This window comes from Narcine bancroftii, unplaced genomic scaffold (assembly GCF_036971445.1).
Source record: "Narcine bancroftii isolate sNarBan1 unplaced genomic scaffold, sNarBan1.hap1 Scaffold_310, whole genome shotgun sequence".
Lineage (NCBI taxonomy): Eukaryota > Metazoa > Chordata > Chondrichthyes > Torpediniformes > Narcinidae > Narcine > Narcine bancroftii.
In genome coordinates this window covers 87,499-159,587 of record NW_027212048.1, presented here as the reverse complement: position 1 = coordinate 159,587, position 72,089 = coordinate 87,499, and the positions used below count along the sequence as shown (strand labels likewise).

Sequence of the window (72,089 nt, the reverse complement as noted above, 5' to 3'; positions counted from 1 at the left end):
TCTGCCCAGTCCCCCAATTTATCCAAATCACACTGGAGCTTCCTGACCCGATCTTCAGTGCACACTAGCTTAGAGTCGTCTGCAAATTTGGAGATATTACATCCAATCCCCTCATCTAGATCATTAAAGTAAATTGTGAACAGTTGGGGTCCCAATACAGATCCCTGTGGCACCCCACTGGTCACCACCTGCCACTCAGAAAATTAGCCATTTATCCCAACTCTCTGTCTTCTATCTGCCAGCCAGTTCTCAATCCACATCAATACCTTGCCCCTAATCCCATGAGCCTTGATTTTGCATGCCAGACATTTATGTGGGACCTTATCGAAGGCCTTTCGGAAGTCCAGGTACACCACATCCACTGGCTCTCCCCCATCTATATTACCTGTTACCATCTCAAAGAATTCCAATACATTTGTCAAGCACGATTTTCCTTTTGTAAATCCATGTTGACTCTGTCCGATCCCTTCTCTGCTAGTCATAGGCACCGCTATTACATCCTTAATAATGGATTCCATCATTTTGCCCACTACTGATGTAAGCCTCACCGGCCTATAATTCCCTGCTTTTTCTCTACCCCCCTTTTTAAATAGTGGGGTAACATTAGCTACCCTCCAATCCATGGGCACTGATCCTGAGTCTATTGAGTTCTGGAAAATAATTCAGAATGTCCACTTCCTTAAGTACACTAGGATGTAGATTATCAGGCCCTTGGGATTTATCGGCCTTCAATCCCTTCAATTTCCCCAAGACCATGTCCTTAGAGATACTGATTTCTTTCACCTCCTCCCTTACATTAGTCTCTATGTTTCCCAACATCCTTGGGAGGTTATTTGTATCCTCTCTTGTGAAAACAGAACTAAAGTAAGAATTTAATTGGTCTGCCATTTCCTTATTCCCCATTATATATTCCCCTGATTCTGACTGCAAGGGACTGTGAGAGATGAGAAAAACTGACATTGCAATATGAACATGAAGAAATGAAGAAAATAAAATTGATACATAAGTAAATGAATGAAGCCAGTGCAAACAACATGAGACATGGATATTAGAAGGCAGGAAGCTGACACTGTCTGAGTAAGATAAGAATCTCCTCCACCAGCAAGTTCACTGAATGAAGGAGAGAAGGACAGACAATTGAGAATAGAAGTAGAGTTAGTCTGAACGAGTTAAGGGTCGCCAAGCCCCAGATAGAATTAGCAAGGCTTGCATAAATAATTAGAAGACCTTAGACAGTATTAGCAAGTTATACATATATAATTAGTAAGCCATACAACAGATTTTTCAAGTATGCATATTTAACTAGTAAACCCTAGACAAGATTAACGAACCCTCCATATGAAGGGACTGTAGCCCTGAGAGTCGGGAAGGTGTGAATGGGGACAAGGGCTAGGATGTGAATAAGGACAATGGGAATAATGGCATAAGAAGACACCGACAGGATACCCCCTGGTCCTCCAAGTATACTGAAACTGCACGTAGGCAGGAAGGATTGCCTCTGCCAAACCCATCCAGGGGGCAGAAGAATGTAAGGGGGAGGGTATTCTGATACTGAAATTTACTGTATAAAAGTTGGGTGAGCCCAGTGTATGTGTGTATTCCCAGGGTAAGGGGAAGCACCCAACTTTGCATTGTTGTTGTAATAAATGTTCTTTGTTCTCAATATTTGTCTCGAGCAATTTCTTTAAAGGTACTTCTATTTCTAACAAATGGGGGCTCATCCGGGATCACACTCCCTCCACTGACAGAGTGCCCGACGACGAGAGTAGGTGCATCCCAGCTGATTCAGCTGGACTCACGGACGACGGGTGGCTGGTCAGTGGAAGAAGCGAGTGATATCCGAGAAGAAGCATTGAGAACAAACAACGGAAGAACGTTAAGGAAGCGCGCTAGAGCCTTGCTACTGGAACCCGGTAAGAGGAATTTTACTTGCCTATCAGTATGGGAAATATGGGTAGCAAGGAAGAGAGTCCTGGTAAAGGATGTGAGGATCAGATAACTACACACAGCCCGCTTGGGTTGATGTTATCTGACTGGGGCACGGGAAGGACCCGTGGAAAGGACAAACTGACCATGGTCAGGTATTGTTGTAGGGACTGGGTTAAATACCCGATAAAAGGGAGCTCCGTGTACTGGCCAAAACTCGGATCCGAGGATGACTGGATGTGTCAAGCTTTGAACATCTGGCTCTATCAAAACCAGAGAGAGAACCTAGAGAGCAAGGAATATGCAGCCTGCTGGCTTAGGGGATCGTGTGATCAATTGGTTTTGAAAGAAAAAGAGAACAGGGACAAGAGAGATGAGGAACCTTTTGTCCCTGAACCACAAGGGTGGGATGTGCTACATTCCCTCTCTCCACCTTATGTTCCTCCTATGCCAGCTCCTATCTTTCCTCCCCCTCCTATAACCTACCCTTCTGCACCTTCCCCACCTCCCCCACCACTAGAGAAGAGAGAAGAGAGCAGGAGTGATATGATGACTCGCTCACAAAGCACTCGATTACCACCCCTGTTGACAGGAGAGAGAGGAAACTTTAATTCAGAACAGTGTGAGACTCTTCAGGAAGAAAGGGCAGAGCCCCCCAATCCATCTCCCAGGGGGCAGGAACCCAGACTTAATAAGCCAGAAACCAACTGGATGCGACCTCTGCGGGAAGTTCCCGTAGGAGAGGGTCTCGGTTTCATAAATGTGCCCCTGACCAGTACTGAAGTGTGTAACTTTAAGAAAGAACTCACCTCCCTGATAGAAGATCCCCAGGGATGTGCCGAACAGTTAGACCAATTTTTGGGACCAAATCTATGAGTTAACATCTATCTTTAGGACCCTGTTTACTTTGGATGAGCGTGGAATGATCCGCCAGGCAGGGATTAAAGTCTGGGATAGGGATCACCAAGGGGGACTAGATGCGGTACCCGGAGAAACTAAATTTCCCTTGGCAAGACCTAATTGGGATAAAAATACCAATGACGGTCGGGTATTGATGGAAGAGTACAGGGTTAATTTGATAAGAGGAATCAAGGTATCTGTCCCAAAGGGACAGAATTTCAAGAAAGCCTTTGAGGTTCCCCAAGGTCCCGACGAGACCCCCTCCGCATTTCTGAATAGATTGCGCACGGCAATACAGCAATATGGGGGTCTCGACATAGAATCCCCAGCAGGGCAACAATTGGTACTAACTGGTTTTGTTACCAACTCAGCCCCAGACATTAGAAGAAAATTACAAAAAACAGAAAATTGGCATGAGCAAGGAATTACCCAGCTACTACAGATTGCACAGAAAGCATTTGTCCAGAGGTCTGAAGATAAGCAAATAGGGAAGGCAAAAACATTAATCCAAGCAGTCAGAGAGGTAGTAGATGAGCGACATAAAAAGGATAGGGACTGTGTGCCAGCTCCTGTATGCGGTGAGGGAAGCCACGGGTGGGGAAGTGCGGACCCCAGTGGATGGAGGAGTAGAGGAGGATTCCGGGGACCTTAGAAACCTAGGTAGAGATTGGGAAACGGGAACATTTGTCTGTTTCCATTGTAAAAAGGAAGGACACTTTAAAAAGGATTGCCCACTGCGAGCCAGGGACACACGATCCTATGCCCTGATGGAAGCAGATTATGAATAGGGGGGTCACGGTTCTCAGTCAATACACACTGTGGGGCTGCACGGAGAACCATTAGTTAATTTATGCATAGGACCCCACAGTGACAACATGATATTTTTAGTTGATTCTGGAGAAGCCCGATCTAGTATTTTACACCAACCAAAGGGGGTTAAAATAGAAGGGACAATGATAATTTCGGGGGTGGGAGGAAGAGACTTCACAGTCCCTGTATTAAGAGAGGTCAGAATCCAAATGGGAAATAAGGTAATAGTAGAGGATCTTCTACTACTTCCCCAGGCTGGAGTATGCTTATTAGGACAAGACTTACAGGACCAATTGGCTATCGGTACCAGACCACTAGAATCAGGCATTGGGGTTCAATTTTATATTTTAAGCGAGGAAGATCGAGAACTTATCAATCCAAGAGTATGGGCAGAAAAAGGCAATAGAGGGGTTTTAGACATTCCTCCCCTCCAAGTTACTTTAAAAGACTCGCAACAAACAATTAGAAGAAAACAGTACCCAATTCCTATGGCTGGCCGCAAAGGACTGCAGCCCGTAATTGACCAGCTGCTTAAGGATGGTATACTCGATCCTTGTATGTCACCCTTTAATACCCCGATTTTACCTGTCCAGAAACCAGACGGTACCTATCGATTAGCACAGGACTTAAGGGAGTTGAACAAAATCATTCTTACCCGTCACCCTGTTGTACCTAATCCCTATACGATCATGAGTAAAATCGATCCCCTTAGTAAATGGTTTAGTGTGATTGACCTCAAAGTTGCTTTCTGGACCTGCCCGTTAGCAACAGAAAGCAGAGACATGTTTGCCTTTGAATGGGAAAACCCTTTTACTGGACGTAAAAATCAATACCAGTGGACTGTCCTTCCTCAGGGCTTTACAGAATCTCCAAATTTATTCGGTCAGGTCCTGGAACAGATACTAGATGAGTCTCCTCGGAGAGACAATTGTCAGCTAATACAATACGTAGACGACTTGTTAATTATTGGAAGAACATACGAATTGGCTAAAGAATTTACTGTTGCACTTTTAAATTTTTTAGAAAAAAAAGGTCTTAGAGTGAGCGAATCCAAATTACAATTTGTTCAATCAGAAGTTAAATACTTAGGTCATCTGGTAAGTCAGGGAACTAGGAAAATAAGTCCAGAGAGGATACGTGGTATTCTGCAGATTCCCCCTCCCAAAAATGCCAAGGAACTTAGGAAATTCCTTGGCTTAGTGGGATTCTGTAGAATCTGGATGGAAAATTATTCTAGCCTTGTCAAATTTCTTTACGATAAACTCACGATTATAGAAACCGAAGCTCTAGTCTGGACAGACGATGAGATTAAAGATTTTGACTTCGTTAAACATAGCCTTACGCGTGCCCCAGTCTTGGCACTACCCGACTTAAATAAGCCTTTTGATTTATATACTAATGCCAAAGGAGGTGTAGCCACCGGAGTACTAACCCAGGACAGGGCAGGCTATAGACAACCAGTGGCTTTTCTATCAAAGATTTTAGACCCCGTTTGTCGTGGCTGTCCAGAATGTGTACAAGCCATAGCAGCCACTGCTGTTTTAGTTGAGGAAGGACGGAAAATTACTTTCGGCGCCCCTATGATAGTTCACACCCCTCACACAGTCCGCAATATTCTCTTACAACGTGCTGGGAGATGGCTCACGGACCCTAGAATTTTAAAATATGAAACGATCCTAATGGATAGGGATGATTTGACCTTGCTCACGACTAAAACCCTTAACCCAGCAGCCTTCCTCGTTGCTCCAAATTTGGACAATTCCACAAATGAATTAGAACATGAGTGCTTAGAAGTCATAGATCTACAAACCAAAATTAGGGAAGATCTTACTGATGTCCCTTTAAAAGAAGGTGAAAGATGGTTTATTGATGGCTCTTCACGATGCATTGCAGGAACTCGCTATAGTGGGTACAGTGTAGTGGATGGGAAGCAAGGACTAGTGATTGAAGCCGGTCGCCTCCCTGGTCATTGGTCAGCGCAATCCTGTGAATTATACGCCCTATGTAGAGCACTCCACGGCTTAGAGAACAAAATAGAGACTATCTACACTGACTCTAAGTACGCTTTTGGTGTAGTCCACACCTTTGGGAAGATCTGGAAAGAACGAGGAATGATAACTGGTAAAGGACAGAAGTTAGCCCATGAACACTTAATTGTCCAATCCCTAGATGCTCTGATGCTCCCGACTGAAATAGCCGTAGTACATGTCCAAGGATATCAAAGTGGTGACAGTCCTGAAGCGAACGGCAACAGACAGGCTGATGCAGCTGCCAAACAGGCTGCACTTGCGGAAAAGATTCACATCCACCTATTACTGCCCACACCACTAGAGATTTAAAAAAACCCCATCTTTTCACGGGAAGAGGAGGTCTCAATGAAAGATCAGGGATTTCGCCAAACTGCCGACGGGTTGTGGTGGACAGCAGACGGACGTCAAGTCCTTAACAAAGCATTAGCCCGCCAAGTGGTAGATCAGCTACACCAACAGACACATTGGGGAACTCAGGCGCTTGTTGATGCCTTTCAACGATCTTTATACTGCTCCGGTATATATACAATTGCTAAACTTACTACTCGCAGCTGTCCGATCTGTCAGAGAATCAATAAGAAATCTATGCGCCCTGTAATGCCTGGCGGTCGCGACATCGCAGTTCGCCCGTTTCAACGCATACAAGTTGATTTTACAGAACTTCCTAAAATTGGTATTTACAAATACCTTCTAGTCATGGTAGATCATTTTACACGATGGGTTGAAGCTTTCCCCACCCCGAATGATCGAGCTATCACTGTAATCGGAATACTTATTGAATCTGTGATTCCAAGATATGGTCTGATTCAAACCATTGATTCAGACCGAGGAACACATTTTACCTCTCAGGTTCTCCAGGGTGTCTGCAAGAAACTGGGAATAGACTGGCAACTACATACCCCATGGCACCCCCAAAGTTCAGGTCGAGTTGAAAGAATGAATCAAACTTTGAAAAATCAACTTACTCGACTTCATGAAGAGACTGGCCTCTCCTGGATTAAATCTTTACCATTAGCCCTGCTTAGAATTCGCACAGCCCCTCGTAAAGACCTTGCAGTCTCACCATACGAAATGATGTTTGGACTTCCATTTATGGGATTCCACACTGATATCCCTATCCCTGAGGCTAATGATCAATACATTTCAAAATTTCTACAGGGTCTTTCTACTTCTATACATGACCTGAAACAGAAGGGATTATTAGCCCAAACTCCACCCCTGGAATTTCCTATCCATTCTATTAAACCTGGTGATTGGGTTTATGTCAAAGCATGGCAAGATAACCAACTGAAACCTGCCTGGGATAGTCCCTACTGTGTCCTTTTGATTTCTGACGCTGCCGTGCGAACAAGAGAAAAAGGCTGGACCCACATCCAACGGATTAAACCAGATACCAAACCACAGGATCAAGACACTCAAACTCAACCCTCCACCTGGCGTGCAGTGCCTCATCCATCTGACCTGAAACTTACACTACGCCGTGAAAAAGTGCTGTAATGTTGTTTTTATTCTTTATTGTATTGTTTAATTGTTGCTTCTCCATTTCTGGGACATCACTTAATTACTCACAATGTATTAAGTCCTCCTGGAATAGGGGCAGCAGAGGTCACAATTTTTTTCCTTTAGAGTTTAGACAAGGTGTAGATTTAGTTTTTAGCCATAGTAAGATATGTTTTAATAAGGGATTCCAATACGGACCAGGGGACCAGAACAGCTGTAGAGACCATCACTTAACTTCCCACATAGATATTAAAGGTAATAGTTCTAAACCTGTAGCACAAAGAGAGCGATATGACACAGACACACTGAATGTTAGTAACCAATGCACCTGTCAGAGAGAGAGAGAGAAGACGTTTGCTAATGTACACAGACAGGCTTCGACTCACAACTTCAATTCTACTCAGACTGTTACACACATCTCTAATCGTAATGCACAATCCTCCCCAGACTGGTCTTTTCTCAAACATCCTTTGGGTTCCGCCGGCATTTATAATCCTTACTACTGCATCGTTAAGGGAAGTTCCAGTTATAAACGGCAACAGCGGCTACAGATCGCTAACGCTCCTTGCCACCTGAAACATCTAATCAGACTCCATGCAGCCTTGGGCATTATCATCCAACACAACACAATGACCCTGAGGTTACGGGCTGAAGATAAACAACGTTTACCAGACACACTTCAACAACACCGCCTGCCTCTCGATTACAGCTTCGCTGCTGAACGCAGCACTTGTGAAAGACTCCTTAAAGACACTACTCACAACGGGCTGGCGGTTAAGAACACTTCTTCAGGACGTCAAAAAATTTCCCATGCCCAGGGACAGAATTTGCCACCTCGGTCCTCTGCAGGATCGACTGGACTTTTCACAGGTTACTGGAATCTGATACTCGCAACCCTTTTAACAGCTGGACTCATTACTCTCACCATCTTACTGCTTCCCTACATACAGACTGGTACACATCGTTTAACTCATCAACCCTTTCGTCAGAACACTTACACCCAAAGGATGTACAATTCCCAACATCTTTCTGAGGACATAGAAACTGCTATCCGTTTATTGACCAGCTGGGAAAACCGACAAGTTCCACTTTACCGCATCAGTAATATTGATCTAAAAGAAAACGGAGGATTGTGAGAGACCAGTAACACTGAGATCAGTAACACTGATCATTGTGTGAGATCAGTATTACTGATCTAAAAGAAAAGTGAGGATTGTGAGAGATGAGAAAAACTGACATTGCAATATGAACATGAAGAAATGAAGAAAATAAAATTGATACATAAGTAAATGAATGAAGTCAGTGCAAACAACATGAGACATGGATATTAGAAGGCAGGAAGCTGACACTGTCTGAGTAAGATAAGAATCTCCTACACCAGCAAGTTCACTGAATGAAGGAGAGAAGGACAGACAATTGAGAATAGAAGTAGAGTTAGTCTGAACGAGATAAGGGTCGCCAAGCCCCAGATAGAATTAGCAAGGCTTGCATAAATAATTAGAAGACCTTAGACAGTATTAGCAAGTTATACATCTATAATTAGTAAGCCATACAACAGATTTTTCAAGTATGCGTATTTAACTAGTGAACCCTAGACAAGATTAACGAACCCTGCAGATGAAGGGACTGAAGCCCTGGGAGTCGGGAAGGTGTGAATGGGGACAAGGGCTATGATGTGAATAAGTACAATGGGAATAATGGCATAAGAAGACACCGACAGGATACCCCCTGGTCCTCCAAGTATACTGAAACTGCATGTAGGCAGGAAGGATTGCCTCTGCCAAACCCATCCAGGGGGAAGAAGAATGGAAGGGGGAGGGTATTCTGATACTGAAATTTACTGTATAAAAGTTGGGTGATCCCCAGTGTATGTGTGTATTTCCAGGGTAAGGAGAAGCACCCAACTTTGCATTGTTGTTGTAATAAATGTTCTTTGTTCTCAATATTTGTCTCGAGCAATTTCTTTAAAGGTACTTCTATTTCTAACAGGACCTACTCTGGATTTCACCAGTCTTTTCCTCTTGACATATCTATAAAAGCTTTTGCAGTTGGTTTTTATGTTTGCCGCAAGCTTACTCTCGTAATTTATTTTTACCCTCTTGATTAATCCCTTTGTCCTCCTTTGCTGCATCTTGAACTCTTCCCAGTCTTCGGATTTGGTACTTTTTTGGCCAATTGATATGCTCTCTCTTTGGACCTAATGCTGTCTCTAATTTCCCTTGTTATAAACGGTTGAGTCACCTTTTTTGGTTTATTTTTATGCCAAACCGGTATAAACGATTTCTGCAATTCTTCCATTAGATCTGTGAATGCTTTCCATTGTCTATCCACTGTCAACCCCCCCCCCCCCCCCCATAAACACCACCCAATCAATCTTACTCAACTCCCATCACATACCATCATAATTCCCTTTATTTAAGTTCAGGACCTTAGTCTCGGTTTTAATTTCTTCACTCTCCATGTCGAGTGAGAATTCGATCATATTGTGATCGCTGCTACCCAAAGGACCTCGTACAACAAGATTGCTGATTAGCCCCTATTCATTGCATAATACCCAGTCTAAAATGGCCTGCTCCTGAGCTGGTTCCTCGACATATTGGTCTAGATAACCGTCCCGTAAACATTCAAGGAACTCCTCCTCCTCAGTATTTTTACAAATTTGGCTAGTCCAATCAATATGTAAATTAAAGTCTCCGACAGCTGTTCTCTTATCTAATTTCTCTTTTTATGCCTTCCCTCACCTCTACATTACTATTTAGAGGCCTATATACCACCCCCACTAACGTTTTCCGCCCCTTGCTATTCCTCAGTTCTACCCATATAGATTCGGTATCTTCCGAGTTAATATCCTTTCTGTCAATTGTGTCGGTCCCTTCTCTCACCATCAATGCTACCCCACCCCCTTTTCTTTCTTGCCGATCCCTCCTAAATATCGTATACCCCGGGATGTTAAGTTTCCAGGCTTGCCCACCTTGCAGCCATGTTTCTGTAATCCCAATCAAATCGTATTTGTTTGTCTCAATGTCCACAGCCAATTCATCTACCTTGTTCCGAATGCTTCTTGCATTAAGATATAAAGCCTTCAAATGTGCTTTTTTTTTACCTTCCCTGCTCTTTCTGATTTTTTTACTTTCGCTGCCCAACCTAACTTTTCCTATTTTATCTTTCCTGTCCTTTGCCCTATCATACAGGTTCCCATCCCCCTGCCAAATTCGTTTAAACCGCATCCGACGGCTGTACCAAACCTAGCTGCCAATATATTGACCCCTTTTGGGTCAAGGTGTAACCCATCCTTCTTGTAAAGGTCATGACTTCCCCAAAAGAGATCCCAATGATCCAAGAAGCCAAAACCCTGTCTTTTACAACAGCCCCTCAGCCACACATTCATTTGTCTTAACCTTCCATTTTTGTCCTCAGTTGCACTTGGCACAGGTAGCAATCCAGAGATCACCACCCTGGCGGTCCTTTTTCTTAGCTTCTGTCCCAGCTCGCTGTAATCCTTTTTTAGTACCTCCTCCCTCTTTTTATCTATGTCATTGGTACCCAATGAGGCATGTACCAAGACATCAGGCTGCTCACAGTCTCCTTTCAGAATACTCTGGACCCGATTTGAGATATTCCCGTACCCTTGCACCAGGGAGGCAGCACGCCATGCGGGTATACCTATCTGGCTCACAGAATCTCTTGTCTGTAACCTCTGACCATGGAGTCCCCAATGACCACTGCATTCCTCCTCACCTTTTATCACCTTGATCCTGAATGTTGAATGTGTATGTTCATGTAATTTCCCCGTCTCTGTCGGTTTCTCCCTCCTAATTAGAAGTGTAGAGGCTTGCCTAACATATCAACCCTGTTGTCCTGTTTCCATCCCCGAAATAAATGTGTGCTTTGTACCTCCGCTTTGGTCTGGTTCTTAATCTGTGGGACCCACACGAATGTGACAACAGTGGAGGAGGGGAAGCAAAGTATGTCAAAATGTGTTATTGCCTATGAACAGAGGCAATAGAATATTAAATTTATGTTATGACAGAGTATAAGATATTTTGAAGACGCTACATGGAAGAAATTCTTCAAACAATTAAACACAAATATGGAGAGGCAAGTGGGACCTTCTTCTGTTTTCTCCCGCTTAGATCGTTCTTAAGAGAAAGATAGGGACCAACATTGACTCCACCTAAAATTAGTGAAATGGAACAAAGAGTTGGATGGGAAATACACCCAAAGTTATCAATGAAATGTACGATGCTCTCCAGAGAGAAAATCCAAAATCAGGATAGCAGAGGTCAGGAGAAAGATGGGAGTCGGGCTTGGATGTGACGATTTCAGAAAGAAGCTGTTCAGAGTGGTGTGAAGATTGAAATATACAAATTCAAGAAGAAATAGGGTCAGGATTGTGTCAAGAGTGTTACAAATATGATTAATGCCAGATATAAAAATAAAAATCTCCACATCAATTCTGCTATACTCCATATAAATGAAATGGACTTATCTCCAATTATTCCGAGAAATGTTTTCAATGTAACCAGGTGATCGGGACTTTCTTTCCATTTGGTTTGGACCTGTGTAAAAGTGGAAGGATTTCAGTCTATTATTAGGACAAATTATGAAGATTAAAATACAAAAGGATGTGAGAATATTTGTGCTTGGTCAGAGGTATGAAGCAGATACAAAACTGAAGTTGAATAAATATCAAAAACATTTTCTGAGTCCAGCCATAACAGCAGTGAAGAAATGTGCAGCATGAACGTGGAGAGCAGAGAGTTGTGTAACGAGAGATGGGACATTGAAATGAAAACTGTGTCACCATGTAACCATATAACCATTTACAGAGCAGAAACAGGCCATGTCGGCCTTTTGAGACCGCACCGGTTCACTAGAACAACTCCACTAGCTCAATCCTCCCGATTTCCGCCAATATCCCTCCAACCCCCTCACCTCCATGTACACATCCAACCTTCTCTTAAATGACAGAAGGGACCCTGCTGCAACTATCTCATTCGGAAGATCATTCCATTCTGCCTCCACTCTCTGAGTGAAGAAGCATCCTCTAAAATTTCTCCAGAAGTTTTGCCTCCTTACCATTAACTCATGGCCTCTTGTTCCAACCTTCCTTTCCCTCACGGGAAAGTGTCTGTCTATGTCTCGTCTATATATTCCTTTCATAATTTTAAATAGCTATATTGTCCCCTCTCATTCGTCTACGTCCAAATGAATAAAGTCCCAGTCTCCTTAATCTCTCCCTGTAATCCAGGTGCTGTAAGCCAGGCAACATTCTTATTAATCTCTGCACCTTCTCCACCTTATCTATATTCTTCCTATAATTTGGAGACCAGAACGGAACACAATTCTCCAAACATGGCCTCACCAATGCCTTAAACAGCTGCACTCTAGCCTATGCTATGATTTATGAAGGCCAGCATGTCATATGCCTTCTTAACCACCCTGTCTACCTGGGAACCCACCTTCAGTGAACTCTGTACCATAACTCAAAGATCCCTCTGTTCCTCTTCATTCCTCTACCCCTCCCCTTAACTGCATATGTTCTATTTGTATTTTTTTTTCCGGAATGCAGCACCTCACACTTGTCAACATTAAATTCCATCTGCCATCTTTTCCAAACAAACCAAATCCTTTATTCCAAGAAAATCTACCTCACTGTCCACCACTCCCCCTATTTTCGTATCGTCTGCATATTTGCTTACCCAGTTAACCACACCCTCCTCTAAATCATTAATATTAATGATAAACAACAAGGGACCCAGCATTGATCCCTGAGGCACTCCACTTGTCACAGGCTTCCAACATGACATATAGTTGTCCACCATGACTCTCTGCTGTCTATCTCCCAGCCACTTCTGAACCCATCCCACTATCTATTAATCCCTAATGACTGATCCTTCCTAAATAACCTTACATGCAGAACCTTATCAAAAGCCTTACTAAAATTCAAATAGATCTCATCAACCATCCGACCTTCATCCACTTTTCTTGTCAACTCCTCAAAAAAATTCAACAAGATTCATCAAACATGACTTTCCTTTCACAAACCCATGCTGGGTGCCCCTGATCTATCCCTGCCTATCCAGATATTTGTACATACTATCTCGAAGTATACCATCCATAATCTTCCCCACTCGGAAGTCAAACTTACTGGCCGATAATTACTTGGACTCCACCTACTGCCTTTTTTGAACAACAGAACTATATTTGCAACCCTCCAATCCCACAGCACCACACCCTCCTCCAGTGATCTTTGAAAAATCGCTGTCAGTGCCCCCGCTATTTGTTCCCTGACCTCCCTTAAAGTCCTGGGAAAAATCCCATCAGGACCAGGAGACTTATCCACTTGAATTGACCCAAGAAGCTCCAAACCTCTTGCTTTAATAATCCCTATCCTTTTCATAACTAAGCCCTTTGCCTCTCTTATCTTGTATTGCCCTTTGACCCTTTCCCTCGTGAATACAGACGAGAAAAATTTGTTCAATATTTCTCCCATCTCATACGGTTCCTGAAATAGTTCACTGGTCCCATCATCCAGTCGACCTATTCTATGTTTAACCCTCCTTTTATTGTTTACATATCTGAAAAAACCTGAGGATTCACCTTTGCCTTATTAGCTATGGACACCTCATCCCTTCTTTTTGTCTTTCTAATTTCCCTCTTCAAGTTTTTAAGAGTATGTCAAAATGATCACTGGATCCGAAGTTCTCTCTAACGCTCACCTCCGTCACCTGCCCCATTGCATTCCCAAACAACAGATCGAACACTGCTCCCACTCCAGTTGGCGTCTCAACATATTGCTGCAAAAAGCAATCCTGAACACAATGCATAAATACTAAGCAATCCTGCCCTTTTACTGACTGCATTTCCCAATCAATATTTGGAAAATTGAAATCCCCAACCAACACCACCCTATTTTACCTGCATATCCCACCTATTTCCTTGCACATTTGCTCTCCTAGTTCCCTTTTCCCATTTGGAGGCCTTTAATAATCCGCATAATAATAACCTCACCCTTCTTATTTTTCAGCTCTAGCCACACTGCCTCTCTTGACGAGCCCTCCAGTCTATCTTGTCTCAGCACTGCTGTAATACCCTCCTTGATATGTAATGCCACACCTCCCCCTCTTAATCCACCAACTCTGTCACATCTGAAGCAGCAAAATGGTGGAACATTCAACTGCCAGTCACAACCTTCTTTCAACCATGTCTCGCTAATGGCCACACATCATAATGCCACATGTCAATCCACATTAATTCTCGCATTAAAATAAATACAACTCAGGGATCTCCTACATCCTACCTTCTGCATATCCTCCTATCTACCATTCTCACAATTTTCACTGCAGTATCTGTTTACTACATCCTGCTTTTCCTCCCTCAAATTATCTAAACTTGTCTCTTTCCTTATCCTACTAACCCTCACCCTACCATCCTGCCTAACTTGAAACCCTGTCCCCAACCATACTAGTTTAAACCCCTCCTGACAGCCCAAGCAAATGCTCCCACCAGGAGACTGGTCCCTCTGGGATTAAGATGTCACCCATCATTATGGTATAGGTCCCAGCTTCCCCAAAAAAGATCCCAGTTGTCCAAGAATTGAAACCCAGTCTCTGACTCCACCCCTTGAGCCACATGTTTAACCTCCACCTAATCCTAGGTGCTCGCTGGAAGTGCTAGCTGCCTGATGTTACTCTCGGAATAAATGAAACAGGAAGGAACACAGGGCTAGCCTGAAAGAAAGAAGTTATCATCTGGAGAACCCTGATGGGCCAAGTTTTATCAGCGACACATTGAGCTGACTAATGGTGGTAGCTCAGTTGTGAAAATCCTGGAACAACAAATCTCTCTCTGCAAACCTTACAGAACTTTCCTGAGTGGCAAAGCCTGATGAACTTTATACATGTTCAATTCCATGCACAGTATTAGAATTGCCTACAACCATTGAACTTAGAAGAATGAGAAGTGAGATTGAACTGTGAACCAAATAACTTTTCTTAAATTTACACACACATCATACACATGCACTTAGACTTAGAAGGGGATTAAGGTTAGTTAAGTTAATAGAGATAAGTTAAAGTTTGATTCTGTTTTCATGTTTAAAGATAATTAAAAACAACTTATCTTTATATAACTACTCGTCCTGGTGAATGTCTATTGCTGCTGGGTTTTGGGATCCTTTGGGCTCACAACACCACAGTCTGGTGACGTACATGGACCTCCTTCCCACTCCATCCATTTTGAACCCCCACATGAAGAGGGAAACTGCTCTGGTAATAGCCAGGGCAGAGGTGTGTGGGATGGGCCACGCCTGCATCACACGCAGCAGTACCGAGAGCACCTTGCACCTGATGACCAGGTTCTTCCCCATCACTGAGAGGGAATGTCATTCCCACAGACCCAATTTCTGGTGGACTTTTACAATCGGGTCTGACCATTTTTTTTGTTGCATGCCTTGGCCCCTCCAAGCCAGATCCCCGACACCTTCAGGTAGTCAGATCTGACTGTGAAGAGGACAGCGGACTGATTTACCAAAGTGCATTCCTCGCTTTTGTTCCAGTTTACCCTGGAACATAGATTTGTATACTTCCTGGTCCAGCCACTTACAGACTTGTGTACAACTCAGCCGGTCTCCCAGAACTGGGGGGTCTCTGTGCTGCTCCCTGTCTCCTTGAGCTGGGGGTCTCTGCACTGTCCCCTTCTTGCAGAGCTGGGGATCTCTACACTGCTCCCTGTCTCCTGATATTGTTGTTTTATTCTCCACCAGTCCCGCAGCAAAACCCTGACCCCTGGACGGAATGTAGAGGCACAGAGGGATCAGTGAAAATATGGGTAGTTTTGCCAGGGTGGGGTCCATCCAGGAGCATGATAACAGCAGGGAACCCGTGGAAGGGGATGGAGGGCATTCGATGGTGCACCAGCAGGACACTGCTGAGGGTGTGGATTCCCTCGGGCTCTCGAGGGTAAAAGGCGCAGGTTATTCCAATGGTTTAGGTGAGGCCAGGGTCCAAATTAGAGCTGGCGCAGGTCATCAAGGGTCGACATAACAGGTGCCTGGAACTGACATGAGGATACTAAGGGCTGGTAGAGGTTGGTAAGGAGGGGGTAGTTGTGTTCCGACGAGGAATTGATGAGTGAGGGGCCACATGGATGGGACTTCAAGACAAGGGGCCTCTGATTGTCCAGGGATGGGTCCTGTAAATAGACCCGCAGACATCCAGCACACAGCATCTTTGACCCACTACCATCAGGAAGGAGATATGGAGGAACAAAATCAGGCTGCCAGACAGGGAAATAACTTCTTCCAACAGGCCGTGAGATTGACAATGCAATGCGAGTTGAATGGGTCCGTGGAATGAAAAGGATGAGAGGGATATGGACTCTTTGCAAGCAGCTTGGCCATCAGAAAAGAAGGGCCAAAAGGATGGTTTCGGAGTTGTCTATCTTGTCCACACTTTTGAGTTGAATCCTTAAATAATTCATGACAGGCAGGACTATCATTTTAGATGGAGATTTTAGATTGACACATGCAGCCCGGGAACAGGCCCTTTCAGCCTCTGAGCCACAAACACTCAATTACACCAATGACCTACAAACCCCGGTACGTTTTAAATGGTGGAAGGACCAGGAGCAACTGGTGGAAATGCACGCAGACACAGGAAGAATGTATAACTCCCCAGAGATAGTGTCAAATTTGAACCCGGCTCGCTGGCCCCTTATCAGAATTTTTCTAACCGCGGCACTAACCTCGCCACTCTCAATTATTGCCAGGGTTCTTCCTCCTACTTTCCATGAGTTGTGATTGCTTCCAATTCCAGTGCCCTTGTTTCCCTGAGACTCTGACCCCTGCCCAGTGACTCTGTCCCTAATGCCTCTCCCTGGCCAGATGATCACCAGTCTCTCCTGGCTCTCACCCAAATTTTCTTACCCAATTGCACCACCTACAACCCCCTCGTCATGGCCCACCCACTCGCCCACAGGGCCAAGGGTAGCAAGGTGGCGGAAGGTCCAGCCTGTAGTCACAAAGCTTGTCGAAGGACAAGTGAGAGCAGGAGTCCTGGGGCAAGAGGTGAAGGGCAGTGTGTACTGTAGCAGCCAGCTACACAGGGTCACAGCCTCCAGGGTGCAGAGAAAGAGAGAACTGGCTCAGATGGGACAGATGTCCCGGTGCCAAGGGTCAGGGAATTCCCCAGCTCGGTGAAGGACTGGGACACTGCCACCGGCAAGGAGACTGGACCACTGCCCTCCCCACATCTCCACCATCTGGGGGTCCCCGGAGTAGCTCAGGTTCCAAGGTCTGTCAGTGGGGGAAGGGGGAGGTTCGGGAATTGGGGTGGGGTAGTTCTGAATGGTGATCGAGAGGATCGGTCCAGTGGGAGGACAGACATGACAGACATGAGGGCTGGGGCTTCAGGACAGATCCCGTGGGGAGGCAGGAGCTTTGGGGACCAGCCGGTGGGGGACAATGGCTTTGGAAATGGACCTGGTGGGGCTCAGGGGCTTTGGGGAGAGACCAGTGGGTTTGTGGGAGGACCTGTCGGGCAAAAGAATTAGTGACAGACCAAGTTGGGAATGGCATTGGGGATGGACTCAGCAGGAGATGGGATGTTGATGGACCCGGCGGGGATGCGTTTGGGAATGGATCTGGTGGGGGATGGTATTGGGATGGATCAGGTGGGGGATGGTATTGGGGTTGGACCCAGTGGGGGACAAGATTGGGGATGGACCCAGTGGGGGACAAGATTGGGGATGGACCCAGCAGGGGGTGGGATTGGGGATGGACTCGGAGGGAGACGGGATTTTGAATGGACCCGGCGTGCACAGAATTGGGGATGGACCCGGCGGGGGACAGTATTGGGGACAGATTCAGCGGGGGACGGTTTTGGGGTTGGACCCAGCAGGGGACGGGATTGCGGATGGACCCGGCAGGGGATGATATTGAGGATGGACCTGGCGGGGTCAGTTTTGGAGATAAACATGCTGGGGGATGGACCCGGCAGAGGACTGCCCATTGACTCCGTCTTCAATGCCTCACACCGGCCGGATGATCACCATTCTCTTTTCCAGGTCTCACCCAAACTTTCTTACCCCAATTCCACCACCTACAAACCCTTGTCATGTCCCACCCACTCACCCACAGGGCCAAGGGTAACTAGGAGGGGGAAGCTCCTAGCTGTGGGCACACAGCTCGTTGAAGGACAAGTGGGAGCAGGAGTCCTGGGGAAGAGGTGAAGGGCAGTGTGTACTGTAGCAGCTAGCTGTACTGGGCCACATTCTCCAGGATGGTGGGGGGAGAGAGAGAGAGAGAGAGGACTGGCTCAGATGGGATAGATATCTGTGTGCCAAGGGTCAGGGGATTCCCCAGCTTTGTGAAGGTATGGGACACTGTCAACGGGAAGGAGATAGACCACTGCCCTCCCCACATCTCCACTGTCTAGGGGTCCTAGGAGCAGCTCAGATACCAAGGCCTGTGGGTGGGGGAAGGGGAAGGTTAAAGAACTTTGGTGGGGTAGTTGTGATGGGTAATCGATTGGAGAGGGTCCCAGTGAGGGAACTGGTCTGGTGGGAGGACAGACCTGATGTTGGGCCTTTGGATACAGGCGAATTGGCTTGGGGGACGGGGACAGGGACTTTTGGCTGGGCATGTTGTGGGACAGGGGCTTGTTGAAAGCCCTGGTGGGAGACAGGAGCTCAGGAGACGGTCCAAGCAATGGGTGGAGCATTGGGGATGGGCCCAGTAGGGAATAGAGGCTTTGTTGACAGGCCTGACAGTATTTTGGGGATGATCGCAGCAGGGGGAGGGGTTTGGGGACAGGCCTGGTGGGAGATGAGGGCTTTGGGGAAGGGCCAGGTGGGTGACAGGGGACAGTATTAGGGAAGGACCCAGAGGACAAAACCACCCCTGGAGCTCTGGTTCACCTCGGGTCACTCACCTTGGCCCACGGACGTGCTTTGATCTGCGGGAAGCTGAATTCGTTGCAGTTTGGGTTCATCTCCCGGATCTGCTCCCTGGATGAGGTCCGCAACACCTGTTGGGACAGAAACCACCTTCATTACTGGCTCAGGGTGGGGGGAGCAGGAGGGTGACAAGGGGAGGGAATGCAGTGTATGTGTACCAGGTCATGGACATGGGACGAGCCCTAGAACTGGGGTGGTGGTGAAGGCTGAAACGTTAGGGGCATGTAAGAGGCTCTGAGTCACGTGGATGAAAGAAAAATGGAGGGTTATGAGGGAGGAAGGGGTTACTTATTTTTATTTTGATCGGCACAACATGGTGGGCTGAAGTGCTTGTACTGAGCTCTCATGTTCTATGTTAAACGTGTCCTGTCAGTCTTTCAGCAAGCGGATATGTCGGGGAGGGACCGCTGCTGACTGGCACATTCCAGGCTGCAGGAGTCTTGCTGTGGGATGGACAGTGGGTTGGCGTAGCCAACACGAAGGTACTATAGGGATGGATCATAATCCTTCCATAACCGTGCACTGAGAGGCTGAGACCAAGGGGAACTCCTCCAACAGCAGAGGGGGGCAGTAACCACACGGTATCAAAGTGGTGGCAATGAAGGTAAACAGAGACATATGCAGCAATGTGTAGTGAAGGGAATATCTGGATACAACAGGAGGAGGAGAAAAGACGGAACGGTCTTCCTCTTTGGAAATAATTTGTAAATAAAGTCAATTTTGTGGGGTTGGTGGGTGGGGAAGAGAAAAGCCCTACTCAGTCAACTTTGCTTCATGAGATACATTCTCCGATCCAGAAAATCTATTCTGCACCCGCTCCAGAGTACAAGATCAAATTTATTACCCTTGGATAGCACAAGTACGACCTGATAAAACAGAGTTCTTGGGATAAACATACGCAAACACACAACCAAGCCCTCACACAACAGACAAATGATACATGTGCAGCACGTCCAGAAAAATTACTCAACATTGTTGAGTAAATAGCAGAGTCGAGGAGTATTTGTATGAGCAGCTCATCAATCGTTCCACGTTCTCCCTGCCTGGAGGAAGAGGCTGTTCCTGGGCCTGGAGGTACTGGCTCTGAAATTCCTGGATCTCTTTCCCGACGGGAATAGCTGGATGATGCTGTTGGCCGGGTGAAGGGGTCCTCGATGATTTTGTCAATGATCGTAGTGGATCACATTGATATTTGGGGTGGTGGGGGGCAGGAGGGTGTCCCCAGTGTTGCTCTAGGCCACTTTACGTCCTGTGGATTGACCTCTGATCATTTTTAAAAAAATATTATTTATAAATAAAATCCTCAAAGAATTCACACAATTAATAATAACACAAATAAAATATAAATACACTTGTCATAGTTAAAAGAAAGAATAAAGAAACCCCCCCACCATTAAACCACCCCATCTCCCCTCCATCCCCTTGCTAAAAGAAAAAGAAGAAAAATGAGGACAAGGGACCCCCAACAGGAGAACCAAGTATTTTAATGTTCCTTTTCAAAAACTGAGGCCTTAAGGAGAAAGGGAATGTTAGAGCCACCCTTTGTAAATATGGGGTCCATATTCTTCCACAATATATGTTTGAGGCGGCCTGCTCACCAGGACGAAAGCCAGTACACAAGATGGATGACGAACGCGGTGACTACACAGATCCTGCGGCAACCAATCATCTTCGTCCCAGGTGACATCCCGCACAGTGGGAAACAATGAGCAATGGCAAGAACACCCACCAATCCGAGGCTGGCTTTGCCGTCTCGAAAGACCTGTCATCAGTAGCGGGAGAGTATATAAGCAGAGCTGCCAGTTCAACGAACCATTCTTCGACTTCGACTTCACGGGTGTGTATCATTCATTCTGTCAGAAATAAAACTTCACACACATGAGTCTCTTTAAAACTGATGACACGACAAGCTTTATTTACAAGTCTGCAGAGTTGGACTCAACTGGTTTCTCACCAGTTAAGCCCCGATACATACAGTGCATTGATTTTTATACCTTTATTATTTGCCCTTCCCCTTCTTATTAATACTGTTTTAATTGGTTAGTATTACAAAAACATTCTAAGTATAACTGCATTATTAATTATCACGTTCGTTACGTACGCTGTGAACTCTACATTCACTGAATTCTGTTTCTCACACTTCTTATCAATCCTTTGTCTCCTGCATGTCTCTCACTATGACCATGAAAAGATAGGTTTAAAAAAACATATTCAGCAGCTCCTTCTGTCCTTGACTGCTAGTAAACTCTCTGTCCGTTCTGGCTTCCCTGTTTATGATTAATCATCACATTTTAACTTAAGTCTTTTTAACCTAAATTTTCTATATCACAATCCACCCCTTTCTCTCTTTAAAATGTGTTCAATATATGTATAGATATGAATGGGGATTCTAAGCTAGGGAAGAGAAATGTTTTATGATACATTAATCTCACGCTGAAATAAAAGTCTTACAGGGTCTCCCATCCCCCCTGGTTGCATAGCTTGTTCGACCATGGAAATCACCAGGCTGCGTAGACAGGGAATAATACAGGGCAAAATAAGTAGGAGGAATAAAATACCTCCGATGACCCACAAGAAGGTACGCCACCAGGTTCCTCCAAACCATTTGTCCATCCAATTAAATTGTGGGAAAGGATGCCAGGTTTGAACCGGTACATGGGACAATGTACGAATATTATCAGCGATTTTACGAACGGCTTTTCCATTATCATCAATCTGTAAGCAGCAGTTAGTCAAATTAAGTTTGCCACATACACCTCCTTCCGTGGCTAGGAGATAGTCTAGGGCTAGACGGTTCTGATATATAGCAGAGCGCATTTGACCTTGCTGGGATGCAAGTAATTGCAGGGCTATAGCTGTTTGATTTGTAACAATTTCAAGGACTGCTTGTAAGCGAATTATGCGATTTAACATATATATAGGAGTACGATAACCCCAAGATCCATCTTGAGCCCATGTAGCGGGACCATAATATTGAATTATGCGCTCTGGAGGCCAATCATCTCTCCATTCTCCCAAATGTACCGTGGTAGAGCGGGGTTCACGATGTAATGTATCAAAGACCTTCACGCCTAATTTATGACCGTGATCGTGGGGTAGAAGGAAAAATTCTGGGCGGATTATTCCTAGGAAACAAGTTCCACTCCACTGTGAGGGAAGACGAGTATAAGCTTTATTACCACATTCCCAGAATAATCCATTTGGGGATACTCCATACTCCCTTTCCCAAACTCTTTTAAGAACAGGATTTGATTGGTATGGTCCTGTGATGGTGGAAGTGGTACAATTCCAAAACTGAATACTGCTATTAGACAGGGGTAGGCAATTAGTTTTAAAAACAGTGGATAAGAACCAAGTCTGAGGTTTAGGAAACCAAGTGAAAACACCAGGCGAAATGCGAATCCATACAGCCTTGCAGGGACTTTCTCCTACTGGGTATTTGCCGGCTCGTGAGAGACAATAAAAACCAGAGGGGACGTTAGAGAGAGACCAGGTTTCTCTTGATCTCGTTCGGTTAGTTGTCCAAATACGGGAAATCATGGTCAATGAATTGAGAGGTTCTCCCCACCAAGGCCATTGTTCTGACATCCGTGGACCCCCGCAGACCCAACAATTGGTTACATTAAAAGTTCCTGCAATTTTAGTTGCCAGATCTACAAAAAGGTTATCTCCCCCAATTGCATTACCGAAACTTACATGGTTATTTGGATGGACTCGAACTAAGTCCGGCTGTCTTAAAGGGACAGGCAATCTCGAGTGTGGAGTGTAACTTCTCATTGGAACAGTACGTTGGTGTATGCAAAACCAGAGTCCATCAGGGCATGGTGGGCTTGAGTCACCTTTCCAACCGTTAAGAGGGAAAGGAGTGGTATTAGGAATCTGTATATAATGACCCATATTATTTCCTTCTTTTTCCACACAAGGGGTATATGGATGTTGGGTGGTATTTTCTGCCCAGCATTTCTCAGGAACTGAGGTATGGGAAATGAAATTACCTTCCTTTCTTCCCCAAATGTGGTCCTGAAACAGGACCACTGTATCTCTGCATTTCTTACATTTCACACCTGATAAAGACATAGGCAAACTAAGAAAAATCAAAGAACATAACAATAACATTGTGAATTAAGTCTTTTTGCGAAATCGTAAGGTAAGAGGTTTTTCTCCAGGAATACAAGTCCAATCTGAGTTCGTATCAGGGTCCTGTGGCGCCTCTACAGGTCCCTTAAATCTGGATGCGTGTGTCCACCCCTTCTCTCTTGTTCGTGCTGCAGCTTCTGTAGTTAAGAGAACTTGGTATGGACCTTCCCACTGGGGCTGGAGCTTTTCAGTCTTCCAGGTCTTGATAAGAATCCAGTCTCCTGGTTCCACTTTGTGTAAAGAAAAGTCTAGAGGCGGTGTTTGTGCCAATAGTCCTCTCTTTCGTAAATCTGTAAGAGAGCGTGACAGTGCCTGTAAATAGTTCCTAACAAATATATCCCCTTCCCCCAAGGTGGGACACCCCTCAACTGTACTCCAGAAGGGAAGCCCAAACATCATTTCATAAGGGGACAGCCCTACATCTTTTCGTGGGGCAGTACGAATTCTCAATAAGGCTAGGGGCAGACACTTTATCCAAGGCATTTTAGTTTCCACCATTAACTTTGTCAATTGGATTTTTAGTGTTCCATTCATACGTTCGACCTTCCCTGAGCTTTGTGGATGCCAAGGGGTATGTAATTTCCAAGAGACCTGTAATGCATCACAAATCAATTGCTGGATTTTTGAAGAAAAATGTGGACCCCTGTCTGAGTCTATAGAATCCATTATACCATATCTGGGGATTATCTGCTCTAGGAGGAGGCGAGCTACTGTAGAGGCTGTAGTATTTATTGTTGGGAAGGCTTCTACCCATCGGGTAAAGTGATCTATTATCACCAACAGATATTTCCATCTTTGAACTTGAGGTAACTCTGTGAAGTCGATCTGGATACGTTGAAAAGGGCGTATGGCTAATGGTTGACCTCCCATGGTCCCTGTCCTCATTATCTTCTTATTAATTTTTGTGCATAGGTAACAATTTTGCACCTCTTGTTGGGCCAAGGTGTAGATTCCTTTACACACATATTCTCGAAGCACTGTGTCACATAAGGCTTGGGTGCCCCAGTGGCTCTGTTGATGCAGGTGTTTTAAAATATTGCGAGTTATTTCTTTATTTAGAACAATTCTTCCATCTGGTGTTTTTCCATGTTCCATCAGGTAACTGGCTTGCGCCCAGCTGATCCATGTTCTTTTCTTCCTTAGCAGTGAAAATGGGAGCTGTCTTTATGCCTTGCCTTATTGGGATTAAAGTCAGCAAACGGACTTCTTGTTGCATGGCTGCTCTTTTGGCTTCTTCATCAGCCAGTCTGTTTCCAATTGCTGTCGGGTTATCTCCCCTTTGATGGCTTGGTATGTAGACCACTGCTATTTCTTGGGGTAATGTTAAGGCTTCTAGAGTCAGAGTAATCATCTGTTCGTGTGCCAATTCCTTTCTTCTTGATGTAATTAGACCACGCTCCTTCCAGATCTTACCAAAGGTATGCACTACTCCGTATGCGTATTTGGAATCTGTGTAAATCGTTCCAATTTTCTTTGCCAGTATTCTGAGGGCTCTCTGCAAGGCATATAGTTCACAGGATTGTGCTGACCAGCTTCCGGGTAGTCTCGCGGATTCTACTACTTTCCAAGTATTTCCTTCTATTATAGCATACCCATTTCTTCTCATTCCGTCAACACATCTGGCGGAGCCATCAATGTAGAATTCATATCCTTCTCCCAGCGGAGTATCGCAAAGGTCTTCTCGGGTCTTGGTCTGAAGATCTGTCAACTCGACACAGTCATGCTCCACCTCTTTCTCTGTTTCACTGCCGTATAAAAATTGAGCTGGGTTGCAGCTATTAATTTTTGCAAACTGTAAATCTTCTCCAACCATTAAAATGGTTTCATACTTTAATATGCGAGAATCAGTCAGCCATCGATGGGCAGTTTGTGTTAATAAAACACTCACAGAATGGGAGGTGTACACAGTCATCTTTCCTCCAAAAGTAAGTTTACGTGCTTCCTCTACCAACAGAGCAGCAGCCGCTACTCCCTGGATACACGTCGGCCATCCGCGAGACACTGGGTCCATCATTTTGGAAAGGAAAGCTACTGGGTGTCGCTGACCGCCTTTTTCCTGTGTTAAAACTCCCACAGCTGTTCCTTGGTTATGAGTGACAAATAGCTGGAAGGGCTGTTTTAAAGAGGGCAGAGTGAGCACTGGGGCTCGTGTTAGGCGATGTTTCAAGTCCTCGAACCATCCCTCCTCCTCCTGGGTCCATTTCAATGGATAGTCATTTTCATTTGTCAGTTTATCATACATAAACTTCACCAAAGCTGAGTAGTCCTCTATCCATAACCTACAGTATCCTAAGAGTCCCAGGAATTGTCTTATTTCCTTCTTATTACGGGGTAAAGGCATTCTAGTGATTCCCGCAATTCGTTCAGGGGTAATCCGTTTCTGTCCTTTACTTATCTGGTGTCCCAGATATATCACAGTTTTCTCAACAAACTGTAACTTGTTTCTGGACACTCGTAGACCCTTTTTCCCCAGATAATTCAAGAGTCTAATGGTCTCTCTCCTCATTTCTTGTTCCTTGGGTCCTGATAATAGTAAATCATCCACATACTGCATTAGTTGGGAATCATCAGATTGTGGATAGTCCATCAGGATTTGTTCTAGCATTTGTCCAAACAGGTTTGGAGATTCAGTGAACCCTTGGGGCAATACAGTCCACCGAAACTGTCTCCGTCTACCTGTCCATGGATTTTCCCATTCAAACGCAAACATATCTCTACTTTCCTCTTCTAACGGACAAGTCCAGAAGGCATCCTTTAAGTCGATAACACTAAACCACTCATGGTCTGGGGGAATCCGACTCATAATAGTATAGGGATTAGGCACCACTGGGTGGCGGGTCTGAACAATAGCATTCAAACTTCTTAGATCCTGAACTAGGCGATAGGATCCATCTGACTTTTTTACTGGGAGTATAGGGGTGTTATAAGGTGACATGCATTCTTCTAATAGTCCGTCTCGTATTAAAGTCTCAATTACCGGCTGTAGCCCTTTTCTCCCTTCCAAAGAAATAGGATACTGACGTTTCCTTACCGGCTGATGACCTGGTATTAATGTGACATGTAAAGGTGGGATGTCCAGACCTCCTCGATTTCCCTCCTTATACCAGACTCTCTCGTCAATCTGCCGTTCATCCTCTTCCTTTAAAGCGCAGAGGTGGACTCGCACTTCTCCGTCCACAGGGAGAGCACCCAAACCTAGGAGAGCCTGTAAGTCCCTTCCTAGGAGGTTAAATCCAGCCGAAGGTAATAACAAGAGGTCTTGTACCCCTTCTCTTTCTTCCAGTTTCACTGTTACTTGGGGAATTATTGATACCATTCTGGGAGCCCCTTCTATCCCAGAAATTGTCAAATTACTTTTTATAGGCTCAGTTCCGATTGGCACAGTTATTACACTACTTCGTTCCGCTCCTGTGTCCACCATAAACACCACCTCTTCTCCCTTGGGACCAATTTTTAGTTTTACCAGGGGTTCCCTCTTATATTTGGTCCCTAACATTTGGAACCCCTGACACCCCTAATCTTCTTCCATAAGTTCGAGGGCACGCAATTCCCTCTTGTATCGGGGGCATTCCCTCTTAAAGTGTCCTTCCTCATTGCAGTAATAGCACTTAACGAACCTCCGGGGTCTTCCCTCTCTTGGATATTTTGGATTGTTTAGAGGAAGGTTTTGTTTTCTTTCCCCTCTGGATTCAGCATTCATCTGTCGGATAGTCTGTACCATAACCTTTGTCGCCTTCTTTTGATCTTCTTCTTCTCTCTGCACATATACTTTTTGTGCCTTTTTTAACAGTTCACTTAGGGGTTTTTCACTCCAGTCCTCCTCCTTTTCTAGTTTCTTTCTAATGTCTTGCCATGATTTGGAAACAAATTCAATTCGAATAAGCTGTTCACCCATTGGTGTACTAGGGTCCACACCAGCATACTGTTGGACATTCTTTCTCACCCTCTCCAAAAAATCAGTAGGGGACTCGTCTTTCCCCTGGTGGTTCCCAAATGCCTTGGTAAAATTGTGACCCTTTGGCACAGCCTCCCGTATCCCTTTAATTGTCCACTCTCTATATTGTCTCATACTTGCCAATCCCTCGGGTGTTCGTTTGTCCCACCTGGGTTCATTTAAGGGATATTTTTGTTCATGGGGTCTAGGGTCCCCAGGTTGTTCATATTCCCACATGAGGAGGGCAGCCCGTCGAATCATCTGCCTCTCCTGGGGTGAAAATAATGTTCCCATTATTGCCTGCATCTCTTCCCACGTATATGTGTTTGGTCCCAAGAATTGGTCAAGCTGTTCAGCCAGTCCTATAGGATCTTCCAATAACTTTTTCATTTCTTTCTTAAATCCCCGCACCTCTGTACTAGTTAGGGGAACATTCACATATCCTGTTCCCCCTCCCGGTCCTCCCATAGGAACTTCTCTCAGGGGATTTAGGTTTATTGAAAAGTTTGATGGTCCTGGACCAGTCTGGGATCTTGTCCAGGGTCGGTTTACCGGTGGAAGTTTAGGGTCCGACTCCCTTAATTCATCCTTTTTATCCCGGCCCCCTTCGGGGCAATCAGATTCATCACCTTTCCCCTCCGGTAATAAGCTTTCCTCGGGCGCAGTAGGCACCGGGGGAATATAAGGAGGGGGAAGGTTGTCCAGAGGTTCCCATTTCTTTTCTCCTGCCACTCTCAATTTAAAACATTCTGTTAAGGATCCTGGCCAGGGAACCCAACAAAATGCATATGCTGACTCTTCTTGATTCACCTTTGGTCTCGAATTTACATATATGTTTAATGCTTGTTTAACCCAATCCTCATCAGATCCAAATTTCGGCCACCAGACCGAGGAACCTTTAATAGGTTGTTTTGACCAAAGGAGACAATATTGGACCATCTTTTTCTTGTTTTTGTCCCGATATCTTTTACTATCCCAATTTTCAAACATTCTCCCCAAAGGGCTGTCAAGGGGTACTCCCAGGAATTGTCCTGAATTTTCAGACGAGCCCTTAGATTTTGATCCTCCCATTTTCCCACCTAGATCTGTTTATCGTTGCTGAGGACCCTCTCGCTCTGGACCCTACTCCCTTCCTCTCAGACGCCTCGTCGGAGGTGCTGTCCCTCTTTCGGTTACCGCTGAGGTTTTCCTGGGGTTGACCCCTCTCTTCTCGGCACTTCGTCGGAGGTGCTGTTCCTCCTTCGGTTACCGCCGAGGTTTCCCTGGGGTCTATCCTAGAGTCCCGCGACAGGGTCCTCACACAACGACAAAAGATCTATACTTAATCTATTCCGTTAGGTTTTTATCCAAACAGGTGTATCCCGTTACACCTGTTACCCAATCCCCACACCACAATCGTAAGTCGTCACTTACCGGTGTCTTCCCGGGGATTGAACCGTCACCCTTCTCCTCTCCGTCTTGTCGTGTCACCCTGTCCGGATACCACTCGCTCAAGCCGCCCGAAGCGACGAGCAAGGGACTAGGAGCCGCTGAATTCAGCGGGGTGCACCGCCTCCGATGTCCCTCTTCTCGCCTCCCCTCACCGCCGGAGTGTAGATCCCGGACGAGCCCCCATTTGTCAGAAATAAAACTTCTCACACATGAGTCTCTTCAAAACTGATGACACGACAAGCTTTATTTACAAGTCTGCAGAGTTGGACTCAACTGGTTTCTCACCAGTTAAGCCCCGATACATACAGTGCATTGATTTTTATACCTTTATTATTTGCCCTTCCCCTTCTTATTAATACTGTTTTAATTGGTTAGTATTACAAAAACATTCTAGTATAACTGCATTATTAATTATCACGTTCGTTACGTACGCTGTGAACTCTACATTCACTGAATTCTGTTTCTCACACTTCTTATCAATCCTTTGTCTCCTGCATGTCTCTCACTATGACCATGAAAAGATAGGTTTAAAAAAACATATTCAGCAGCTCCTTCTGTCCTTGACTGCTAGTAAACTCTCTGTCCGTTCTGGCTTCCCTGTTTATGATTAATCATCACATTTTAAATTAAGTCTTTTTAACCTAAATTTTCTATATCACACATTCCACACATCATGGTGAGTGTGCTGGATATCGGTGTGAAGGAAGAGACTTTCACCATTGACCACCTCAAACCAGCACATCAGAACATTAGCAAATTCAGCCCCCACGACCCAGATATAGACGACCGAAAGCAGCGAACAGCGCTGGTTCTAGGAAGGTGGGGCATCATGCTAACTGGGATGCCACCCTGTACACAAGATGGCCGACGAATGTGGCAACTGTTCAGAGTCCACGGGGACCAACAACTTTCATACCAGGGGACAACGCGCACGGCAGGAATCAACAAAGAAGGGAACACTGAACAATTGGAGGCCGGCATGGATGTGACATCACTCCAGTCGACAGCAGCAGGGAGAGAATAGAAGCAGAGCAGCCAGTGTAATAAAGGAGTCTTTGACTTTGATTTTTTGGGCGTGTGTCCACCTTTCCACCCATCACAGTAGCGCGCACGCTCCAATTTCACATCGAATGGTCTTGCTCATCTTACATCGGGAGTCACGTGTACAGTTTCCTTACCTGAAGCATGAGAAGTGCACAAAGATCGTCAGATTTGTTTCTGGGGTGTTTTAAGCAGGTGATAGAAGGAAAGTTTGAATGTGGATCTCTTGGTCGTTGGTAAAAAGGGAGATGACCTTACAACATTATGAGAGGACACAGCAGCACGGATCGAGAGAGGATAATGCAAAGGAGCCGAACACCAAGTGTCACAATTTCCCAATAACCAATCAGCTGCTTAGACTTTAAGAAATGTCTTCAATGAAAATGTAATATCCTTGGAATTCTCTCCGCTTTTGAAGGTGCATTTGAAATTGGGATCCATGGACTTGTGATGAGTTTATTGCCGTACCCACTCGTAGAGGGATCATATACATTGAACTTAGATGTAGATACTTTGAAAAAAGTAGCAGACATTAAATTGGAAGCGGTAATAAATATGAAGGAAAGATTGAGAATAAATAGTCTCCCTTGCAGTTGGGGTACAATGTATTGCTTGAGATCAGAGGAATCCTGGAGCCAAGACAAAGTGTTCCTGTGTTTCCCAAGGATTTGATTGTTGTTGGATTAGTAAAAAGTGGAAGGGCCGAAGGGTCTTCTGATCCTTCGACTGCTTGATTTGTCTTCTGATGCTGATTGGGTTCACCTGTGTATTCGCTCGCTCGCTCGCTGATTGGTTGCTTCAGTTACGCGAGGCAACGGGTTGATTCGGTGAGGCCGCTATTTGATTGGACGCTGAAGTCGGGTTGGATTGATGGGCGGGTTCGCTGGTTAATTGGCTCTTGCTGTGAGGAGGCGGGACATTTGCGGCAGCGTCGTCTGCTCGGGGTCCGTCGTGTCGCCTCGGGCGCGAATGGGAGTAAGTTGGCGGAGGCGCCGGAACCTTCCACAGCCGCGCGGTCCAGGGAAAGCGGGCGACCCGCACCCCACCGGGCCCCACCCGGGAGCGGCCGGTACCGGCTGGGTGTTTGGGTGGAGCCGAGGCGTCGGTGCGAGGCCTGATGCCGCCGACAGGGCGAGGCTGGAGGCCGCGGGGTTACTTGCAGCGGGAAGGGGCGGGGTCAGGTGATTGGCAAGTCTTGTTTGCGCATGCGTGGTGAGTTCGCGCATATGTTGCAGATACGCATGTGCCGATTGAGGGAGACGAAACGAACCCTTTGCGCTCGCGGCAACTGACGACTGGCGCATGCGCACAGAAATTAAGATGGCTGCCCCCAGCTCATGGACCCTGAGTCACAAAGTCAATCCTGTGACTGTTCTCGTTTGTCAAATCATTTGATTTTAAAAATAGGCTCTAAGACTTCAGGTCTCCTCGCTCGGGGGCAAAAACCCCGACTTGCGACCATCGTGGACCCACCCTCCCCCCCCGACTCGACCTTTGTGGGACCTTTGGACTAAACTCCTTTAATTAAAATAATAACTATTTATAAACTCCTACAAGACTTCAGGGCTCCTCGCACGGGGGCAAAACGCCGACTTGCGACCATTGTGGGGTCTGATTGATCCTTTGGGCTCCATTATGGTCGCAGGTCGGGGAGGACCTGTCGGGGTCATTGGGTCGCTGAGGAAGGGATGGAAAACCAATCCATTTTTTGCTTCCCAATGCTCATAGAATGTGTCTGATTCCATCCGTTTTTCCTGTTGTAGTATCACATTCTTCATAAAGTTAGATGTTACTTTTTAAAGTTGTGTCACCTGAACAATAATGCTCCAATCCTTCTGATCCTGACGTACCATGTGTTTAAAATGTAATGTTTCTCAGTTACTTGATCGAATGCCTTAAAAATATAGGGACTTTGGTGTTAAAAATACAGAGTAAAGATTTCACCAATCCTTTTGAATTTATGATCTCTGGGATTTCTGGTCATGTTTTCTATTTAGGTTGGTGTATCTTGCAGACCTGTTTGGTTGCAGCAAGTAAGAAGTTATCCATTTGTAGCATCCGCTGCGGCAGCGCTACCAAATAAAGAGACATCCAACCAAGGTGAGTGTAAAACAAAGACTAGCTTTTCTGGTTTAAATTTCCCACGTGTGCTCACTGGCCCACCCACTTCTGGTAACGTACCCCTGACTTCCAGCATCACTCTCCAGCTGGCTGGCCGCTACGCGGAAGTGAAGGGCATCTCAGCCCGCACATGGTGCAAGGCCCAGGCTCCTTCTCAGTGATAAAGGGGACTCTGTGCCATCTTGGACTGTCCAAGTGTTGCAGTTATTTGGCCTTTTTTGCTTGCCCAGTTGCCTAGTGCGCTACAATCTCAGCGTTGATAAGGGGGAAATTCTTTCAATGTTTTATTCACTTTTATTACAGAATTCTTCCTAGTATATCTGTGTAACATTGAAAATTATGGGTTTTCATGAACAGGGATCATGATTTTACTCATAATTTGGTGAGCCAATGGATAGGACAGTTTTTGCTAATGCCCCATGGGAAGCAAAATAAAAATGAAGTGACAAAATTAGGAAGGTTTGTTGACCCATCTTTTTAAGCAGGATGTCAGGATGATTTTCATCTTGCTTGCTGAATTAAAATGTGATTTGTCAGTTCTTAATGGCAGCTGCCATTATTGGCATTGCAAGGAGAGATGGGAAATGGGTCAGGTCCTTGGTGGTCCCAGTAATGCAACGTAGAAAGATGTCACGGGGCTGAATGTGGTTTAGGGAGGGAGAGGGTATTAATTTTTAGGAAAAGTATGTGGCCAGCCACCTATCAATATTTTTTTATCAAATAGAAATTCCTGCTGGTAGAGGCCATTTCCTACTTTGAACAGGCCCAATGTCATTATCCAAGCAGATATTGTTAAGAGCCCAAAGGATCCCAAAACCCAGCAGCAAGAGACATTCACCAAGACAAGTGGTTTTTAAAACAGAAGTTATTTTTAATCAAATTTAATCATGAAAATAGAATTAAACTTTAACCTAACTCTATACTTAACAATACTTAACAGTGCGGCTAACTCTATACTCTAACCTAACTCTATACTTAACAGTGCGGCTTTCGCGCAAACAGAGGAACTACTGACATGGTCTTTGCCCTCAGACAGCTCCAAGAAAAGTGCAGAGAACAAAACAAAGGACTCTACATCACCTTTGTTGACCTCACCAAAGCCTTCGACACCGTGAGCAGGAAAGGGCTTTGGCAAATACTAGAGCGCATCGGATGTCCCCCAAAGTTCCTCAACATGATTATCCAACTGCACGAAAACCAACAAGGTCGGGTCAGATACAGCAATGAGCTCTCTGAACCCTTCTCCATTAACAATGGCGTGAAGCAAGGCTGTGTTCTCGCACCAACCCTCTTTTCAATCTTCTTCAGCATGATGCTGAACCAAGCCATGAAAGACCCCAACAATGAAGACGCTGTTTATATCCGGTACTGCACGGATGGCAGTCTCTTCAATCTGAGGCGCCTGCAAGCTCACACCAAGACACAAGAGAAACTTGTCCGTGAACTACTCTTTGCAGACGATGCCGCTTTAGTTGCCTATTCAGAGCCAGCTCTTCAGCGCTTGACGTCCTGCTTTGCGGAAACTACCAAAATGTTTGGCCTGGAAGTCAGCCTGAAGAAAACTGAGGTCCTCCATCAGCCAGCTCCCCACCATGATTACCAGCCCCCCCACATCTCCATCGGGCACACAAAACTCAAAACGGTCAACCAGTTTACCTATCTCGGCTGCACCATTTCATCAGATGCAAGGATCGACAATGAGATAGACAATAGACTCGCCAAGGCAAATAGCGCCTTTGGAAGACTACACAAAAGAGTCTGGGAAAACAACCAACTGAAAGACCTCACAAAGATAAGCGTATACAGAGCCGTTGTCATACCCACACTCCTGTTCGGCTCCGAATCATGGGTCCTCTACCGGCACCACCTACGGCTCCTAGAACGCTTCCACCAGTGTTGTCTCCGCTCCATCCTCAACATCCATTGGAGCGCTTACATCCCTAACGTCGAAGTACTCGAGATGGCAGAGGTCGACAGCATCGAGTCCACGCTGCTGAAGATCCAGCTGCGCTGGATGGGTCACGTCTCCAGAATGGAGGACCATCGCCTTCCCAAGATCGTGTTATATGGCGAGCTCTCCACTGGCCACCGTGACAGAGGTGCACCAAAGAAAAGGTACAAGGACTGCCTAAAGAAATCTCTTGGTGCCTGCCACATTGACCACCGCCAGTGGGCTGATAACGCCTCAAACCGTGCATCTTGGCGCCTCACAGTTTGGCGGGCAGCAACCTCCTTTGAAGAAGACCGCAGAGCCCACCTCACTGACAAAAGGCAAAGGAGGAAAAACCCAACATCCAACCCCAACCAACCAATTTTCCCCTGCAACCGCTGCAATCGTGTCTGCTTGTCCCGCATCGGACTCGTCAGCCACAAACGAGCCTGCAGCTGACGTGGACTTTTTACCCCCTCCATAAATCTTCGTCCGCGAAGCCAAGCCAAAAAGAATACTTAACAAACCCAAATTAACCCCTTTTTAATTCTAAGTGCACATATTTGTAATGTGTTTAAATTTAAGAAAAGTGATTTGGTTCACAGTTCAATCTTACTTCTCTTTCTTCCAAGTTCTCTGGATGCAGGCAATTCCGCTGTGCACAGAATGGAATGTGTATAAATTTCACCAGGATTTGGTGCTCGAAAGGTAAATGTTTACCGCTCAGGATAGTTCTTGTAGGGTTTTTAGAGAGAGGTGTGTTGTTCCAGGATTTCCACAACTTAGGTACCACCATTAGTCACCTCAATGTCTCACTGATAAACTTTGCCCCGTTAGGGTTTTCTAGATGGTAACTTATTTCTGCAAGCTACTACAGAGTTCCATTCCTCTTTTTCCAAACAACAGGAGTTCTTTCTTCTGCTTAACCTAGTGTTAGATAAACAAAACCTAGGAGTGAATTTCCTGTAAGCAGCCTGCAGAAAGGTACTTGCAGCCATCCTGGCTCCATTTCCAAACAATGGTCATTCATTTTATGACATCAGTTTGATTAACACCTACTTTTGAATGTGAATAACATTCTCCAGAGATCTTCAATAATTCTTCAGTCTTTCAAATAAGATGTTTTAAAATGTATGTGTGTGTATGTATGTAACCTACTCTAAATCTTACCAAAATACCAAATATTACCAAATTCTCCAAATATATTTATCCATTACAATATCACGTAAGGAGCATTTAAGAGATTCTTAGACAGGCATATATGGGTGAATGAAAAACAGGGTTGTAGCGGATGCACAGCACAGTATTACAAACCACCACCATCAGTTCACAGACTTACCTGACACGTCGCGGGCTAACAGTGCTGGGTACCAAAGTACAGTGAGTGGATCAAATGAAGCCCCTGCCTAAAGGCATGGGGCACTAATGGCTCGTAGATTTAACCTGCTGGTCCTGTGGACCGGAAGGTGTTCACTAATATTCTCATTGACAGGCAGGGAATAAAAGGTCTGTGTATGTCTGCAATAAACCAGTCTTGAGTTGACTACCTTTGTATGTGTTTGCCTTTATTTAGCAGCATCTACCACAGTAGCCGCTACAGGGTTTTTTTTTTGTTAGAAATATCTAGATCAACACAACATCGTGGGCCAAAAGGCTTGTACCGTTTTGTCATATTCTGCTATTGCTTGACTTTGAATATCTGTTGTAAGCTCTGTGAGACTTGAGTAATGTAGCAAATGTGCACAGCAACATTGCAGTCAGGAGTTTGTATCTCCTGGTTGACTTGAGCTTTTCTCTTTTTCACACAATGCTTTCTAGTTCTGGTCAGTAAGAAAAGAAATATTGTGCATGTTGAATATGTCATTATGTCTGAAAGTAACACTGGAAAAGAGTCAGTAACACCAAGGTAAATAGCATCCTTTAGTGGCTGGTGCAGTTTCCTGACGGGCACAAGTTATCACTCAGTGGCGACAGTGATGTGAAAATGTGGGTAAATTATTTTGTATATGATTTATACATGTTAAAATTAGCTGTTGTTTGTTCCAATTTCAGGTAGGAGTGGTTGCAAAGTGGGTAAGGATAGAAAATACTTGGGGATAAAAAACTGGGGCTTGCATTTGATGGTGTGAAAGTCAAAATGGAAACTCAGAATAAGGCTCATCTGATTTAGCAAGCCACTGGCTCTCATACATCCACCAGAAGTGAATCTAGAATTGAATTATGAGTCTTTTATGGTGGGTATCTTCAAAGTCTGTTGATTGCAAGACTAAATTAAGAGCCCTTTTGCCCCTGGCTGTGCTGAAAGATTGTTTTGTTTATTAACTAAATCTTTCTGAAAGGGAGAATAGTGTGAAGCGGCTTTCCAACTCGTTGGTGATGAATCTTGCAGTAAGATGTTTCAAATAATTATAGATTCCTAATTCCTCCCAGTCCTCGGGCATTTTCTCCTGCAATCTACATCAGTTACCACCATCCAGGGATTCTCATGAAGGGTAAGTTTCAAATTCACCTCCTCCAACCATGTCCGTGCCCTCTGTGGCAAGAAACCCAATCCAGAGTAAATGACAGATTGGCTGAGCGCCTCCACTTGGATCACAATGGCCATCTTGGCTCATGGTCACAAGATGTTTTAAGTTCCATTCCATTCCCACACTGACCTTTGTCTTCTGCCTCCTCCATTGTCTGGGTGAGGTCAAATACAAAGGAACCATCTCTTATTGAATTTGTGAATCGATGGTATGAATATGGAATTGTCCAAGTTCATGTAACCAGCCCACACCCCCCCAGGTTTTCTCTCTGTCCTGTTGATCCACTCAGTTCCCCTCATATTTTCCCTTCCAAACCAGATGACTTATAAATGTGGGCAGAGAAATTATAGATGGAGTTTAATCTGGACAAGTGTCTTGCACTTTGAGAAGAGTTGTAGTAGTGTTGCAATGAGGGATCTTGGGGTGCAAGCGCGAGCTCCTTGAAAGTGGCAACAAAAGTGTAGGGTGTTAAAGAAAGTATTCTTCATTGAGCAGGGCATGAAGTATAAACGTGGTTAGACCACATTTCAAGTGTTTTCTGCATTTCTAGTTGCTGCATGACAAAAAGAGTTTTTCAGGGGGTTGCTTGGGATAGAGCATTGGTTCTGGGGAGAGGTTGGACAAATTTGGATAGTTTTCTCTGGAACATTGGAAGCTGAGTGATGACCTGGTTGAAATTTATCCAATTATTGTAGTCCTGGAGAAGGTAGATTTCTTCTTCCCCCTCCCCTGTGGGAGATGTAAAAATAGTATGATGCCTATATTGAACATGAGAGGGGAAAAGGAGAGAAGTGAGGCAGGTTTTTGCACAGTGCGGTGGGGGTCTGGCCCACGCTGCCAGGATAGTGGTGAAATCACCACGATTTAAGAGGCATTTGGTTGGTCACATGAACAAGAGGGAATAATGGGTGATGCGTATGGACCATGTGCTGACAGATGGGATTATGCTCTGTTGGGTGATGATTCATCTCTTTTCAAGGATTGTTGCCAATGGGCAGTAAACTTTTCACAGAGGTCTATCTCCAATGAATGTATTTAGAACATTTCCATGAGTTAATTCCCTGTAGAAACACCAGTTTATCATTCAAGCTGTGGAGCCACAGCAATAATGCAAAGTAAAAGGCCATCAATACTGAATCCATTTTAATCAGCCTTCACCTTGTACAATGTTCAGTTGAGACAAGAAAATCAAAATGCAACTTTTATCATCAAGGAAAGATGAATAATCCTCTGTACCACAGAATTATTGCTGAAAAAATATTTGGAAAATGTTGTGAATTCAGCTTCCAAACAGTTGATGAAGAGGAGCCACAACGAGATTTTTAAAAATTAAACCCAGAACATTTATTAGAAGATGTTTATCACAATAAACATGTTCAGGTTCAGTAATGATCGATTCTGGATTGGCATGTGGCAGTAATAAAAGGAATGCAGGATAGATATATTCCAAGGAAAAATAAATTAATGATTTGAATTGTGGTTTAAATGGTTTTGTGGCCAAATTTGCGGAGGTCACCAAGATAGGGGACAGAGTAGGAAATGTAGAAACCGTAAAGTTGCAGAAGGATATTGACAGATTAGGAAACTGGGCAAAATGATGGCAGATGAGATTTAACACCGAGAAATATACAGTTGTACATTTTGGCAGTGGAAATAAACAGGAAGCATACTATTTGGATGGGATGAAAATTCAGACCTTGGATGTGCAAAGGGACCTGGGTGTCCTTGTGCAAGGAAAACTAAAAGTTAATGACCAGGTGAAATTGGTCATGAAGAAAGCGAATGCTATGTTGGCATTCATTTCAAGATGAATAGTGTACAAGGGAAAAGTCATGTTAATGAGGCTCTATGGGGCACTGGTGAGACCTCATTTTGAGTACTGGGTGCAGTTTTGGGCCCCCTATCTGAGAAAGGATGTGATGTTGTTGGAGAGGGTGCAGAGGAGAATGATGAGGATGATTTCCAGAATACAAAATATAATGTACGAGGAGAGTTTGACAGCTCTTGGATTGTATTCATTGGGGTATCGGAAATTAAAAAAGAAAGCTCATGGAGATATTTTGTATTTTGAAAGGTTTAGATAGGGTGGATGCGGGTAAGATGTTTCCCTTGGTGGGTGAGTCGAGGACAAGAAAATTAGAGGTTATCCATCCAAAACAGAGATTGGGTTGAACTTCTTTCGCCAGAGTGTCATGGAGCTGTGGAACTTATTGCCTCATACAGCAGTGGATGCCAGATCACTGGGAGTATTTAAACAAGAAATAGACAAGTATCTCGTTAGTGAGGGCATGAAGGGATATGCGGAAAAGGCTGGAAATTGGAAGGAGTGCAGAGTAGCTCAGTGTGTATTTACGGAGCAGATCCGATGGGCCTGGTGGCCTGGTTCTGTTCTTTTGTCTTGGGATCTTGTTCTCATTTGAGAGTGATTATCGAAGGCAACTGAGAAAAATGGAAACAATTTGAGGCAATTGTTGGAGTAGGTTATTTGTTTGCCATCTCTATGTAAAACTCCAAAATTATCTGTCACTTTGGATCAGTGCTGGTCCCTCCAATCCCTGAGGAACATAGTCTTTCTAATATGTCATGTGTTCTTTCAGTTACAAATGATTCTCTTTTTCAAACATGGCCACAGGTTACTCGTGCTTCATTTCTGTCTTGCAATCTTTTTGGGTGGTTTTTCAGTTGTAAATGTGGAAAATTCCATTTTGGGAGTGGATTTCTTGTCACATTTTTCCGTGATGTATTTGAAAAAACGTTGTTGTGTGGACTGCAGCTCTTGAATGCAACTGAGCTGCATTTGTTGTCCTTCCAATGCCATCTGCTGCCTGACAAGCCTTCAACCTGATTCCTGCCCTTTCCAAGCCTTGCTCAAGTGTTTTCCTCGCCTCGTGACCCCATCGTAATGGTGTACAGACATGCAATAAGCCACCATATAAAGGCAGGGTCTGAGACGCAGGTCGTAATGCCCCCAGATTATCTTAAAATCGCAAGATTGGATTGGCAAGAGTTGGGTGTCGTCCACAGATCTGACAGCTGCTGGGCTTCACGGTTACATATGGTTCTGAAAAATACTAGGGATTGGCGGCCTTGCAGAGATGATCGTCCCCTGAACAATTCCACCGTGCCTGACTGATACAATATTCCAAATTGACAAGACTTCTCAGCCAACCTCCACGGCAAATATGTATTTGCTAAAATAGATCTAGTACATGCTTACTATTAGATTCCATTTGAGTCTTCGGATGTCACGAAGACACCAGTGATGGTCCCGTTCGGCATGTTTGAGTTTCTGAGAATACCATTCGGTCTGTGGAATGCAGCTCAGACATTCCAGTGGTTCATGGACCACGAACTCACTGGCCTTGGGTTTTTTTTGGTGCTTGTGTTGATCGAGGAGATTCTGGTTGTAAGTGTGGATGAAGAGAAGCACAAGAGCCACCTTATCTCATTGTTTCCGAGGCTTGAGGAATGTGGCATCGTGATTAATCCCAGGAAAGTGTTTCTGGTGCTTCTGATCTTGTATTTATGGGACCTAGAGTTATGCAACATGGTATTTTGGCTGATGAATGAGAAGTGCGTGAATTTTGAGAATTTCCTCCCCCCATTAAGGTTGGCCAATTGTGATGGTTTTTAGGTATGAGGAATTTTTATCGCTGTTCCCTGGTGAATGCCACAGCATTTCTATTACCTCTTGCTGAACGACTCAAAGGATCTGATGTCTGCTTCAAAAAGACCTTAACTTTGTGTATGCTTTCCATGATGTGAACACTTTTCTTGCAAATGTCACGAAGCTTGTACATCAAATGCCTAAGGCCTTGCTCTCTTACAACAGATGCATCTGTCAGTGCTGTGGGAGCAGTGTTCGAACAACTAGTCTGTGGGCAATTGGAACCTTGGTGTTTTTTTTCAGCCAAGCGGTCACTGGCTCAGGCAAAGTATAGTACATTTGGGCAAGAACTCTTAGCTATCTATCTCGCAGTGAAACATTTCTGTTTTAAAAAATATATATTTATAGTTTTGTATACAGTTCAATATAATAATAGAATCGTATCCAAATGATACGTTCAATGATCAAAATAGAATAAAAAAATAAATGTTGTACTGTACATAAAAGTGAGAAGAGAAAAAAAGTATAAAAGAAAAAAATACAGATCTAGGTGCAAAGCTCCTGTGATTACTATTCCCTTCCAAAAGGAAAGGCAGGATATTAATAAAATAGTAGAATTAAACCAACATGATAAGGTTCAACCATTAAGATTAAAGAAAAGTGGTGGTGGGGTGGAGAAGTGAATACATTAGATATCCAAACCCATATCTAAATATGGTTTCCATATTTTGAAGTAGGTATCATACCCAGTTCTAATATTATAAATCACCTTTGCTAAGGAAATACAATTTTGCATTTCCCCACAATCAATTTTAAGATTGGATTCAGATCTAAAACATGAATTTGAAAAATTAGGAATAAATTAATTGATGTGCCATGAAATATAATTGATGAATAAGTTATTATTAACTAATCTATCAAAAACATTAACTGCTGTCCCAACAAGTGTCAGACCAGCAAAAAGGGTCAATTTCAGTTCCCAAATCCAATTCCCATCTTTCTTTTGATTTATTCAAGTCTGGATTTGGAGATTCCTCTTGAAGTAGAAGATACAATTTGGAAATGTTTCTTTGTAATTCCCTCATGAATCCCAATTTCCAATCCAATATTTCAGCTTTTTTATTGGAAGGTCATCCTTTGACCATTTGTACAGACCACCAGCCTCTTATGCATACTGTATCTCTACTTGCCAAGGGAGATTCAGCACTTGCACTTCATCCTTCAATTTTCATCAGACACACGTGACATCTGAGAGAAAGCGAATTGGTGCCCAATCCAGGTGCGACATTACATACAACTACTGACATCAATTTCAATGCCATGGCTCATGTACGATGCACTGATCCCGATTTCATCCGGTGTAACCAGATCAACTCTGGTCTCCATCTTCAAGATGTGACCCTGGATGAATCGGCTGAAATGTTGGTCTGATTTTTTTCCCCCAACAGGGAGGACTAGGCTATTTGTGTGTGCAGCTATGAGGCAGGAGATTTTCCCTTCACAATCTATCTCCTCCTGGTGGAAGAGCATCAATCAAACTGGTTAAGGAACATCTTACCTGGGTTCGTTTAAAACAGAATATTGGATTATGGGCAAGGACTTGCTTGCTGGGTCAATGCCCTAAAGTCTCCAGGCACATGAAATTCAAGCTGGGGGATTTTGTTGTTTTGGATTCCCATTTCCAGCACATGCACCTTGTGGCTTGAAAGGTCCACTTCTGCCATCTCGGCAATGTACTTTTCTGCTCACGTGTGAGGACAGGACTACCAGGTGGAAGGATGAAATTCCTATCATCGCCATCTCTGTAGAGACAATTGATGGGACTTTTGTGGATCATTGGATTCCATCTTTTGGTGTTCTGGGCACTATTACAACAGATCGAGGGTCTCAGTTCGAGTCAGCATTAGTCCGAGCTCTCACTGATCCTCTGGGCACTACCTGAATTATGGCTAAGCATTTCAGGGCCAACAGCATCTTTGAGCATTTTCCTTGACGATCGAAAGCACCATTGACAGCAGGTGGCAAATCATCGACATGGAGCGAAAGTTTGCCAATGGTTCTCCTTTGTGTGACTACAGCTCTTAGGGCAGATCATGGATGTTTAGTGGAAGAGCTAGTCTATGACTGTATGCTGACCTTGCCAGGTGAGTTTGTGAATCTGAGTCCAGACACAGTGCTCATGAACAGGTCAGTTATCTTGATTTTCTTCGAAAAATGAGATTATTCTGATGTTCTCCTATGTGGCAGCATCATCTGCAGTGGATGTGCCAAATGATTTACAACACTGTACTCGTGTGTTTCTTTGACATGATGTTGTTCGTAAACCACTTTAGCCCATTTACGATGGTCCTTTCCAGGTCTTATGGCACCATCCATAGTGTTTTGTGATTGACAGGAATGGAAAATGTAACACTGTTTCCATCAACAGGTTGAAGCCAGTGTATTTTGAATGTCCACATTCTGCATCAGGGCCAGAGGGCCAGTGCGCCAGAGGGCCAGTGCGCCAGAGGGCCAGTGCGCCAGAGGGCCAGTGCGCCAGAGGGCCAGTGCGCCAGAGGGCCAGTGCGCCAGAGGGCCAGTGCGCCAGAGGGCCAGTGCGCCAGAGGGCCAGTGCGCCAGAGGGCCAGTGCGCCAGAGGGCCAGTGCGCCAGAGGGCCAGTGCGCCAGAGGGCCAGTGCGCCAGAGGGCCAGTGCGCCAGAGGGCCAGTGCGCCAGAGGGCCAGTGCGCCAGTGCGCCAGAGGGCCAGTGCGCCAGAGGGCCAGTGCGCCAGAGGGCCAGTGCGCCAGAGGGCCAGTGCGCCAGAGGGCCAGTGCGCCAGAGGACCAGTGCGCCAGAGGACCAGTGCGCCAGAGGACCAGTGCGCCAGAGGACCAGTGCGCCAGAGGACCAGACGTACCCCTGCATTTCCTGTCTTGCAGTATCATACAAGTTCAGGCTGAACTGTCAACCCTCCAGACCGTTACCCTGGGGACAGTTCCATTCAGTCGCCTCCTTGCATGGAGCAGAGGCTGGAGGTGGGGGGGAGGGGGCTGTCATGGTGATGTATCTGCCTGCTTTGGGAACGGTGCCAGTTGCCGCTGATGATGTAATTGGATCGTCACACTGGAGGAATAGCCCACGTGCGCAGGTGCGTTAAGCGTCAGTATATGGGTGATGGATCTCGGATGCAGGAGGAGTTGACAGAGAGGGTCAGGATCACCGTGTGGCACTGAGCTAAGGAGAAGGTCAAAGGGGTTTGGCTGGGTGATGTTTGGGGAGTTGAAGAATGCAATGTTGTGTCTGAGGAGGATAAAGAAGGTCGACTGCATTGTCTTCTGGAGGAAACGTGTGAGGGTATTCTTTAATTGTTTGTAAACGATGGTATATCAGTGCAGTTACAAATCTAACCCTTCCCTACCTCACACTCATTACCCTCTATTATTTTTCCATCCATGTATCTTAGAGTGTTTTGAATGTCCTTATTGTACCAGCCCCCACCTCCACCCGAGCAATGCATCCGAGATCCTCACAGGTCTGTATTTTATAAAAAAAAACTTGTTTAGACGATCAAATCAAATGATGAATGAAGTTCTATTGCAACATCTTGTGATCTCATCATCATTTCTTTGCAGATTATGGGCAAATTGAGAGAAAAATGTTTGTCTTAAATAGACACTATGAAGGAGAGGGGGAAGGGTGGATCCCTTATTGTATCTGCTGTGCAAATACGAGCTGCATTGTTACACCTCATAACAACACATGTTGAAGAATACTGCGGAATGGTCATGATCTAAAATACCCAAACTGGAGAAATAAATTGAGATGAATGCCTTTGGAATGAACTTTGGAAGGCATCATTGGGTTTTCGTGACTTGCTCATGAACCAGAATTTCTCTCACTTGGGTTCTGGCTCCTGAGCCTATTCTCTTGCTTCTATTTCAATCAAGTGGCTACTTTCCCTTCCTGGCTCCCATGCAAGCTCGCTGTGGCTTCTTTTGTACTGACTGTTATTATGTTGTTGCAAAGTACTGTCCATCCATCTTTTCTCAAAATCTGGACTAATCCGTACCAACTCATGAAATATTGATGCTCTCCATTTATTGACTTCCTTGATTTGAGTTTCTTCATGTCCAACATGGTTCAACAGTGGATGGCAGAATCGCAACTCTGTTGCGCTGCCAGTGATAGGGATGGGGTTCAAATCCTGCTCTCTCTGTGAGGAGTTTCTATGTTCTCCCTGTGTGTGCTTAGGTTTTCCCCGGGGTGGGGGAGGGGGGTCCAGATTTTTCCCACTGTTCAAAAAGTATGAGTGTGTTGAAGGTGAATTGGGAGGCACAGGTTTGTGGGCCTAAAGGGTCTGTTACTGTGCTGTAACTAATCTTAAAGTATCGCATTGACTCTGATATGTCACTAATGTAAATCTTGGTAGTAATGGTGTGTATGATTCAGCTTTGTCTTGATCTCTGCGGCTATTGGCCTCGCCTCTCATGTGGAACCCTATAACTTGGGTGTTTTGGAATTACTTAGTTGTGAGCAGTATATCTGAATGAATAGCTTCACTAATTACTCACCATGTTCATGTTTAAAGTCCATCTATCCTTGTCTGCCAAGTCTGCACTGGAAAATTGTAAATGTTACTCCACTCTTTAAGAAGGAAGAGAGGCAAAAGACTGTAAATTTTAGACCAATCTTCACATTTAAAAAATCACGTAATTTGTTATCTTTTCCAAACAAATACAAGCTTTCATTTTGCCAATGATTCATATTTAAATCCACATAATTTTTCCAAGTAATCCCAATACATTCCCTCGCCACTGCTCATACTTACTGAATAAACTCAATTTGAGATTTATCCATTCTTAAACCCATTGTTAAAGTTGTAATATACCCCATTTAAAAAAAGCAGTGGATCTAACATTAAAGTAGTCTCCAATAATTCCGCCTTAAACTCTAATTTTTATCCTAAAAGACTTACTTTATCACACAACCAGACAGAATTGAAAAAAAAGTACCAATTTGAGTCCCACAATTAAAACATAAATCCGAATGACTAAATCCATATCTTTTTAACTTTTCCGGGATTTAATACAACTGATGTTGAAAATTGTAGTTCACCAAATTTAGTCACACTATCTTCACACATAGTAGTCCATCCTTCTTGGGATAATTCTAAGGATAAATCTTTCTCCCATTTAGGCTTTGATTTATCTAAATCCAGTTTAGCCATTTTTTCTTGCAACAAAGAATACATTTCTGAAATAAATCCCTTTCTGCCCCATTTACAATTAAATTTTTAAATTTAGTTAACTTAGGCATGTTCGATTCCCACCCAAAACTCTTCACTACTGGAGCATGTACTTGAAAATATGCAAGCAAAGAATTTAACAGTACCTCAATTTTTTCCTGAAGCCTAACATAAGAAAAAAATATCCCATCTTCAAAACAATCTGCTAACACTTGAACACCTTTCATCTGGCAAATCTTTAAATACTGAGATTACTTATCGAGAAGGAGATGTAGTTATCCTGATATGATGGAATTTGTAATGAAACCTTACCTCCAGTTCCTATTGACAGATTTCTTTTATACCAAGTATCACATACATGTCATAATACTGGCACATTATAATAATGCAAAAGACGAGGAGTCCATCTAAATATACACTGATGTATAATAAAATGTGAAATCTGTGATAATAACATTTTAGCCCAGTGTGGAGGTTGATTAACATTGAACATCCTATTAATAAATTTTAACTGATAATTAACTAATAATTTAGTAAATAATTCTGAAAATGAAGCCATTGTCGTCCCTAATGCATATTGCCATGTTAAATTTTGCAAAAATACTCTAGCCAATGTACCTTTCTATAAAAATATTCTGATTGCTGCATAACTCTTTAAAAACTATGTTTGGAAGCGAACATGGAATTGATTGAAAAAGCTATTAAATATAAGGAAAATTATTCTTTTTAATACAATTCACATGTGCCATTCATGTCAAAGGAAGGTTTTTCCATTTGATTAAATCAGCTTTAATTTTATCAATAGAGAAACATAGTTCAACTTACACAAATGTTGATAATCCACATCAACCATTACCTCTAAATATTTAATTTTCATTTTTCATTTAAGCTGTGTAATCTGTTTACAAGCAGGATAATCTTCCTCTGTAATTGGTAATATCTTCCTCTTATCCTGATTAACCTTATATCCAGACATTTCTCCATATTGTACCAAACCTTATATTCTCTTCCTTTATTTTAATCCCACTAATTTTATAATTTTGTCTTATAGCTTGGGCTAGCGGTTCTATCACCAATGGTGACAAAGGACAACCTTGCCTAGTGGAGCGTGTTAAATTAAACGTATCTGAAATTTGTCCATTCGTCACCATCCTCACCAAGGGATTTTTATACAAGTCTTTAACCCAACCAGGTAAAAAAGGTCCAAACTTAAATCTTCAAGTACTTTAAATAAAAAGTACCTTTCAACTCGATCAAAGGCTTTTTCCGCATCTAATGCCACTCTCATTGATTCATTCAAACAATGTCTTGACACATTAATCAACGTCAACAGTCTAACAATATTTTCAGAAGAAAATCTATTCTTAATGAAACCTGCTTGATCAACATGTATTAAACGTGATAAATACTTTGCAAGTCTATTAGCTTGGATAACATAACATATAACATAACAATTACAGCACGGAAACAGGCCATTAGGCCCTTCTAGTCCGCACCGAACCAAACACCCCTTTCTAGTCCCACCTCCCTGCACAATGCCCATAACCCTCCATCTTCTCATCCATATACTTGTCCAACCTTTTCTTAAATAATACAATTGACTCCGCCGCCACTATTTCTCCCGGAAGATCATTCCACACGGCTACCACTCTCTGAGTAAAGAAGTTCCCCCTCATGTTACCTCTAAACCTCTGCCCCTTAATTCTTAACTCATGTCCTCTTGTTTTAATCTTTCCTCCTCTTAACGGAAATAGTCTATCCACATCCACTCTGTCTATCCCCTTCATAATTTTAAATACTTCTATCAAATCCCCTCTCAACCTTCTACGCTCCAAAGAATAAAGACCTAATCTGTCCAATCTCTCCCTATACTCTAGATGCTTAAACCCAGGTAACATTCTGGTAAACCTTCGCTGCACTCTCTCCACTCTGTTTATATCCTTCCTGTAATTAGGCGACCAGAACTGCACACAGAACTCCAAATTAGGCCGCACCAACGTCTTATACAATCTCAACATCACCTCCCAACTCCTAAATTCCATTCAATGATTGATAAAGGCCAGCATACTAAAAGCCTTCTTCACCACCCTATTCACGTGAGTTTCTACCTTCAGGGAACGATGTACCGTTACTCCTAAATCTTTCTGCTCTTCTGTATTCCTCAATGCTCTCCCATTTACCACATATGTCCTATTCTGATTCTTCTTACCAAAATGAAGCACCTCACACTTATCAGCATTAAATTCCATCTGCCATTTTTCAGCCCACTTTTCTAAGCAGCCCAAATCCCTCTGCAATCCTTGAAAACCTTCTTCATTATCCACTATTCCACCTATCTTAGTATCGTCTGCATATTTACTAATCCAATTCACCACCCCATCATCTAGATCATTAATGTATATAACGAACAACAATGGGCCCAATACAGATCCTTGAGGCACACCACTGGTCACCGGCCTCCAACCTGACAGACAATTATCCACTACCACTCTCTGGCCTCTCCCTTTCAGCCAATGTTCAATCCATTTGACTATCTTAAAATTTATACCTAAAGACTGCACCTTCCTAACTAACCTTCCATGTGGTACCTTATCGAAGGCCTTACTGAAGTCCATATAGACAACATCCACTGCGCTACCCTCATCCACATTCCTAGTCACCTCTTCAAAAAATTCAATCAGATTGGTCAAACATGACCTTCCTCCCACAAATCCATGTTGAGTGCTCCTGATCAGACCCTGTCTATCCAGATGTTTATAAGTACTATCTCTAAGAATTTTCTCCATTAATTTACCTACCACAGACGTCAAACTTACAGGCCGATAGTTGCCAGGCTTCCTCCTTGAACCCTTTTTAAATAACTACTATCTTATAATCTACATTTAATAAAGATATTGGTCGATATGAGGCAACTTTCATTGGGGCTCGTTCTTTTTTGCAATAGCTAAGTCTAGGTCTAGAAAAGGATTCTGGAAATGCTTTTGCTCTTCTGTAGCTTGTTTAAGAACATCCACCAAAAATTCTTTATAAAACCCTCCTGAAAAACCAATCTTCTCCAGGTGATATTCAATATAGCTTCTTCAATTTCTAAGTAATTGAAAGGAACTTCCAATTCTGTCCTATCTTTATCGTCCAAAACTGTTATCTCCAAACTACCTAAAAAAGACTCAACACGTTCCTCATCCTGACTTACTTCAAAAGGATATAAATTCTGGTAAAATGAGTGAAATTCATCATTCATTTTCTGAGGTTTAAAAGTGACTCCTGTATTATCTCATCGCATTTATTGTCCTTGATGCCTGTTCAGTCTTTAATTGCCGAGCGAAAACCTTATGCGCTCTTTCTCCTTACTCATAGTATCGCTATTTGGATAATTGTATTAATTTTTCATATTTATATGTTTGCATTATATTATAACAGTTTCAACTGAATCAAAAAAGTCTTTTTATCCACAGTCGAATTTCATTGGAATTCCTTCTCTCAAATTGTTATTTCCTTCTCCAAATTTTGCCTCTCTGCCAAATGCTGTGTCTTAATTCTTGCAGTATAATTGATTATCAGACCTCTTAAATAAGCTTTTAAAACATCCCACAAAACAAATTTACTTTGTACTGAATATGTATTAATTTGAAAATAAGACTGAATATGGTCTTTGATATAACTTAGAAACTTTGGTTGCTTCAATAACATCCCATTAAACCTTCACCGATAAGGGGTGTCTACATTATGCAAACCAGAACATGTGCAGGTGCACAATCCTTTATCCAGAACCCTTGGAGGGGTCACTGTGGTTCGGCTTTCAGATTTTTCTGGATTTTGGAAAGCTAGATTTAAGCCCACCCGAATCGTGCTGCTGTATCCATTCCCTTCCAGTCATGCTGCCATTTCCCTCACCCATCCCTCTCCCACCTGACTTGTGCTGCTGTCTCTCTCCCCACTTGCTGGTGTTTGGAACTTTCTGGATTTTAGATGTCTGGATAAAGGATTGTGTACTTCTACTTAACAATGAAGAATGATCAGACAAATCCTACTCTTATACTCTGCATGTATAAATCTACCCTGTAATTATACTGACATTAAGCAAAAGTCGATTCTCGAAAAAGAATCATGTCTGGGTGAATAAAAATAAAAGTCTTTTTCTGTCGGAATTAACTTCCTCCACATTTCTACCAAATTCAAATCTTTCATTGAGTCTAACATCCATTTAGCTATTTTGGTTCCTTGTATAGTTTTTGGAAATTTATCCAACACTCAATTAAAATCCCCACCAACCAAAATATTTTCATTAGCTTGACCCAGATTCAAAAAAGTTTCAAAACTAACGTCTTCATCATTTTCAATGGGTGGATAAACATTCATCAAAGTCCATGCTTCAGCAAAAATTTTACATTTCACCAACAGCTCTCTACCCAATGTGGCAGAGAATGATTCCAACTGAAACGGTATCTTCTTATGAACCAAAGTATCAACTCACCTCGAGCTTTCGAATTAAATGGAGATGAAAAACATGTCCGACCCAATCTCTTTTCAATTTCATATGTTCTTTCTCAGCCATATGAGTTTGTTGCAAAAAAGCAAGATCAACCTTCATTTTCTTTATATATGCCAATATTCCCTTCCTTTTCATCGGATTATTAAGTCATTTAGCATTAAAGGTCACAAAATTTAAATGAGCCATAACTTAATTTCCTCCCGAGATTGACACTTCACACAGCAATTACAATTAGGTATAAATTTTTAAAAAACCCAAAACCCTCTTTCAAACAATAAGAAACCCCTGTAAAAAATGTAAAAACCTAAGAGCCCAAGAGTCGGATCCGCCTCTGTGGACCAGGTGCAGTCAATTCCACGAGTGGCAGATGACTTTAGAAGTAGTAGAGTCAACCATCACCCCTCCAACCGAACATTAAAACCCATAAGTCATCCCAGTGATAACACCCACATTGAGCTTGAGCTTCATCTTCAACATCACTCACCAATTCTGATTCCAACTTCTTTTTCCCGTTCCCATTCTCAATGTTATCCTCGGACATTTTCCCCATCGATTCCTTCAAATCTGGGAAGGAATTTGCAAAAGATAATGCACCATAAGAACTCTCAAAACATTGAGACTGATCTCGCCCATAAGTCACCTTAAATATCATCAGATACCAAAAAGTAAACTTGTACCCTTTCTTTCACAGCACTGCTTTGACCAGATTAAACTCTTTCCATCACTTAATAATCTCCCGACTTAAATCAGCATAAAAGCTGATCAAGGCAACTTTCTGATCCGCAAGCCACAATATAATTTCTCTTTCCTGATATCACAAACATCTTAAAAGAACTGCTCTTCACATTTGACCCAGAAAAGGTTTTCTCCTTCACACCCTATGAGCCCGATCTAAAAAGACTCGACTCCCAACATCTCTGGAATCCATTTCCAAAAATAATTTTACAGGATCTGAACCTTCAATATCTTCCGGTAAACCAACTATCTTAATATTATTACAACAACTTTGATTTTCCAACAAATCAATGTTTTTTAACAAATCTCTCTTCTGGACATCCCAGCCTGTAAACAAATCCTCAATATGATCCATTCTCTCCACATAATGGTGGTCCACACGGTCCTTGCAGTCAATAGAAATGTCTTCTATCTTCTTAAATTGACCTTGTCCAGTGTCCACTGCAGTTAAACTCTTATTAATATCAACTTGAATAAATGTAATTTCTTCACACATACCAGCCATTATTTCCTTTATACCAGCAAATTGATCATTTAAAGTTTCAAAATTTTAGGTCATAGAAGACATCATCTTTTCATTTGGTTGGATCAGTTCTGTAGACATGAAGTTGACTTCTATCCCTGTTGCAGGGGCCTTGAAGATTGGGGAAGGTGTCTGTGGTTAAACAACAGCTTTAATTGAAGGAGATGTTCTTAAAGCCTAAGGCCTTCCTTCAGTGAGTCCAACTGCAGCAAGTAGTCATTCTTGCTCTTCTTCTTCTCGAATTTCTGAGTTGTCCTCCTCCACCTCATACCTGGCAGCCCTACTGTGGATCTGATCCAGAATTTCCTGCATGTGATAACATCCATCCATGCTGAGAAGCTCAGTAGCACGCAGGGGAGCATCTCCAGATGGGGCGCTGCATACTGTCAGTCGTCTTCCTGTTAATTCGTGCTTGCATTTGGGCACCCACCCCCCCGCTCTCCTTAGTCAAGCCAGGCTCGGGTCAGATTCCATGCTCGCGCTCCTCCTGGCCCACCGCCAGGCCAAAGATCTTGGCGACATCTTGCATCTCTGGATGCGCAGAGGATGCGGACGTTTCTTCCAGCTTCTCCCGAGTTCCATGTTGAGGATTCGGATCTATCTCTAACTGCTCCTGAGGTTCCTTCTGAAAGGTCGGCCTTGCTTCTTCTGCACTTTTCAAAGGTTGAAAACCTAGGTTTTTTTCCTAAGTTGCTGGTAATGAAATGGTATTGAATGTACTGACTAGTACAGGCATGGGCTGGCCCACCCTCCTGATGACATCCTCTCCTACACTCCTCCCTGGACTCCTCCCCTGTGATCCAGGCCATAAAGGTCGAGCCACCTCTTCCATCCCTTCACTTCCCTCACTTGGACCCGGGCCTGCAGTCTTGTGTATAATAAAGCCTATCATTCCCCTCAGTCTTTGTCTCTGTGATTATTGGGGCAACTGTCAGTGCCCAACACTGCTTTTTTCCTTTCTTCATTTCCAGAATCCTACAGTAGAAAATTACTCTTCAAAACACTGATAAAGTCAAAAAAGTCACTACAGTTCGAGTATTGAACAGTTCAGTCAGGGAGAGGTGTCTTCTCATGTCATTTTCCGATGCCATCTTTCCACGACCCCGCACCCCCCTCCCCTCAGCTGACTCCTTGAACACCATCCAATCCAAGGACTCTAGGCAGCCCTGCAGTTGTCTTCCCTCCCGTGACCACCTTCTGGTTGTCCTGATGTCGTAAGTGTTGTGAGCAATTTTAGGCCCCATTTCTAAGAGAGGATGTGATGGCCCAGAGGTTGTTTGCAAGAATGATCCTGGGGATGAGAGGAATAATGTTGGAGGAGCATTTGATGGTTCTGGGCCTGGACTCGCCAGTGTTTAGAAAGATGAGGCAGGACCTCATTGAAATCTGATGAATAGTGAAAGAGCTGGAGAGAGAGGATTTTGCCAGTCCTGCGAGAGTTTAGGATCAATGGGCACAACCTCAGAATAAAAGGATGTCTGCTTAAAACGGAGATGGAGAAACATTTTCATCTAGAGCAGTGATTTTCAAACTCCTCCTCCACACCCCCAGCCCCACCCCCCGGATAATATTCCACTTAATCCTTGTGCCAGAAGTGCTCTGTTAGTAAGGGATTACTTAAGGTGGAATGTGATTGGAAAGAAAAAGTTTGAAAACCACTCTTTTAATTGTACGTCATTGACTTGTTCTGTGTGTGGTTTCATAACTCCAGAGGAAATGGGCCAATGAGAGTTTTCCTCAAGCAAAATATTTCCTTCACAATTAGGTCCATTGCAGTCTTTCTCAGCCTTTTTTCTCATTCATATGCCACTTTAAACAATCTCTTACTCATTTTTTGACACTCCAAGGAATAAAGTCCCAACCTGTTCAACCTTTCCCTGTAGCTCAACTCCTGAAGACCTGGCACCTTCCAAGTAAATCTTCTCTGCACTCTTTCAATCTTACTAATACCCTTCCTGTAGCTAGGTGACCAGAACTGCACACAATACTCCAAATGTGGCCTCACCAACATCTTATAAAACCTCACCATAACTTCCCAACTCCTATTTTCTTTTTGTTAATTAATGAAGGCCAAGATGACAAAAGCTGTCTTTAGAACCCTGTCGTCCTGTGACACCACTTTCATGGAATTATGTAACTGTGTTTTATCTCTTGCTGCAGATTTGTATAACTTCTCTGTTCAATTTCATAATGTTGGCTTCTGGACTATTTTATTGTGCCCCTTGATCTAGAGAGTTCTGGCAGAGCCAAGCAATTTTGTTTTCTTTTGTCAGCTCAAATTTTGTCACATTGATCCAAAAACAAGTATTTTCACCATTCCTTCATTTCAGATTCTCTGCAGCTGTGGTATTGTACCTCACAGTGACGGCATCATGTTTGTCTTGTTTATCCTTTTCTCCTCCATCCAGACAGATGTGTTGATCAATGAGTCGACTCCACTCATCCAGCACCACTGCCATTTCTGCTGCTCGGGCTTTTCACCTCACGTATTCATTTTGTTATTTCCCTTCTTCTTTTTCTCAGCAAAGAGAATCCGGTTTGTTTGATCATCTTTCTGAATCCCAGTGAAAGGTTATCGACCTGAATGTTTCAACTCCGATTATTTTTCCAGTAGATGACCTGCTGAGTATTTCCAGCATTGAGTTTTTATTTTACTGCCTTGGTGTATTACTGAGTGCTTTGAATGGGAGAAGAAATGTGGGCTGTGTTAAGTAAAGATGTCTAGATTATGGAGTGGATTTAGAAAAATAGATGTAAATGTGGAGGGTTCATGGAAATAGTTTAGTAATCTTTTCGAATTTTGAAGTCTCCTGCCGGAAAGCGTGGAATACTCACGGGGTTTAATTCAAACCTGCCGGCAGAAAACTCTTAATGATGTCCCACTTTGTCCCGTGGAGCCCAGCACATATAATCATAGGACAGTTTGCAGCATGGAAACAGGCCATATCGATCCTTTGAGTCTGTGCCAGTTCACATGAACAATTCCACTAGTTTTCCCCTCCAACACTCTGGCCATATCCCTCCAACACCGTCATATCCATGTACACATCCAACCTTCTCTTAAATGACAGAAAGGACCCTGCCGCAGTTCTCTCTTCTGGAAGATCATTCCATTCTGCCACCACGCTCTGAGTGAAGAAGCATCCTCTAACATTCCTAAAGTTTTGCACCCTTACCTTGAACTCATGCCCTCTTGTTCTATGCTATGATTTATGAAGGCCAGCAGACCATATCTCAGGATAAGACCCACTGTCTTAACGTCCCTCATATGCAAGATTTTGCCTCCCATCTTCACAATTTCTGTGCTTTCTCCAAGGTTGATCTTGTCATAAGATACCATCAGATCCCATCCATAAGGAAGACATTCCTAAAACGGTGATTATTACCCCTTCTGGGCTTTTTGAATGACTTAGGATGCCACTTGAGTTGAAGAATGGTGCTCACACCTGCCAGCGGGTTATAGGTACTTTGGGCAGAGATTTAGGGTTCCCTTACATCTACTTGGATAACATCTTGTAAAAACAATGCCATCACGAATATGCTGTTCAGACTGACTATATATAATATTCAGGGTGACATTAATATTCCTGAATTACCCAGTGTCCAGGCAATGGGCCCCGATGTTCAGGCATACAGTATGGCCATTACTAACCTGACATACAGCAGGGGGCAGCACAAATTGGTGGCCAACCTTACTTTGTGACATGTCTTTGGGCTACATTAGACCAATGTTTCCTGCATCTTGGAGGAAACACCTTATTGATCAGAGACACAGCTTATCTCATCCATCCATCAGAACATCTGTCAACCTCATGTTAAATAAATATGTATAGCATGGACTGCGAAAAGGCATCGTGCAATGTGTTTGCACATGTACCTCCTGCCAGGCTGCCAAGATTCAGTGCCACACTAAAGCACCTCTTCAACATTTCCCGCCAGTATGCAGGGAGTTGGAACACGTGCATGTGGACCTGCTTGGACCATTGCCAGAATCTCAAAACATGAGATACATTCTCACAGTTGTAGAACATTTCACGTGCTGGCCAGAGGCCATCCCGTTGCCATCCAGTGACACTGAGATAAGGGCCAGAGCATTCATCGTCAACTGGATGGCTAGATTTGGTTTTCCGACACAATAATTCAGTCCGTGGAACACAATTCACTCACATTCCCACTGGCAATGCGCTCACATTCCCAAAGTCCACTTTTAAGGCCCGACTCACTGGTCCCAATTAGGTTAATGAATTGCCATGCGTTCTTTTGGGAGTGCACACAGCTCCAAAATAAATACGTCTGCATTGTCCGCAGAGATGGTTTATTGTACGGTCCTTACAGTTTCATGGGACAATCATTTCACAACCAACTCTGATCTGAATATCCTTTGGCAGCTTCAACATGTTATCGCGATCAGCAAAGCTTTTCCTACCCATTGGCTTGGATCCCCTTAACAGAATGTGCCCCACCACTCCTGGACGCTGATTTTGCTTTTGTGCGCAGACAGTACCCAGGAGTGCTGTTACAACGACCGTATGACAGCCTTTTCCACGTGGTGAAGAAGGATGGATTTGAGTATACTTTGGATATTGGGGGACATTCGCAGCTGTTTAGTTTGAAAAGACATAAGCCTGCCCATGTGGATCCCGCTTCAACCTTTCAGTGCCCCCATCCCAGATGATGAGGGTGTCCACCTAAGGTGAATGCAGCTGGTGTTTTACTTTCTGGCGACGGTTCTGGGGGGGTGTAGCAGCTGTGAAGCGGGCCGAGTGGGCATGGTTCTTTGGTGGGCGCATGAAATCATAAGGCAGACAGCTGGGAACTCATACATTTAATTGACCGCATCTACGTGGTGTTGAGTGCTGAGGAACAGCACGTTGATCTGTGAATTCTCCTGCCGGAAGGTGCGGGACACTCAGGGATTAATTTAAACCTGTGGTCCCGTGGATCTGCAACAAACTCATAATGATGTCCCACCTTGGCCCATGGAACCCACGACACGCTGTAAATAGAAGAAGCCTGTAAAGACTGAATAAAGCAGTCTTGTGTTGACTAACCTAGTATGTGTGTGTGTGTGTGTGTGTGTTGCTTTAGTAGCTCTATCGAAGTATCCGCTACATATATAAATATTTGGGAGGTTTATCGCACTTACAGGATACTTTTCATCCATCTCACAGCCTGTGGGAAGAAGCTATTCCCCAGCCTGTAAGTCCTCATTTTGATGATGGACATGGTTAAAGATGCTGTTCACTAGATCAAAATGGTCTTTGTACTATTCCTTGAACCCGATTTGAACTACACTCCCAGTAAATGTCATCTACAGAAAAAGAGAGACCCCAGTGATCCTCACAACTCTGCATCATTCCTGTCTGATGCTTTACAGCAACTAGACCATCCAATGGTGCAGCCAGACAGGAGGCTCAACTGCGCTCCTGTAAAATCTCAGGATGAGAGCCGTTCGCCTTGACCTCCTCAGTTTCCTTGGGAAGTGCAGGCCCTTCCTGAACAAAAAGGAGATGTGATTGTTTTGTGTATTAATACATGTGCTGTATTGATGAGAATTTTATGTGATTGTATTGTCTATTCTTGCTTTTTAACAATCTTTAGTGGATAGAAGTAGTCATTGTACTTTAGGATGTAAAATCATGTACAGATTGTCCTTCAATTGCCATTTGGCCCAGGTGTCTATTCAATCCAAGAATACTTTCAATCACAGGCAGATTTTGAACAATAATACCATTCATACTTAAACAAACATTGTTTTTAATTTTCTTTAAACAGAAACACAAACAGGATCAAACTTTAACTTATCACTATTAACAGCCTTTCATTACCACGTTCTAATTTTAAGCGCAGGTGTATTTAATGTGCATAAAGTTCTTTGACACAACTCCAAGTTCACCGGTGTCTATCAATTCTTATACTGTGCACAGAATTCAACATTTATGAATTTTCATCAAGCTCTTGTGCTTAAAAGTAAATGTTTACCCTCCAGGAAGGCTCTTGTTGGTTTCAGAGAGGGATTTCCTGCTCATTGTACACACATTAACTGATTCCCTCTGATCAGCCACTTTGGTGTCTTGCCAAAGAAACTTGACCCATTAGGGTTTTCCAAATGATAACCTCTTCTGCAGGTCACCATTGAGTTCCTTTTGTTTCCCTTATTTCAGGTGAAACATCATTTATAGCCAGACATTTCCTCTTGTATGGACAACAAAGTTTTTCAACAGCCTGAACTGAAAACTCACAAACTGTTTTCAAAACAAAATGCCAGCTTGCCATCTCTCTCTCCCCCACCCCTCTCTCTCTCTCTCTCTTTTTAGAAAAAGCCTAATTGGTCTCTCCTCTCTGCTTGCAAAACCACATGACCTTCTTAGAACAGCAAACGAGAACCAGCCAGATGACTACACCAGACCCAAACTTCTGAGTCCAAACATTTGTTGTTTAAAAACAATAATCCATTTACACCTGCTTTTGAAATTCTTTAGCAAAACAGTATCCTTGTATTGTCTTTGCAAAGGCTCTTGGCGCCTGAATGACTCACTCTCAGCAAAGCTCTTACATTTTAAATAAGGGTTGTTTTGTGAAGTGTTTGTGTTTGTTTGTGACCTAAACGACTCCTCCAATCCATCTCTTTCAAAAACATCTCTATATAAAATGTAAAATATATAATCTGTCACAGGACAGATGCAGCAGAGGAGTTGTGATAAAATTAATGATGTCCTTGCAAACAAAAAGTGGGAAGAGGTATGATCTGGTGAGTGGAGTTTGTAATAGTTTGAAACTTGAACCTCTCTCTATTTCAGGAGACAATTTACTGTCATGTAATTAAAAAGTGTCATATCACACAAAATTGCTTTTTTCCTGCTGTCAGACAGACAGACTCACCTCTGGCAGAAATTGCCTGAAATGCCTCTTGCAGTCAGAGATAGACTGAGTGCTCCCCCCCCCCCACAACACCCCAAACCCTGGGCCAAGTCACTGAGGGTCTGTGGATTCTCTTTCAATGCTCACAGACCATCCAAGTCATTGGCAATGTGAGCTCCAGTTTTGAACCTCTGACATAATTAGGAACCATTTAGCACTCACTTGTATCCCAGGTCTGATACTTGACACCCTTTTAGCCAGTTTTGACCCATTCTCTAGCATTCCACAGCCTGGTGTGAGTTCCTTGACTGCTTTGTCCAGAAGCCCGCAGCCTGCGTGGGTTCCTCTCCTCAAGTCACCAACAGCTTGCCACCTATGTGGGTCTTTTAGCTGCAGAACTCCTCACTGGTCTGCTTCCTTGGACACTGACCTTTGGATTGAATCCTCTGCTTCTGAGATGTTGGTGGGGTGTGGTCTTTCTGTTTTCTGGTGCTCTGCACTAGTTGTCCGCTTACCCAGATTTCACGGTGGCAAGGAAATCAAACAAATCTCAATAAAAAAATTTAACTAAGAGGAGAATCTCACATATCTAGAGGGATGGAAAGGGCATTATTACAAATTGAAGCCTGATATTTGAATATTCAGGTGCCAAATTTGCAAAAGCATGGAGTATATATTTCTCAAGCTATATGTAATTTTCTCCAAAGGAATACAACTTTGAATATTTGCATGTCATCTTGGCATCCCTAAAATGTATGTATATATATATATAACTGATTTCCAAGTAAATGCAATACATGTCCTCATCACCGCTAACGTTAATTTAACAAATTTCAATTGATATATTAATAGATTTAATTTAGCCTTGTTCCTTCAATATTTCCTAATAAAAATAAGGTCAGATTCTGTGGAAAAACATCTCCTATAACTTGTTCCATTAATATTGTAATTCTCCCCAAAGAGATCTTGCATTAGGACAAAGATAAGTTGAATGCAAGAAAGTTGCAACATCTTCAACACACCTAAAATATTGATCTGATAATTCTGAATTTATTCTATTCAATTTCACTGGTGTAATAAGTAACTGAAGAAGAAAAACTAGTTGTGAATTCCTTCCTTACTGCTGCAGTGTGGAACTCTGGTCAATAGATCCAAAATGCTGCGTTGAAGTGAATTAATACAACTTCCCTGGATCACGTGATCTCTATTGCCAAATCAGCTTCCTGAGGAGGTTTTCAAATCCAACAGCCTGAGTCACCTGACTCAAGGTGCAGCTTTCAAATAAAATCCATGCTGACATCTGCTACATGACTGATGTAAAAACAATTATACTGAACTAATTTGTATCTTGCATTGAAATCCTTTTATGGATCTGCCCATATTTGCCAATCATTTACAATATTCAGATCCATTTCCCTCCTTTGTCTCAACTTATGAACTTCTCATTTAAAAGTTTCTACTTGTAATAAAGAGAACATCATCAAATAACTTTTTTAACAATTCCTCTTATAAGGAATTTCTATTTCAGTCCAACATGGTTGGTCCTAACTTATCCTTCAAATATGTTCTAAGTTGGAAATAGCAAAAACGATTGCTATACGATATTTATTTCTCAGTTAGTCAAATGGCATTAATTGACCCCTTTCATAACAATCTTCAACATTTATAATCCCCTTACGAAACCCGCTGTCCAGAAATTGATGATCCTTTGAAAAAGATACAAAGATTTTGAATCAAAGACATTCTGGGAGATGTACATCCACTTACACCAATTACATCATTTATTTTATTCCATATATTAATCAAATGTTTCAACAATTGTGTATCTTTATCACCAACCATTAATTTTGATTCCCATTTGTACATAAATTCTTCTGCTTTTCCCTCTCCTATTTTATTAGATTCTATTTTATCCCTTTCAAAAAAAGAAGCAAGAAATCTCATTTGAGCTGCTCCATAACAATTTTTAAAATGAGGAAGCTGCAGTCCTCTCAATGCAGAATTTGCATTGGGTTACTTGTAACATGGGATTCAATCGGAAATGGGTTCACATGACACAAACTCATGATGCAGACTGTTTTCTGAGAATGGAATACAAGAGGAGGGTTGACTAGGTCTCCAGCAGGATATAGATCACAAGATATAGGAGCAGAAGTAGGCCTGTCGAGTCTGTTCCACCATTCTTCCACTCACCCCCACTCCCCAGCTTTCTCCCCATAACCCTTGATTCCTTGACGAATCAAATACTTGTCAATCTCTGCCTTAAATACACCCAATGACCTCACGTGGGTTTCACGACCCACTGACAAAATCAATTTGTTCCACATTTGTTTTAAATTGACACTCTTTTATCCTGAAATTATGCTCTCCTGTCCTAGAATCCCCTACCATCGGAAACATCTTTGCCATATGTACTCTGTCCAAGCCTTCCAGCATTTGAAATGCCTCTGAGGTCCCCCTTACCCTTCCGTACTCCAACTAGTACAGTCAAAGAGTCGACAATTGTTCCTCATACATTAACCCTTTCATTCCTGATATTATTTCAAGAAATCATCTCTGACCTTCTCCAACACCAGCACATCTTTTCTCAAATACGGCACCCAAAACTCTAATTCTGATTGAATGGAAAGGGAATTCTCCAACGACACAAACACAACAGTGAAATGATATTATGTCTTGTTGATATTTACCACTCGGGAAGGTTCTTGTTGGTTTTCAGATAGAGGTGTGTTGTTCAGGGAAGCATTAGTGTTTTTGTGACTCAACGAACCAGCATCTGAAGTCCGTAATCTCTTCAGAAAAGCTTGATAAATTTAGCATGGAGCAGAGCTGAGCCACGACTTTGCAGGTATTTAAGGGAGTGTGTGGGCAGGGTTTGTTCTGGACCAACAATCTCACCAAATGACTCTGCTTGAAATCAAGATTCAAAGCATTTTGAGGAATACAACAGGAATTGTTCAACAAGAGCCTGGTGTTCCCTGAGGAGTTTCCTTTCAATAACAGAATTTTTTTTTTAACTGCCCGTTAATATTCCTGATACAAATCTTTGAATTTAACTTTCAGGTTGCTATCTGTTGTTAACTTGGAGGCCTTTAATGGGGTGACTGGGTGGAATCTTTGCTTTAACCAAGCAGTTCTCTTGCAATTTTCCAGCTGTAGGATGCGACTCAGTTGCTTGCAAGTTTAGCAAGTGGGATTTTCAATTTATTTATTTATTTATTTATTTTATTTTTCACACCATAAATCACATTAGCCATGATGTACACTTTTTCTTTTTCACACATATACAGTGACTTTTTCTCCCCCCACCCTCCCTCCTCCCAAGCCACCCCCCCATCCCCCCTCTCATCCATTTTAGGTATACAATCTAGGTTGCATTAAACCCGTCAGACAATGTTGTCATTCAACAAAAATATACCAGAAATTCTACTGAGTCCATTCTTTTCTTTCCTTCTCCTTCCATCATCTTAGGTAATGTTTGTCCCCGGTAGGTTTTCGCTATTGTATTTAATGTAAGGCTCCCATACTTGTTCGAATATTTCAATATTATTTCTTAAACTATATGTTATTTTTTCTAATGGAATATATTTATTCATTTCTATATACCATTGTTGTATTTTCAAATTATCTTCCAATTTCCAGGTTGACATAATACATTTTTTTGCTACGGCTAGGGCTATCTTAACAAATCTTTTTTGTGCATCCTCCAAATCAATTCCAAATTCTTTGTTTTTTATGTTACTTAGGAGAAAGATCTCTGGATTCTTTGGTATATTGTTTTCTGTTATTTTATTTAATATCTGATTGAGATCATCCCAAAACTTTTCTACTCTCTCACATGTCCAGATTGCATGAATTGTTGTTCCCATTTCTTTTTTACATCGAAAACATCTATCAGATACTGTTGGGTCCCATTTATTTAACTTTTGCGGTGTAATGTATAGTCTGTGTAACCAATTATATTGTATCATACGTAGCCTCGTATTTATTGTATTTCTCATCGTTCCAGAACATAATTTCTCCCATGTTTCCTTTTTTATCTTTATATTTAAATCTTGTTCCCATTTTTGTTTAGTTTTACCATTTGTTTCCTCATTCTCCTTTTCTTGCAGTTTAATATACATATTTGTTATAAATCTTTTGATTAACATTGTATCTGTAATCACATATTCAAGGTTACTTCCCTCTGGTAAACTCAAATTGCTTCCTAGTTTATCGTTCAAGTAGGATCTCAGTTGGTAATATTCCAGCGCTGTATCTCCAGTTATATTATACTTATCTCTCATTTGTTCAAAGGATAAGAATCTACTTCCTGAAAAACAATTTTCTATTCTTTTAATCCCTTTTTTTTCCCATTTTGATGTGAAATTGCAAATCGTAGCGTCATTTTTGTGTTTGAAAATGCCAATGTGAAAATTTTAACTTTAGTCTTCTTGGTTTGCTTAAGTTTACAGAGGAGACGTTGGGTCAAGCTGAGAAGATAGAGTTGGATGCCCATTTGGTGAATCGGCTGGGCAAAGCATAAAGCACAAAATGAGGGTCTGAAAAATTAATGAAGGAGACTGAAGTGCCGTTGAACCAAACCCAGGTAAAGAATTTAATTTTGTGCTGTGTAATTAAGAGACCAAACGATTTGGGATTTTAGTGGTGACCTATTTAAATGAACAAAATATGATTAGAATAGAAGTTTATGGAATGTTTGGAAGTTGTCACAAAAAAATGGAGCATATAAATTAGATGTTGTAATTAAGATAAATGAACAATACAATGAGCTTGGTGTCACAGTATCTGCCTCCCTCTACCATACATCACCGTTAAACCTTTTCCCCAATATGAACCTGATGTCAAAATATCTGACACTGTTAATCGTACATCAATGTTAAACTTCTCAAGAATGTGAATCCTGTCTCAAAGTTTCTGCCTCAGTCTATCGTAGATCAACGTTAAACTTTCTCACCCTATGAACCTGGTGTAATAGAATCTGCCTCAGTCTACCGTCCATCAACGTTAAACCTTCTCCCCACTGTGAACATGGTGTCATGGTATATATCTCAATTTACAGTATATCACCGTTAAACCTTCTCCACAACGTTAACCTGCTGTCACAGTATCTGCCTCAGTCTACCGTATATCACCGTTAAACCTTCTCCCCATGTGAACCTGGTGTCACAATATCTGACACAGTTTATCGTATATTACTGTTAAACATTCTCCCCACTGTGAACCTGGTGTCACAGTATTTGACACAGTTTATCGTACATTACTGTTAAACCTTCTCCCCACTGTGAACCTGGTGTCACAGTATCTGACACAGTTTATTGTACATTACTGTTAAACCTTCTCCCCACTGTGAACCTGGTGTCACATTATCTACCTCAACATACCGTACATCACCGTTAAACCTTCTCACCATGTGAACCAGGTGTCACAATATCTGACACAGTTTATCGTACATTACTGTTAAACATTCTCCCCAATGTGAACCTGGTGTCACAGTATCTGACACAGCTTATCGTACATTACTGTTAAACCTTCTCCCCACTGTGAACCTGGTGTCACATTATCTACCTCAACATACCGTATATCACCGTTAAACCTTCTCCCCATGTGAACCAGGTGTCACAATATCTGACACAGTTTATCGTACATTACTGTTAAACATTCTCCCCACTGTGAACCTGGTGTCACTGTATCTGACACAGTTTATCGTACATGACTGTTAAACCTTCTCACTGCTGTGAAGCCAATGTCACAGTAACGATCTCAGTTGTCCACACATCAGCATTAAACCTCTCTCCACTGTGAATCTGGTGTCACTTTGCCTGCCACATTTTATTTTACATCAGCGTTAAACCTTATTCCCATTGTGAACATGGTGTCATAGTATCTGTCACAGTTTATTTTACATCACCTTTAAATCTTATTCAAATTGTGAACCTGGTGTCACAGTATCTCACACAGTTTATCGTACATTACTGTTAAACCTTGTTAATGTTGTGAACCCATTGTCTCAGTATCTCTTATCAGTCTACCATACATCATCGTTAAACCTTTACACATCTGTGAATGGGTGTCACTCTATCTCACAGTTTATCGTACATTACTGTTAAACCTTCTCCCCACTGTCAACCTGGTGTCACAGTATCTGACACAGTTCATAGTATATTACTGTTAAACCTTCTCACAAATGTGAATCCCACTATAAAATAATACTCCCCTTCTAAGTCTCGCTGTATTGAATCCCACCTATTTAAAAAATTCCAAAAAAAAGAGAAAAATCAATCCCAAAACAAGTTACTCAAAAGTAGCAGCCCCCTAAAAATCTGGGTGCGGTAAAGTCCACAAGTGGCAGGTGACTAAAGGACTCAGTGTCACCCACCCCCAGTCAGACTTTCACAAAGTCCTGAAACAAAAACATTCAACCCAGTGATTCCAGTCCCAATGATTGTTCCGGATCATCAATATCGAGAAAACTTTGCGTCAATTCAACTTTTTTCCCATTCTTTCCATATTTTCCAATCTTCCCATTTCCATTCCCATTGACCCTTCCTTTCGGTGATAATGGTGAAGATCGCCCATTTCCTCGTACATCTGGCAATGAATTAGCAAATATTAAAGGATCATGGTCATTTTCAAAAAACTGAGATTAAAAATTCCCATAAAAATCTTTCAATACTGCTGCATAACGAAAAGCAAATTTATATCCCTTTCGCCACAATACTTCTTAGGCTGAATTAAATTCTCTGCATCTTCTGATAATTTCTTGACTCAGATCTGCATTTAAAAAAACCCTATTATTTTGAACCATCAGTGGAGCCTGATTTTTCCGTGTTTTCTGCACCACCAATCGGAGGATCACCTCTCTGTCTTGATATTTAAAACAGCGAATCAAAACTGCTCGTGGTAATTGGCCTGGAAACGGTTTCTTCCTTAACGCTCTGTTTGCTCGATCTAATTCCAGTCCATCCGGAACGAATTACCTGCCCTACACTTTTGGGATCCATTTCTTCAAAACCTTCACCGGATCCGAACCTTCCATATCTTCCGGAAGACCTACTATTTTAACATTATTTCTACGACTTTGGTTTTCTAATGAGTCAAACTTCTTCAATAATTCCTTCTTCTGAAACCCCCAATCTACAAAAGGATCTTCCACTTTTCCATTTTTTCTCTATTATGCTCCACTTGACTCTTGCATTCAAGAAAGCCTCCTCAATCTTTTTAAAATGATTTTGCACAGTATCCTCTGATCGTGTCCATCTCGTAACATCACTCTTAACTACATTAATATCTTGCTTCATCAAAGTTATTTCTTCACACACAGTGTTCATTTTAGATTTCATTTCCGAAAATCTGATGAGTCATCTGCATTGACATATTTGACATATCTTCCATGAGTTGAGCAATCCCTTCCAGAATTGGAAACACAGAATCCAGTCCAGGATCCATCACCTCCCTTTGAGGCCGACCTTCTTTTGTCACAGTCCCCAGTTCTTCAAATTCTAATGAAGTTGAGCATCCTCTTCCTCCATAGCAATAGGTCCTCTTCCGGTGCTGCTGCGTGTCTGGATACCCGACACAGTGTGCCGACCTCATCAGTTCACCGTCGCTCAGGCTCCCCCACAGTCCACACCTTCTCCAAAGGTTTGTGGACCCTCGACGAACTGTGCACACCCGGTAGGGCCACCGACTACGCAGGTGCGTCTTCTGATGCTACACTGTATCTCTCCTGACCACCAGGCAATGCTGCAGGCTCACGGGCCTGTCCTCGCTCAGCTGGCCCGCCCTCACGCCTGTGTTCACGAGTGCACGAGTCGAAACCGCTGAACACATCACTGAGCTGAAGCCATCTTGCGATAGCGCAAGTGGTACCTATGTAATACTTAGCCGGGCAGGAGTCCTCTGAGACTTGGGGACTCCAGTCGACAACTCCGTTGCTTCAACTTGAACTCGGCCTCATTTCTTCAACACTTTTGTAAGGTAATTTCTTCCGTAACTGAGTTTTCGATTTTTTCACATTTGCAGCCATTTCGATCCTCCACTATTCCAAAGTCTATGAACAGTATTTTTAATCACTTTTACAACTTTTAAAATCAAGCATTTAATAGTCTAACTGGGGAAGGGTGGAACCACACGTCTACCCATCAGTGCTTAAATATATTAATAATGAAATAATGAGGTTTCATCTCTTTGTGACTAACAGAGAGAATGAAAACCTGGACAACAACAAATGGCAGATTTACCACAGGACAAAGTTTCACCTGATGAATTCCCATTTACATCCGTGGAAGTTGATTATTTTGGTCCTTTGCAAGTAAAGTGAGGACGAAGTGTTGAAAAACGATATTGAGTTATTTTCACTTGTTTGACTATGAGAGCAATTCATATTGAAGTAGCGTCATTGCTTGATACAGACTCTTTTATTAATGTTCTTTGGCATTTTATTCCTAGACGTGGTCAAGTAAAAGAATTATGTTCTGATAATGGATCTAACTTTACAGGAGCTCAACGAGAATTATGAAAAGTTATTCAAAATTGGAATCAACATCAAATTCCTGATGCGTTATTTCAGAATGAAGTTAATTGGATATTTAATCCACCCATAGTTATGGGTGTGGTACGGGTAAGGGTCAGTTGGTTGTGGAGAATGTTTACAAAGGTCTGTACTGGGCAGTACTGGGCAGCAATGCCTAATGTTGTAATGGATGCGGAAGCTCTGGGAAGGGGTAAGGGAGGGACTGGCCAGGAAGTCTGCAGATGCTGGGTCCGAGGGAAATGGACAAACATGCTGGGGAAACTCATGGATAGTTTTGTGAGGAGCAGGTCCTGCTTCACGAGTCAAATTGAGTATTTTGAGAAGGTGTCAAAGGAAATAGATGAAGGTCAAGGTCTGTATGCGCTGCACGTGGATTTTAGTAAGGTGCTTGACAAGGTCCTCACAGTGGCCTCATTTAGAACGTCAGGAGGCATGGGATCCACGGAGCCTTGGCTGTGTGGATTCAGAATTGCCTTGTCTGCAGTAAACAGAGGGTAGTAGTAGATGGAACAATGACTAGTGGCTCTCCAAAGGGATCTGCTCTGGGACCCCTGCTCTTTGTGATTTTTATGAATGATGATGGGAGTGGAAGGGTGGGTACGTCAGGGGATGACACAGAGGTAGAGATGTTGTAGACAGTATAGAAGGTTGTCATAGGTCATCCAGTTTGCAGAGAAGTGACAGATGGAGTTGAATCCTGTAAATACAGATGTACTTAAACAAGCAACTGGTACAGGTTAATTTCCAGAGTCATTTTCAAGGGCACGAATAAAAGTTATTCCAAAGAAGGTTGGAGACCCATTAAAATTAGCTTCATATAGACCAATATCTTTATTGAATGTGGATTACAAGAACGTGAGGGCAGAGCACATGGTTAATGGCAGGATTATGAACAGTGTGCAGGACAGAGAAATATTTAGATCCTGCGCCATAAATCGCTCAAGGTTGCTGTGCAAATTGAGAGGGAGTTTAAGATGGTGTATTGTGTGCTGGCCTTCAGGAGTCAGGGGATTGAGTTCAAGAACTGAGAGGTAACGTTGCAGATGTACAAAATTCTAGTCAGACCACACTTGGAATATTGTGTGCATTCCTGGGGCGAGAATACCAGTGGACGTCTAAATAAGGTGAGATGAGGGAACTTTAGACAAGATGTGAGGGGGATATTTTATTCACACAGAATGTAGTGGGTGGCTGGAATACATTGCCAGGGGTGTTACTGGAGGCTCATCCAAAAAAGGCATGAAAAAGATTTTAACATAGGGACAGGAATAAAAGAAAAACAGAAGGTACTGGTGAGAGGGAGGGAAGAGTAATATTGTTGTGGGGTAGGTTCAGATGGGTCAGCTGAAGGGACTCGACTGATCCATCCATGATTTGTCCAGCATCTTGCTGCCATGTCGTGGTGAACCAGGGTGTTGCCTGATGGAGACACGGTACTCTGAGCTCTGCAGATATAGATTGTGGTTTTCTCCATAACACACTTCCTCAGGTAAAGCAGAGGAAGGGAAAGGCCCTAGTGTGCAGGGGCAGGGAGGGGGGTGATGGGGGAGGAGTTGGGGCCCTCCAAAGTCATCGTGATCAGGCCTCGGAGACGGTATCTCTATCACTCGTATTTCTCTTCCCAGCAGAAGGACCGATCTCAGAGACAAGACACGAGTCCAGAAGAACATTGCATCCCAGCTGAACAGAGGATGGACAACATCATGATGGCCTGAACCCCTCCCCTTCTCCCTCTGGCCCTGCCAACTCCATTCACCACCTCTTCCATATCCCTTCACCCACTTCCCCTCCAATTTCTCCCCTACCTCTTCTCCATTCCAACCCCCTCCCACTCACGTTCCCCTTCACCTACGCTCACACCTATGCCCTAAACTTAGCCCTCCTCCCTTCACCTCCCCTTCCCCTCTCCTTTCCCACTCCCTTTTGTCTCCTACCCTTCCCCTCCTCCCCTTCCCTTCCTACCCCTAACTTAGGGGAAGGAGGGATAGGGGAAGGGGGTAGGAGAAAGGGGGGTAGTGAGAGGGTAGGAGTAGGTAATGGGGTAGTGGTAGGGGGTGCGTGTATGGGGTAGGGTTAGGGGAAGGGGGTAGATGTAGAGGATAGGGGTAGGGTTTAGCTTAGGGTTGGGGAAGGTGGGTAGAATTAAGATAGGGGTCAGGGACGGGTAGAGGTACAGTTAGGTTTAGGGTTAGGAGATGTGGGCTCGGGTTAGGTCGAGGTTTAGGGTTAGGTTTAGACTTCGGGGAAATGGGCTTGTGTTAAGTTTAGGGGAAGGGGGTAGGTGTAGGAGGTAGAGGTGGGGTGTGAGTTGGGGATAGAGGAAGGTGGGTAAGATTAGGGTTGGGTTTAGGGGACAGCGCAGGGATAGGGTTAGAGGACAGGGTGGAAATAAAAGTTAGGGTTGGGGACGTGGTGTAGTGTTTAAGGGTATCGGTAGTGTTAACGTTAAGGTTAGGGTTTGTTAGGGGTTAGGGTTAGGTTGGGGAGGGGAGCGTGGGCGGCGAGCGGGGCACAGGAAATGGGGAGGTGATGAGGGAGGGGAATGGGCAGGGAAATGAAGAGGGGTACGGTGTAGAGGAAATGGGAGGTGAATGTAGGAAGGCACCCCTTCCCCCACATTATCCCTGCCTCCTCTCCTCCTTCCAGAGGAAGCCGGACCTCATTCCGGCCAGAACCTCCCTGTAGTTTCAGAGCCTCCGTTTCAGGAAGTGCCTTCGACGCTTGCCGCTGGACAGACATCTTGTCTCTTGATTCATTCTATACCGTTGATATTAAATTTAAAAATGGTTTGATCTTTTAAAGCTTGAACTCAAAAGGCTGGTCCAGATAGACAACACAGAAACAGGCCCTTCGGCCCCACTCTCTTGCTGGCTGTGCTGTTGTAATCAGTCCATATTCCTCTCCACCTTTTCATTCTTAGCTCCCATCAAGCTCATGTTGCCTTGTCAATCTCACGGCCTGTGGGAAGAAGCTATTTCCCTCCCTGGCTTCTCTGCTTTTATTCTTCCATATCTCCTTCCTGATGGCAGGGGGACAAAGATGCTCTTTGCTGGATATCTGGGAGTCTATTTACAGAGCCCATCCCTGCAAAGATTCAGGGGTCCCTTGCCTTGAGGTTCCACCCATGTTGCCTCTCCCTCAGCACTCTCTCATCAGAACACAATTAAACCCTCCTTCCCCTCCTCTCCCAGGTCTCAGTATCCCCCTGACAATTCCAGTCAGCTGCCATATATACACCCTGCCCCACCTGCTATCGAATGCCCTGCATCCTCCTTCCCCATTGGTTTCCTCCTGTTATCAGGCATCAGAATGGACCCCACCCTGTTGAAACTATCCGTATTCTCACTGATCACTCTGCGCCTCTGCCCTCCATCCAGGGGTCTTGGTTGTCTTGTGGTGATGGTGGAGAAAAAAGTACCAACTCAAGGAGATGGGGAGCTGTAAGGAGACCCCCAGTTCCAGGAGACAGGAAGAACCACAGAGATGCCCAACTCTGTCAATCCGGTAGAACCCGGTCATCAGGTGCAAGGAGCTCTTGGTACTGCTGCACGTGAGGCAGGTGTGGCCCATCCCCACACCTCCACCCTGTCAATTCCCAAAACACATTTCCTATTCATGTGGGGGTCCAAAATGGATAGAGTCTGGAGGACCATGTACATCGTCAATCAATGGGGGAATATCCCTAACCAGCATGGCTATTGTGTATGGCTGTGCTTGGAAACAAAGTTTAAGGGCACCAAAAGCCGCTATGTGCTGAGGTTCTACCTGGCTCAGGTGTTGTGAAAGATTGGTCTGGCCCTGATGCCACACAATGTCCTAGTCAGCAGGACTTTGCCCCATCACCTTCATGGGAATGGTTGCATAGACAAACACTATTGACCACAGGGCCATCAGGCAGTGGTCAGGATGGAATTCCTGCTGACACAGAGACTAGGACTTGATGAGATACTGCGGGGTGGTCCCCTGAGCAGAGCATCCAGAGACAGACATCCAGAACTGCTGGAAGAACAGAAACTCAGTGAAAGATGCCCTTTGGTCTGCCTGAAACCCAGATAAGAGAATCAAACACTAGAAGCCCAAAGCAAAGGGAGGAAGGTTTAGGGGAAATATAAGGGGTACTTGTTTTTACACAGAGTTGTGGGTGCCAGGAATGCCTTGCCAGGAGTGGTGATGAAGGCTGAAATATTAGCGGCATTTAAGGGCTTCTTGGACACATGAATGAAGGAAACATAGAAGATAGGAGCAGGAGTAGGTCATTCGACCCTTCGAGCCTGCTCCGCCATTCAACGAGATCATGGCTGATCTTAAAGTTCAGTACCCCATCCCCACCTTCTCTCCGTAACCTTTAATACCCTTATACGGAAGAAATATATCTAATTCCCTCTTAAACATATTTAATGAACCTGACTCTACTGCCCTCTGTGGCAATTAATTCTACAGATTCACCACTCTCTGGGTAAAGAAATTCCTCCTCATCTCTATCCTAAATGGTTTGCCTATTATTCTCAAACCATGGCGCCGGGTTCTGGATTTTCCCATCCTTGGAAACATCCCATCTGCATCCATTCTGTCCAGTACTGCCAGAATTTTATATGTCTCTATGAGAACCCCTCTCAATCTTCTAAACTCCAGCGAGTACAATCCCAATTTGCGCAATTTTTCCTCATAAGTCATTCCTGCCATTCCAGGTATCAGCCTGGTGAATTGCCTCTGCACTCCCTCCATTGCAAGAATGGAGGGTTATGAAGGAGGAAGGGTCAAGTTTTTATTTTGCTTGGAATTGATAGGTCAGCGCAACATCTAGGTCCGAAGGGCATAACTGTTCGACGTTAACCTGCTGGTCTTTTAGCACATGGAGATGTGGGTGAGGGAACGCTGCCCACCGGCCTATTCCAGGTTGCTGAGAGATGCACTGAGGCTTGGCGCAGCCAACACGAGGGCACTGTGGGGAAGGACTCTAATCCTCCGGGTCTTGAGGGGCGGAGACTAAGGGGAACCCCTTCAACCACAGAGTGCAGGGAGTAACCACAAGGTGTCAAAGTGGTGGAATGATGTTAAACAGAGAACGTGTGCAGTGAAGGGAATATAGGCATGCAACACGAGGATGAGAAAAGACATGGAACAGTTGTCCTCTTGGTCAATAATTTTAGAATAAAGTTAATTTTGGGGTGAAAAAGAGAAAAGCCCGAACTCAGTCAACTTTGTTTCATGAGATACATTCTCCAATCCAGGAAAGCTCCTCTGTACCCGTTCAAATTTAACCCGAGGAAACTGTATTCATGGTGGAAACCTCTACAAACACACAACTGGACCTAAGCACAGAGAGACAAATGATACACGTGCAGTCCCTCCCAAAAAAAATAAATTCTGTTGAATCAATAGCAGAGTCATGGAGTCTTTGTCTGAGCCGGTCATCCATCATTCTCCATTCTCACTGCTCGCAGGAAGAATCTGTTTCTGGGCCTGGTGCTACTGGCTCCGATATTCCTCGACCTCTTTCCTGATGAGAAGAGCTGCCAAATGCTGTGGGCAGGTGGAAGGGATCCTCAACGACATTGACAATGAACCCGGTTTATCCCATTGATATTTGGCGTGGGTGGGTTGGGGGGAGAGAGTCCCCATGATCCTATCTGCCACTCGTGGTCCTGCCAATCATTTAAAAAAAATATTTATAAACTTAAAACCACAACAAATTCACACAATTAATAATAATGCTCATCTAATTTGTGGCATCTATAAAAGAAAGAATAAAGAAACCACCCCCCACCCCCATCCCCAATATCCTACCCTCTCCCACTTCTCTCCTCAACAGAAGTGTCTGCTACAGTGGTGACCTCAGCAGGACCCAGCCCTTCAGTTGGACG

General features: G+C 43.5%; 1 protein-coding gene and 1 long non-coding RNA gene across 8 annotated transcripts; one reads left to right on the top strand and one right to left on the bottom strand.

The window, feature by feature from the left end:
* Nucleotides 1-21,004: 21,004 nt before the first annotated feature.
* LOC138750952 (endogenous retrovirus group 3 member 1 Env polyprotein-like) lies at nucleotides 21,005-30,446 on the bottom strand. The gene is made up of 2 exons (XM_069913058.1): nucleotides 28,609-30,446; nucleotides 21,005-23,551 (listed from the first exon to the last, which is right to left on the bottom strand). Exon 2 carries the CDS (start codon nucleotides 23,238-23,240, stop codon nucleotides 21,537-21,539), a length of 1,704 nt encoding a protein of 567 aa, XP_069769159.1. The 5' UTR covers nucleotides 23,241-23,551; nucleotides 28,609-30,446; the 3' UTR covers nucleotides 21,005-21,536.
* A 128-nt stretch (nucleotides 30,447-30,574) lies between these two features.
* On the top strand, nucleotides 30,575-68,288 carry LOC138750953 (uncharacterized). Of its 7 annotated transcripts, XR_011349631.1 has the most exons (6): nucleotides 30,575-30,642; nucleotides 31,665-31,767; nucleotides 62,137-62,277; nucleotides 65,430-65,669; nucleotides 66,191-66,312; nucleotides 67,851-68,288. It is a non-coding gene; the product is annotated as an uncharacterized lncRNA (long non-coding RNA). The 7 variants fall into 7 exon arrangements; XR_011349629.1 differs by lacking the exon at nucleotides 65,430-65,669 and having other exon boundaries at nucleotides 67,854-68,288; XR_011349628.1 differs by lacking the exon at nucleotides 65,430-65,669.
* Nucleotides 68,289-72,089: the final 3,801 nt, after the last annotated feature.

Excerpts from the sequence above, each read along its gene's own strand:
- LOC138750952 (XM_069913058.1), bottom strand. The coding sequence starts at position 23,240 with ATGTTATTGTTATGTTCTTTGATTTTTCTTAGTTTGCCTATGTCTTTA.